The sequence below is a fragment of the Vitis riparia genome, chromosome 11 (genome assembly GCF_004353265.1).
Source record: "Vitis riparia cultivar Riparia Gloire de Montpellier isolate 1030 chromosome 11, EGFV_Vit.rip_1.0, whole genome shotgun sequence".
NCBI lineage: Eukaryota > Viridiplantae > Streptophyta > Magnoliopsida > Vitales > Vitaceae > Vitis > Vitis riparia.
This window is the reverse complement of record NC_048441.1, coordinates 842,020-899,214: the sequence shown is the minus strand read 5'-3', so window position 1 is coordinate 899,214 and position 57,195 is coordinate 842,020. Positions and strand designations below refer to the sequence as shown.

At 33.1% G+C, this 57,195-nt stretch overlaps 10 protein-coding genes and 1 pseudogene across 11 annotated transcripts in view; 2 read left to right on the top strand and 9 right to left on the bottom strand.

The window, feature by feature from the left end:
* The first annotated feature begins 13,815 nt into the window (after window positions 1-13,815).
* On the top strand, window positions 13,816-14,884 carry LOC117924928 (nicotianamine synthase-like). The gene has a single exon (XM_034843666.1). The coding sequence runs from the start codon at window positions 13,816-13,818 to the stop codon at window positions 14,671-14,673; it is 858 nt and encodes a 285-aa protein (XP_034699557.1). The 3' UTR covers window positions 14,674-14,884.
* A 279-nt stretch (window positions 14,885-15,163) lies between these two features.
* LOC117924926 (two-component response regulator ORR23-like) lies at window positions 15,164-17,513 on the bottom strand. Its single transcript, XM_034843665.1, has 7 exons — window positions 17,299-17,513; window positions 16,941-17,093; window positions 16,495-16,839; window positions 16,335-16,411; window positions 15,648-16,245; window positions 15,334-15,542; window positions 15,164-15,206 (listed from the first exon to the last, which is right to left on the bottom strand). Exons 1-7 carry the CDS (start codon window positions 17,429-17,431, stop codon window positions 15,177-15,179), a joined length of 1,545 nt encoding a protein of 514 aa, XP_034699556.1. The 5' UTR covers window positions 17,432-17,513; the 3' UTR covers window positions 15,164-15,176.
* A 2,519-nt stretch (window positions 17,514-20,032) lies between these two features.
* Window positions 20,033-21,078, bottom strand: LOC117925335 (annotated as a pseudogene).
* Window positions 21,079-22,316: 1,238 nt separating this feature from the next.
* On the bottom strand, window positions 22,317-23,666 carry LOC117925730 (probable xyloglucan endotransglucosylase/hydrolase protein 23). The gene is made up of 3 exons (XM_034844819.1): window positions 23,286-23,666; window positions 22,986-23,179; window positions 22,317-22,890 (listed from the first exon to the last, which is right to left on the bottom strand). Exons 1-3 carry the CDS (start codon window positions 23,571-23,573, stop codon window positions 22,482-22,484), a joined length of 891 nt encoding a protein of 296 aa, XP_034700710.1. The 5' UTR covers window positions 23,574-23,666; the 3' UTR covers window positions 22,317-22,481.
* A 1,539-nt stretch (window positions 23,667-25,205) lies between these two features.
* Window positions 25,206-26,465, bottom strand: LOC117925729 (probable xyloglucan endotransglucosylase/hydrolase protein 23). Its single transcript, XM_034844818.1, has 3 exons — window positions 26,094-26,465; window positions 25,802-25,995; window positions 25,206-25,697 (listed from the first exon to the last, which is right to left on the bottom strand). Exons 1-3 carry the CDS (start codon window positions 26,376-26,378, stop codon window positions 25,286-25,288), a joined length of 891 nt encoding a protein of 296 aa, XP_034700709.1. The 5' UTR covers window positions 26,379-26,465; the 3' UTR covers window positions 25,206-25,285.
* A 1,093-nt stretch (window positions 26,466-27,558) lies between these two features.
* Window positions 27,559-28,991, bottom strand: LOC117925441 (probable xyloglucan endotransglucosylase/hydrolase protein 23). Its single transcript, XM_034844447.1, has 3 exons — window positions 28,609-28,991; window positions 28,312-28,505; window positions 27,559-28,216 (listed from the first exon to the last, which is right to left on the bottom strand). Exons 1-3 carry the CDS (start codon window positions 28,894-28,896, stop codon window positions 27,805-27,807), a joined length of 894 nt encoding a protein of 297 aa, XP_034700338.1. The 5' UTR covers window positions 28,897-28,991; the 3' UTR covers window positions 27,559-27,804.
* A 398-nt stretch (window positions 28,992-29,389) lies between these two features.
* On the bottom strand, window positions 29,390-30,877 carry LOC117925442 (probable xyloglucan endotransglucosylase/hydrolase protein 23). 2 transcript variants are annotated; one of them, XM_034844449.1, is made up of 4 exons: window positions 30,578-30,877; window positions 30,290-30,486; window positions 29,796-30,190; window positions 29,390-29,494 (listed from the first exon to the last, which is right to left on the bottom strand). In XM_034844449.1, exons 1-3 carry the CDS (start codon window positions 30,860-30,862, stop codon window positions 29,809-29,811), a joined length of 864 nt encoding a protein of 287 aa, XP_034700340.1. In that variant the 5' UTR covers window positions 30,863-30,877; the 3' UTR covers window positions 29,390-29,494; window positions 29,796-29,808. The 2 variants fall into 2 exon arrangements, with proteins under 2 accessions (XP_034700340.1, XP_034700339.1); XM_034844448.1 differs by lacking the exon at window positions 29,390-29,494 and having other exon boundaries at window positions 29,666-30,190.
* A 2,539-nt stretch (window positions 30,878-33,416) lies between these two features.
* Window positions 33,417-34,814, bottom strand: LOC117925443 (probable xyloglucan endotransglucosylase/hydrolase protein 23). The gene is made up of 3 exons (XM_034844450.1): window positions 34,363-34,814; window positions 34,071-34,264; window positions 33,417-33,975 (listed from the first exon to the last, which is right to left on the bottom strand). Exons 1-3 carry the CDS (start codon window positions 34,618-34,620, stop codon window positions 33,570-33,572), a joined length of 858 nt encoding a protein of 285 aa, XP_034700341.1. The 5' UTR covers window positions 34,621-34,814; the 3' UTR covers window positions 33,417-33,569.
* Window positions 34,815-35,943: 1,129 nt separating this feature from the next.
* On the bottom strand, window positions 35,944-37,327 carry LOC117925493 (probable xyloglucan endotransglucosylase/hydrolase protein 23). Its single transcript, XM_034844511.1, has 3 exons — window positions 36,844-37,327; window positions 36,551-36,744; window positions 35,944-36,459 (listed from the first exon to the last, which is right to left on the bottom strand). The coding sequence occupies exons 1-3, from the start codon at window positions 37,177-37,179 to the stop codon at window positions 36,048-36,050; spliced, it is 942 nt and encodes a 313-aa protein (XP_034700402.1). The 5' UTR covers window positions 37,180-37,327; the 3' UTR covers window positions 35,944-36,047.
* A 6,469-nt stretch (window positions 37,328-43,796) lies between these two features.
* On the top strand, window positions 43,797-48,645 carry LOC117925629 (probable 1-deoxy-D-xylulose-5-phosphate synthase 2, chloroplastic). Its single transcript, XM_034844694.1, has 9 exons — window positions 43,797-43,904; window positions 45,397-45,591; window positions 45,691-45,855; window positions 46,200-46,350; window positions 46,724-46,995; window positions 47,083-47,356; window positions 47,446-48,035; window positions 48,105-48,389; window positions 48,490-48,645. The coding sequence occupies exons 1-9, from the start codon at window positions 43,797-43,799 to the stop codon at window positions 48,643-48,645; spliced, it is 2,196 nt and encodes a 731-aa protein (XP_034700585.1).
* An 8,209-nt stretch (window positions 48,646-56,854) lies between these two features.
* LOC117925695 (xyloglucan endotransglucosylase/hydrolase 2-like) overlaps window positions 56,855-57,195 on the bottom strand; it is a 1,417-nt gene continuing 1,076 nt past the window's right edge. The window contains exon 3 of the mRNA XM_034844772.1: window positions 56,855-57,195. This exon is cut by the window's right edge and continues 228 nt beyond it. Within this exon, the coding sequence (XP_034700663.1) occupies window positions 57,030-57,195 (166 nt within the window). The 3' untranslated portion in view covers window positions 56,855-57,029.

The window sequence follows — 57,195 nt, the reverse complement described above, 5'->3', positions numbered from 1 at the left end:
AGGGTCATAAATACATTCAATGAATCGATAGAACTATAACTTCAGTTCCAACTATTAGAATTAATTGTACTTTTGACACTGTTTATTTCTTCAAAACTAGAAAGGGTTTATTTCCAAATACATGTAGAGAGAGAAAGAGAGAATTTTTTTAAAAATATTTTAGAGCTTATTTAGGAGTGATTATGGTAAAAGCCTTTTTAGTTTGTAATTTTTTTGTCAAAATACTTTTACCAAAAATACTTTGAAAGAGAATTTGAATTAAAAAATAGTTTAGTGTTTTTCAAGAAAAATTAGTTGTTCAATTTTTAAACAGTTGAAAAATTACTTATAGTGCTTTTTGGAGAAACATTTGACAGAAGTTTCTCTCAAAAACACTTTTAGAGAAACTGTTTTCACTTAAAATATTTAACAAAGAAAGATGGTTAAACACACTATAAAAATCAATTGAAGTGATTTTTTAGATTTTTTAAAGCAATTTTTAAAATTTTACTAATATTAAAAAAATATTTTTATTAGTTCCACAATCACTTTTGAACTAGGAAATCTTAAGCCCAATTTGGTAATTGTTTTTTAAAAGAGTTTTTTATTATTTAGAATAAAAAAAATAAGAAAGTAAGTTTACCAACAAGAAAATGGAGAATAATTTTTTTATTCATAAAAATAGAGAGAAATTTATGTTTTTAAAAACAAAAAATATGGTATTTTTAAATAATTTATTTTAATTATTTTTTAAGATTTATTTAAAAAAATAATTATACAAATATAAAACATGATTAAAAAATAAAGCACCACATATAAATTTAATTTTAAAATATATTTAAAAATATAAATTAGATTGAAAACATTTTAGGTTTTCTGACACACATTTGTTCTGTAAAAAATTAGAGAACAATTTAAAAAAATAAATATTCTTTAAAACTATTTTTCATAATTATTTTCGAAAACAGTTTTAATTAAATTCCCCATAACCATTTTTTTTAATAAAAATAAAATTTAATTTTGTAGTTTTAAAATCTGTTTAGAGTCACATATACATGTAGATAAAAAGCAAAAGTTGGCATGAATTGAATCAAAGATGGAGCAAGAGAGGAAAAGAAAGGACATACATCCTTTAATTGTGACATCTAACAAACCACACAACTGGGCCCTTGACACCCACATCAAAATATTAATAGCAAGAGTTCCCTACTCCTTGTGCCTATAAATTGTTGAAATTGAAAGATGATTACAACTGCACGTTTTGCTTCACAAATCCTTTTCATTTCTTTGCAAATTGTCATATTTGGAGGTTGCTTCAAAAATTAATGCCAATTGGATACAGTTAGGTTGGAAAATTTATTCTATGGGTTTGTTTCCAGAGTATTGTTTAATGCAAATTCTTAATTTAAAAAATATGTTTGACCTTTTTTTTTTTTGAAAATAGTTTTTAAAATCTGAGATATTTTCAAATGTGTTTTTAGTCTTTTGAGGAATAATTAAAAATATAAAGGATAATCTAAGAACTTTGTATTATATAAGAGGGCATATTACTTTGATGAAAAATATATCGAGAGAAATATTTTCCTGTTTGAATTTTTAATCAAAATTTGTTCCTGAAAACATTTGAAAAATATTCTTAAGAGCAGTGTTTTTTTTTTTTTTTTTAAGTTATTAATGTTTACAGGTGGTATAATAATAGTGGAATTAATAATAATAATAATAAGTCTTGGACTTTTTTTAAGTTATTAATGTTTACTGGTGGTATAATAATAGTGGAATTAATAATAATAATAATAATAAATTTTGTTAGAAAATTTAAATATGAAAAACAAATGAAAATATTTCAAGTTTGTTACAAGAAATAACTTATTTTCGGAACAAATTATAAAATAAATAAAAAATTGTCAAATTTGTTAAATATGTTTCTATTTTTTTAAATGTGTTATATTAACCAAAAAAAAAATTAAGAATAGTTTAAAAACAAGTTTTCTCTTCATTTTGGATCATAATTTACCTTTTTTTTTTTTTTTTTTGTAGAATAGTTTTATAAATTACCAAATATTTTTATCAACCAAAAACTAGAAATCTCATGTTAAATCGTAAAGAAGAAAATGTAGACAAACGCGAATTCATTGTTGATCTTGAAAAAATATGGTTATTCTAAGGCAATAGAGGAGTAAACCACTTTTTTTTTTTACTTTTTTTTTTTGTCAGAAAAGAAAACTAAAAGATACCACACTTCAATTTCCACTATGCCCTATGGACACATACCCATTGGGTTGTTGGGCCACATGTGTCTTAGGCCCATAATGTGAGACACATGTAACATGACCTCTACATACAAAGTGACCCATACTTAATAAATATAATATATAGATAGCTTAATCATAAACAATTATTAATGTATGTGAGTCTATAATTATTTTAATATTTTTTTTTCCTAAATGGGTCAAAAAAAAAAAACAATGAAAAGATTAAACAGTAAGGGGACTTTTTTTCCTCAAATTAACTATTTTTGAAAAAATGTAGGTCTTTATAAAAAAAAAAAAAATTAGTTACGTATGATTTTCATAAAAGTAAGATAAGAAAAAAATTATTAATAAAAATTATTTTCTCATGTCTAATTTTATCATAAAAAATATAAAATAAATAAATTTAATTAAAATTTTATGTATTTTAAAATTATTTAATCCATATACAAGAGTAAAAATAATGTAATGAGTTTAAAGTCACACATAAAAATAATGAATTTTTTTTTCAAAAAAAAATAAAAAAAAATATATGATTCTCTCTCTCAAAATCTTGGCCTTTTATTTAAAATATATATATTTTCACTCAAAAAATCTGATTTTACCCTAAAAAAAAAATTCTGATCTTCCCCTAAAAAAATTCTCATTTTCCATGTAATTTTTTTTTTGATTTTTCCCTAAAAAATTATGACTTTATCCTAAAAATCCTAATTTTCTATTAAAAAAAAAAAGAAATCTGATTTCCTCCTAAAAACTTCTGATTTTCCATCAATAATTCTGATTTTTCCCTTAAAATTTTTTAATTTTCTATTTTAATTTTTTTTCTTTGTTTTTCTCTTAAAAAATTGTAATTTTACTCTATTTTTTCTCCCTTTCCAAAAATAAAATAAAATAAATATAAAAAGGGAGAGTAAAAAAAAATTATAATTCAATGACTTAAAAATCTTGGAATAAAATATGGGACTGAAACTTTGGATAAAAAGACACTAGGACAAATTTTGGGATCTATAATAAGAAAGGAAAAAAAAATCTTTAAAGGAAATTATTTTATTATATTTGGTTATACCGTTAAATATATAAAGATTATGTTTGGTTCACCCAAATTTTAAGGAAAAGGAAAATATGAAAAATAGAAACAAAGAAAAAGTAAAATAAAAAAATGATTTAAAATTAATAAATTATTTTTATATGTTAGTTTTAACTTATTTATCTTCTTTCAATTCTTTTATATAAATATCAAATAATTTAAAAATGAATAAATTTCTAACTAATTTTAATTATATTTGATTTTTATCATTATTTTTCATTATAAAACCAACTATGAAAAAAATCATTTCCTTTGTATTTTTTTAATACTTCTCTTAAACCAAACATAATAGAAAGAAATCAAATATAATTAATTTTTTTTTTATAGAAATTTGTATATTTTCAAATTATTTAATCTTTTTTAGAATGGTGAAAATAATTTTAGAACAATTAAAATAAATGAAATGAGTTTGAAATAATATACAAATATAATTTATTGACTTAATTTTTTTTTTTTTATGTTTCTTCTACTTTTGTATTATGTCCCATTCTATGAAAACACTAAGGGGGTGTTTGGTACGTCGGAATAGGGAATAGAAATAATATTTTGTTTCCTTTCCTATTTCTTAGTGGAATGGAATGAATTTGATGATTCCATTTCTAGCATTTGGATGAACTTAGGAATGTAAGATTGGAATGATTATTTGTTTCCATTCCAATGTTTGATAATAATAGGAATGGAAATGAAAAATAAATAAATTTACAATAATATCCTTACATATAATTTAAAATATTTTTTTATTTTACTTTTATTTTTAAAAAATAAAATTTGAGAGGTTTTTTCTTATTAAATAATAAGACTAAAAAATATATATACACTCAATAAATAAAAAATTAACCTAAAAAATCGTATAACCCTAATGCACAAATATTCAATTATTATTTTTATTAAAAATTTGAATAATTTGTGTAGTTATAAAATTATATTTTAAAAAAAAAATTATTTATTATAATATTTAAATTCTCAAAGCTAGCAAATGTTTTTCCTATTTTCAAAAGAGGAAATAAAATAATTCAAATTTATTCTAATTTTCAACAAGTATCATATCCGATAAAATCCATAACCTTAAAAAATTTTAAATATTCGTTTTTTTTATCAAAATTTTAAATAATTTGTCATGCAAAAAAAGCTATAGAATTATATTTTACTAAGAAGAAAAAAAGAGAAAAAAATATAAGAATATTGTAAACACGTGAAATTGAAAAATCTTTTTCCAACCATTTCAAATTTTCTCTCCAGTTTCCATTAATACAAGATAAAGAAACATCAAAGATTCCAAACATAAATTAATAAAAAAAAAATAATCGATTTATAGAGAAAAAAAAAACACATATAAAGAAGTAGAAGAAGAAAGAGAAAATAAGGTTTACCTAGTTGCAGCAAACAATGACAAATACTAGATCCAACAATCAAAATGAACATCCAAAACCCTATAAATTAGAAATTGATTTTTTTTTTTTTAAATATCGTGAAAGGTTTAATTGATTCAATTTGGAAGAATCACTTGTTGCAGAGAATTAGATGATGAGTGGGTTTCTAACTTTGCAAAGAAGATAAGAAGTGGATGATGAATGGATTTCTACCTTTACAAAGAAGATAAACATCAGGTTTGAAGAACAAGATAAGAGGGTAAAATAGTAATTTAGGTTATTTTATATTATCCAATAGGTTTAATGAATCAAAATACCACCTACTTTTAATGAATGCAAATCCGACTCATAAGTTGAATTTGATTTCTGCCGAAATAATTTTTTATTTCATTTCCGCCATCTTAACATTTATCCAAACATAGGAATAAGGGAGAAAAGGAATGAGATGTCTATTCTCACTCCCTATTCCCGTGTACCAAACAGCCCCTAAGGGGAAAAAAACATTACTCTATATTTGGTTTTGGAAAATACTAAGAAAAAAATATTAAAGAAAATGATTTTTTATATTTGGTTTTATTATTAAAATATAAAATAAAATAAAATATAATTTGAATTAGGTTATATTTTTAAATTAGTTAATCTTTATATAAAAGAGTAAGAAGAAGTAAAATGAGTTTAAAATTTGACTTTGCAAACCAAGTCCTAGTTTTTTTATATTATTATTGTTGCTTTTATAATTTGCATCAGAGGGTATTTCATGGCCACCGGGTAAGAGTTAAAAAATTTCTTTTGAATTGGGGGACCTCTTCCTGGAGGAGCCAAGCTGCATGGACATGTGGCAAAAAGCACGGCTCACCATGGGGGTGGTTGAAGGTGATGATATCCTCCCTGAATAAGGAGCAATGGAGCAGGTAGTGGCTCGCGGGAGAATGAGGCAAGGTCGGTTGATTTAGGGGGGACGGAGACGTGAGAGAGGGATAGGTGGGGGAAAGGAAATTTTGAGAGAGTTTGAAAGGGAGAACCTGAGAAAAGGTGAGGTGGGTTGCTGGAGAGGAATGAGAGCTCAAGGACAATTAAATCTGATTCGAGGAGACGCTCCAGGTATGTTCACTGTGAGCCATATATTTCATCATTTTGTGTGCTATTCTGCTGGACGTTTTTGGGTCGTTTATGCACCTTTTGCTGCAGGTTCTTCCTCTGTTTCCTTGTTTTGGTTTGAAAAACTGGTGAGGTTTTTATTTTTATCGTATTCTCTATGGGACATCTAGAGTTATGGTTTGCATTTTTGCTTTGAATCTGCTTAAGATTTCTTTCCACCTGTATCCAACTCATTGATCATCATGAAATGGAGCTAGATTTAACAGTGTGTTTTTCTCCTATATATGCTCTGTTTGTTTCTTCACTTTCTTATCTGTTTATGGTGTTTTTGGAGTGTTGGGTATCACGTAAATGCTGATGAAGCCATCGTCTTCCTTCTCATTTGCATGGACAAGCACGACCACGATGAACCTTCATCTCACCGTCCTCCCAACCTTCATACTTTTATCATACCCATCACTCTTCCACCACACTTCCACCACTCTTCTATCTTTCATACCCGCTAAACCCATTTCTTTCACTATAAACCCATTTCAACCACTGATAACCCATACTCTTCATACCCATTTTTCCATGCTCTCATTACCCATCATATCCTTCGCCATGCCAACATCCCCACACCCACCACCTCCACCATCGAATCATTTCCAGTAAGTCGACCAATATCCTTCACCCTTGAACCCATCACCATATCAAACCACATTCTCGCTCATCCTTACCTCATTATCCTATGCCATCTTTGTTCCCATTTAGTCTCTGCCATGGCTTTTCGCTTCTTCTTCTCATACGCTATGCCTCTCGTCTTGGCCTGAGCATCACGAACCTCCCGAAGCTACAGCCTCACTGCGTGTGCGCTGAATGAGTTGGTCTCCAGCAGGCTTCCGTTCTCCTCGAAAGTTGCTCGAAGGTGGCTGACGAGTACATCCAGGCTTCCCTAAGCTTGTTGGAGTGGGTACAGATGCGGAGCTGACGGGTGTAGGTGGCCGAAGAAGGGATACATCTGGGTGTGCACCTTAATCTTCCCGAACTGATTGAGGTATCGCAAAAAAAAACTCCAGCAACTCCGCTGCGGAACGAGTAGCATTGGTCTGATTCTGCCACGTTGCGGCGTGTTCCTCTTGCGCTGGATTCAATTGTGAAGCCCGCGTTCTATTCGGCGGATTCGGCTTCGGATTCCAGTTCCGTGCCGTGCGCTCCGGTGTTGGAATCAAGGATGGCAAGGTCGAAGATGTCGGGAGTGGTGTTGAGGTCTGATTGGAAGGAATTGACGGACTAGAGAGTGAAAGTTTGTGAGTGTATGATGCGTTCTCCGGAGTCGGATCAGACTAGCTATGTTTTTGAGCAAGTGGTGGGATATTTGGCTGCAAAGAAACTCAGTTTTGTGTTGTTGGTAAGGGATGATGAGTGTGCGCCCAACTCTTACATGGCCATGGCCACTGCACTACCTAAAAGACCATATCTCATTATTTATTTATTTGTTTATTTTGTTTTTATTATTCTTCATACCTTAATATCAAAGTTTAATTTTTCAAGTTTCCAATCCTTAAAACTTAATTTTTCGAAATTCTATTCTCAAATTTACTTTTTAAAATAATTTTTCAAAATTCCAATTTTTAAGTTTAAATTTTCGAAACCCCAATTTCTCTCAAATTTAATTTCCAAAATTCAAATTCTTAAAAATAATTTTCCAAAATTCCAATTCTTAAATTCAATTTTTTGAAACTCTAATTTCTTAAATTTAATTCTTCAAAGTTCAATCCTCGAAATAATTTTCTTAGGTTCTAATTTTAAATTTAATTTTCCAAGATTCAAATTTTTAAATTTGATTTTCTAAAAATTCCATAATTCAGAAATTAATTTTTAAAATGCCACTTTCAAATAAATTTTCGAAACTCCATTTCCTTTCAAATCTAATTTTCAAAAGTTCAATTCTCAAATAATTCTTCAAAATTTCTTTTTCCTAGATTTAATCTTCAAATTTCCATTTTCAAATAATCTTTTTTTGAAATTCCGATTCTCAAATTTAATTTCTAAAACTTTGTTTTTTTTTTTTTTTTTCTAATTCTTCGAAATTCCGATTTCCAAATTTTCAATTTTCTCATTTATTTACTTAATCATTATTATTTTGGTTATTATTTATTTATTTATTTATCTATTTATCTATTTTTAAAATTCCATCTTTAAATAATTCTTCAAAATTCCGATTTCCAAATTTAATTCCCAATTTCCGAAATTCTAATTTTCCAATTTCCGAATTTGATTTTCAATTCCCAAAATTCCAATTTTCACATTTATTTATTATTATTATCATTACCATTATTATTATTATTATTATTATTATTATTATTGTTTTATTTATTTTTTTTAAAAGAAAAATTTCGTCTTCAAATAATTTCCAAGTTTCTAATTTCTATAATTTAATTTTCAAAACTTTGGTTCTCAAGTAATTTTCCGTTTCTTTTGATTTTACTTAAGTAAGAATAAATTTTCATAATTCCGAAATAATGAAATTTGTGAGACCAATTCATGCAAGATAAATTGGGTTTTGGTAAGGGTCCTACCTATGAGTTTTCCCTTCTGATTGTCTATTGTTATACTTAATGAATGTTGCTTGATCTTAGTCTTGTTCTTTGATTTGCATGTGATAATTTTATACTTGAACTAACATTGTTTCCATAATAGCGCATAATGGCTTGTTGATAAGGTACGCACCCACTTACATTTTGATCGTTCTCCATGCATGTCTTGGTTCCCAGTGTATGATCACTTCTTGGTATCCGCGTTTAATAAATTAATTGTCATATGTGCTTCATTTCATTAGTAGAAACCCGTTTTTGGAGACTTAGAGGGGTGCTACGGTCTTTACCGTACCTTACTAATAAGTAACTTGACCCTCAAGCCCAATTTGGCTTTTCACAGACCACATTTTCTAAATAAGGAGTCACACTTAAGATTTTCTTTTTTATTTTGTTTACCGTTTAAAAATAAAACAAAAATAAGTGGTGACTCCAAGTCATTTTCTAAAAAAAAAACATATATTAATAATAATAATAATAATAATAATAATAATAATAATAAAATAATAATAAATCATTTTTAAGTAGAAAGCGAGTTCGCCATCGAGTAGAAGTGCATGAGCCGAAATGCAGGGTCCACAAAATGGCGACTTTGTTGGGGATCAACTAAAGGGTCAAGCTTGAACTTAAGATAAGGCAAATGTGGTAACTATCTCTTGATTGCACATTGAGAGCTCTTGATATCATTGGATGCATGCTTGGTTATTGTATTCATTTGGGACATTGACATGTTAATTGTGTTGATTGATTATCTTAATTGAGGATTCTGATATAGCGATATTTCTGTGCTTCATTGCTATATTTGTTTGAGACATTGACACGTAGATTGTATTGGTTGATTATCTTGCCTGTCTTAGCATAGTGACTTTGATTTTGCCATGGTTATTCTGCTCACTTCACATGCATAGACTCACTGTTATATATCATTTGACTTTGATGTGTTGATTCTCTAGCTTGTATATTATCTTGATCATCTTTGAGCATGTTGTATTTGTCATTATTCATCTTAATTGTCATAACTTGTATGTGGACATGGGTGGTATATTCGTACTTTGCTTGACTGTATGTTGCATGACTACATGTTGCATGACTGCCCTCCTTTGTGTGATTGCATGCCACTTGTCCGTGTGGGTCACACATCTATTCCCTTACCTCCAACCCTCTGGTTTTGGTCATTTCCTGATAATTTTATACTTGAACTAACATTGTTTACATAATAGCGCATAATGGCTTGCTGCTAAGGTATGCACCCACTTACACTTTGATCGTTCTCCGTGCACGTTTTGGCTCCCAGTGTATGATCACTTCTTGGTATCCGTGTTTGATCAATCAATTACCATATGTGCTTCATTTCATCAGTAGAGACCCGTTTTTAGGGACTTAGAGGGGTGCTACGGTCTTTACCGTACCTTCCTAATAAGTAACTTGACCCTTGAGCCCGATTTGGTTTTTCACAGACCACATTTTCCAAATAAGGAGTCACACTTAAGATTTTCTTTCTATTTTGTTTACCTTTAAAAAAAAAAAAAAAGTGATGACTCCAAGTCATTTTCTAAAAAAAAAAAAAACATATAGTAATAATAATAAAATAATAAATCATTTTCAAGTAGAAAGCGAGTTCGCCATCGAGTGGAAGTGCATGAGCCGAAATGCGGGGTCCACAATACCTTTTTTTATTTTCTTTCGTTTTTTTTCATCCTTCCACTTTTTCCTTTTTCCTTCTATTTTTTTTTCTTACATTTTCTTTCGAAATTTTCAAGAACTAAATATGACTTAAGGAAAATGATTTTCTTATTATTGTTTTATTATAAAAATATAAAAAATTAAATATAGTTAAAATAATTAAAAACTTATGCGATCTCACTTATATAGAAAAATTAAAATAAGTGAAATGAATATGAAGTACCATATGAAAATAATTTATTCACTTTAAATATATTTTTATTTTTCTTTACTTTTTTTTTTCTTCTACTTTTCCTTTCTATAATATTTTTTTTTTCCGTATTTTTCCTCAAATCTTGAAGGAACCAAACATAATCTAATACATTCCATTTGCTTCTACTATTTATTTTTTTAATCTTTTACCCTCATATTTTCCCGGTAACTAAACATACATTATTGATTGAAATGGAGGGGACTCAAATTTTGATCCTATACAAAAGGTCCTAGTCAACAAAGAGGATAGTCATTAGCCACTCAACATTTATGGCCCAATTTATATCAAACATTATTGGCATGTTTGATAACTATTTTAAAAAATAGTTCTACAAAATTATTTTTGATAATAGTTTTTGAAAACTGTTATATGATATTTTGTAAAGAAAAATTATGTTTGAAACTTAAAATGTTTTTAATCTATTTTAAATATTTTTAAATATGTTTCAAAAATAATTTTTATGTTTAATGTTTTTTTAATCATTTTACATCTTTTGCATAATTATTTTTTTAAAACAACCTTTGGAAAATAAATAAAAATAACAAAAAAAATTAAAAAAGTTATCTAAAAATACCTTATTTTTTTGTTTTTAAGAACAAAAAACGCAAAACAATTTTGGGTTGTTAAACATGCTTTTCTATTTTTTTTTTGAAGAATAGAAAACTACTTTTGAAAATAGTTTTCAAATAACCCTATATCTTTTCATGTTACAAAAACCAATCATGTTTGATAACTATTAACAAACATAATTTTCTATTTTTTGGAATATAAAATATTTTTAAAATTTTAAAATTATGTTTAATGGATTTTGAATTGAAGACAGATTGAGAATTGAAAATATGAGCATTTTTCAAAATAAATTTGAGGTGTTTTTTATAGAGTGTTTTGAAAAATACTTGAATATACAAAGAATAGATTGTAAACATAGTATTATCTAAATCTGTATATTGCTTTCATGTAAGATTAATTGAGAAAATTGTTGGCAAGAGTTCAATTCTTAAAAATAATTTTGTTTCTAAAATTCTAAAAATAAAAAATAAAATTGCTTTTGACTAAGTGTTATCAAAAACTATTATTGAGATTTTTTTTAATACATAATTAATTAGAGCCTTATTATTAATATTTTTTTCCCTTTTAGATTGTGTTAAACTTTAATGTTTTTAAGGAATGATTTTAGTTATGTGTTACGTCTCTTATGTATCTAAGTGGGTTTTTAGTAAACCAACTTATAACTTGAAGTGATTTAATAACTTAATTTAACTAATGTATCTTAATGATTTTAATTATATTTAACTTTCTTTTGTATTTTTTATAAGAAAATTAAACATGAGAAAATAATTTTCCTCAACATTTTTTTTCCTTCCCTAATATTTTCCAAGAACCAAACATAACCTAAGTCCTTGCCTAAAGTATGGAATGTCTTTGGCTCAAAAGCATATAATATATTTACTTATAATAATTTTAAAAAATATATAATCAATTTTAGGGTTATAAATTTATTTAAAAGAGTAAATAAAATATATTGATGGTAATCTTTTTGGTAATCACCATAAATTGCAATTATAAAGTTCAAATATATAAAGAAAAATATGAATAAATTTTATAAAATTCAATAACATATATAAAACATATTGAAGTTCTATAATCTTATGAAGATCAATTATAAACTTATAAAATGTGTTGAAAATTTGAAATTATTACACATGTGGGCTGAATGTTGAATCAATGCAAGTCTAAAGCTTGAGAACTTAGGCCCAATTCCATGGTGACTGCACCATGGAATTGGGCTCCAAGTGCTGGACAAGCCCAATTCCATGGTGCAGTGACCTTTTCTTTCTTTCTTTTTTAATTTTGAAAACATAGCGTGTTGAGCCTCGAGAAGCCCAATTCCAATTAGTAGCTGAAATGAAAATAAGACACACGTCTAAAAAAATGTTTTTTTTTTTTTTCTTGTTCTTTTCTATATATATATATATTGAAACATGAAAAAAATGACATTTGTAATATTTCCCAAAATGATCCATTCTATTTTCTAACTTTAGAAAAAGAAAGAAAAAAACATGTCTAATTTGAAACGGTATAAAACTAACAAAAGAAAATTTGAAATAGTATAAATCACTGTCAAAATTTTTAAAAACTTTATTTATTTATTAGTGTTTTTTTTAGTAAATTTGCTTTTACACGCCATATAAATTTTTAAGTAACCCTTTCGTGTAATGTCAATGATCGGTTGCTTTTACAAACAAACTTGAAACAAGAAACTTAAGAAGTTGATGTTTTTTCTAAGCGGATTAGATATCCATCACTTTTCATATGAAAAATTTTCAAATGACGGGAAAAAAGTTGACAAAAATTTTAGAAGTGGAAAACTAGGAAAAATAAATTAAAATTGGGGACCATGTAATTGAATATTCAACAAAATTTAAAAAAAAAAACAAACAAAGAATGAGACCCAACATTTGACTATATGAAATAGGAAATGAGGCATGAGGCACGCGTCTCTCACTGCATCAAGGTGTGAACATGACCCAAGCTAGAGTATCTGCATACCTCATTATATCTATTCACCCAAGGCACCACCACACCTCGTGTGGAAAGAATCAAAGCCATGCACCCAACACACTACACTTTGTTTTTTCTTTCAAACAAATCTTTGTGCCAATGCCCATCTGGCTAGGTTTCCTCCTTTGGTGATTGTGTGCTATAATGGATATGGTATAGTGACACCCATGAACATAAACTTTTCATGAAATTTACACAAAATTATAAGGATGTTAATTTAGATTGTTAAATAAATATTCAAAACAAAAAAAAGAAAAAAAAAGATACAAAAATAAATGTTAGACTAAGTTTGTTGTTTTTGATTAAATCTTACTTTTGCATACCATGATATGATCGAAAATTATATTGAGCAAATTGGTGATAAATTAAGATGGGATAAGTGATAAGAAACACTTGATATGATTCAAAAACCCGAAAAATTATACATAGTTCTTTTGATTTAAAGATGGATTTGATTTTTGGGACCTTATGCTCAACAAGAAATTATATTGGCTTCTATATGAGATTTAAATTTATGATATTTAAATTTTAAGTGACGATAAAAATGAAATAGAATAATTCAGAATCTAAATGAACAAATTCAGCTTGGAAAAGGGTCTAAAAACTTAAGCTCATGTGAACCAACAACGAATATGAAGCTATCAAATTAAAATTATCAACCTATGCCAACATCAAATTTGTTTTTTCATCAAACCCTTTGACACATGTTGCTATTTGATTCCCATTGCATGGAGCTCCATGCCTTGGTTGACCTCTAAATCAGCTTCTTTCTTTTCTTTTTCTTCTTTTTTTTTTCTTCCCTTTTTCAGGTGATGAACATCAATATTAAAATAATTGCATATTAAAAAAAGAAAAATTCTAATCACTTGAACTTACATCTATAAATAGTGGAAAAGCCTTCTCATGGCCAACACACAACCTCCTCACGCAACTTATATACCTAGTCTCTGTTCAAACCATGGCTTCTCTGCAGCAATCTTCCCTCAAAACCAATGTCTCCACTGAGCTTCTCATAGCTCGCATTGTACAAATCCATGCCAACATCTGCAAGCTTGAGTCCCTGAGGCCTTCAAAGCAAGTCAACAGCCTCTTCACCCACCTTGTGAAGCTCTGCACCCCTCCATCATCCATAGACATCACAGGCTTACCAGAAGAAATTCAGCTGATTCGCCAAAGCCTCATAACTCTCTGTGGCAGAGCTGAAGGCCTACTTGAGCTTGAGTTCTCAACTTTCCTCACAAATGTCCCCCAAGCCCTCAACAATCTCAACCTGTTTCCATACTATGGGAATTATGTTAAGCTGGCCAACTTGGAGTACAGAATTCTTAGTGACAATGGGGTTGTGCAGCCCAAGAAGGTGGCCTTCATTGGCTCTGGTCCACTGCCTCTTACCACCCTTATAATGGCCACACATCACATGAAATCCACCTGTTTCGACAACTTTGATATGGATGAATCAGCTAACGCTGTGGCTCGCCAATTGGTAGCCTCTGATGCTGAGCTGCAGAGGCGCGTGAAGTTTGAGACTCGCGATATAATGGAAGTTAGGGACAAGCTTGGGGAGTATGACTGCATCTTTTTGGCAGCACTGGTGGGGATGAGTAAGGAGGAGAAGGTTAAGATTCTTGGGCATGTGAGGAAGTATATGAAGGAAGGGGGAACTCTACTTGTGAGAAGCGCGAAAGGGGCTAGAGCTTTCCTGTACCCTGTGGTTGAGGAGGAGGACTTGCTTGGATTTGAGGTTCTCACCATTTTCCATCCTACTAATGAAGTCATCAATTCAGTAGTTCTCGCTCGCAAGCCTATCGATGAATAAGCAAAAATCTGCTTCCTTCTCTGCTAGTTTTTTTGGTTAACTATGTGTCTACGCTTATGTTTTTTGTGTTGTGCCAGCTGAAAATAACTAGAGAACTCCTCCTTTCTCTCTAGTTTTCTGGTTTTCAAGTAACATGTACTCTTTAAGGTCTGTTTTGTACCAGTACCATCTATGAGTCCTGCTTTGAATTCAACATTTAGTAGTTTCTGGACCGGGTTTCATTGAATGGCATACTATCATTTCGCAAGTTCTGATAAAATGAAAGCAAGCAAAATGAAAGAGACTGAACATGAAATGATCCTCACTGATCCATTGGCTATGACAATCTCTACAATAAACAGAGTGTTTCACTGAATCTAATAAAAATTTCTACCTAATCTTTAATCCAAATCAGCAGCTAGCTCTGTATCACTATTGTCAAGGGATTTATCCCCACTTGAATAATAATCAGCAAATCAGCCTTGTATGGCGTGATTAGTTGTAAGGCAGCTTCAAGGGCTTGATCACAAATTAGGCGGGCCGTTGTAGTGAAACTGCAATATAGAAGTACTCAGATCAAGGAGAGATCCTTATATATAACAGATCATTAAAGAACTATTGCAAGACACCGTTGTCTGCAACTAGCTGAGGAATGTGGTTCTTAACAAGACTTTGTTATACCTGTTTCACCATTGCGCTAAGGTCATCATCCGTGGACCTACAACTGTTGAGATGGATGCTACTCTCTCTGTCTGGATTCTCCTGACAATGTTGCATAAATATCTGGCTATTTACCTTTAAGCTCTCCATGTTTAGACCTTGTATGTTGAGTGGACACCCTGCTGTTGTTTGCCCCCGATTGAAGTTAACCAGGCCTCCCTCATGTTGAACTGAAACAACAAACCAATGATTCAGTTGCAAGAAATCTGAACAGCTAGTTTCTCATCTGCAGATGACATTCATATTGGGAAAATTGAAGGATCTCATGAGGTTACCTAGAGAGAAATTTGGATTGACAGTCTCCATTCCAGTTGAAGCATCTGGTAGTGTTTGATAAGATGGAGAGAAATCAGCGAATGCGAAAGAGGGCTCAGGAAATGGAAAAGGGCAAGGCTCAGAGCTGGTGCTATAATTAGGAAATTGCGGAGAAACACCCATGGAGCCATCAGGCAGCTGTTGTCCTGGAAAACAGGTCTTAACCTTTGGCCCACTGAACTCTGGCAGAGGACAAGGTGGTCTTCCCGGCCACGCTGGAGCTGAGAGGAGCCCTCCAAGCCCAGGCAAATGCATCCTTGAAGACACAGCCAATTGAGGAGATTGCAGGCACTGCTGGAACAACATATTCTGATTCTCCACAGGTTGCAGGAGGGGCTTTGCATACATAAGGGAAGAGCTAGGTGTATAAGGCTTCTCAGCTTTAGTATCACCATTTACTTCCCATCTGCTATCCGGGTTTCTTGAACCATAGCCTTGGCTTTCAGAAAAGATGGCAGCATGTGATGGGCGCCGGCCCCTTCTACTCCGATCAAGGTTACTATTATCCATTTGTTGGCTCACTTTAGCACAATTCTTCCTCAGCATTTTTCTGTACTTCTACATGAGCCAAATCGCAGATTAGATTAGACTATATGTATGCGAATAAAACCCGAATAATGGAGGACGAGTACTGAAGTTGAATTCACCTGTAGATGGCTAGCAACATTCTCCCTACTAAGCCCTGGCTCGTTCATGATTTCAAGTATTTTCTTTGGAACCGCCTCTGCAGATACAAAAGGCATGTAAGATTGAGTTAGACCTAATCCACATTACGAGAAACGACTACTTTTTAAATCAAACACCTACTATCTGCTGTTTCCAGCTGGTGAATGGCGTTGAGAAATTTGATATGGAGCTCAGACGTCCAATTAAGCCGCTGTTTCTTCCGGACGGATCCATCTTCAAAAGAATGTTCCTTGGGATGATCTTCTTCTTCTTCTTCTCCTCCTTCTTCTTTCTCCTTGCTTTTCTCCATCTCCATAGCTTTTTCCTCCTTGACGCCAGGCTTACCGGAATCAAACAAATTTTTCCTTACAACATGCTGCCATATGTTCTTGATCTCCAACACCCTCACAGGCTTCAGCAGATAGTCCCGGGCGCCATGCCTTATCCCCTTCAAGACCGTGCTTCTGTCGTCGTTCACAGACGTCACTGCAACTCAAAATAATCACCATATCTGAATCAATCCATGGTCGGAGAATCATCATCAAGAAACAGATGATCATTAATGGCCGGTTTCTAAGCTTACTTACTGATTACTGGTATGTCCATTTCGAGTCCTATGATCTTCAGAAGCGTGAATCCGTCCATGTCCGGCATCTTCACGTCGGTGATCACAATATCGAAATTTTCTCGGTTCTCCCTCAACATCTCCAGAGCTTCACAAGCCTTCGTTGTAGCAGTAACTGCATCAACCCAGTTCAAATTTTTTCACAAGAATTAAACATATCAAGACAATATCCAACCATGGATATCTTCTCCATTAAGATAGAATTTTTCCATAAGTTCTTACAGAATCTAACCATGAATTTAAGGGGTTTCTTGAAACAACTCGTTCTTGAATATAAGATCAAGGGTTTTATATCGATCAAGAAAGCATCAGAAACTGACCTTTGTACCGACATTGCTCAAGCAAAGTTACGAGGATTTTCAGACAAACTACATTGTCATCAACCGCCAGGACCCTCAAGCCATCCGGAAACTGGGTTCCATCAGGACTCGGGGTTTCATAATCGTCCGACATATCAAGTCCAAAAACTTGCAGATTCCAAAAGCTTCTTGAAAGTTGACGAGATTTTCTTGTTTTTTTCTCGGGAAAATCTAGGAGAATATGGGAAAGGAAATAAAGTTATGTGAAAGTCATCAGGATTTAAAAAGGGAAGAGAATTGAGTTATGTGTGAAATATTCCTAGAATCATGAGCAAGAGACAATAAATGGAAACTAACAACAATGCCAAAACGGCAGTTACCTTTTAGCATTTTCAAGGTCTAAATTACTTTCTTTTTAATTTTTTTTAATAATAATAATAATTATTATTATTATTATTAAGTCCAGTGTACTGAAAGGTACGCCCCGGCAATTTCTATTTTAAAATCACAATTATTAATTATAGTTTTAAGATGAAACAAAATTTTAAAATAACAAAATAAAAGTAAAAAAAATTAGATAGGTAAATATCTTGAGAAGTAACCTAGATGTAGGATTTTTATTTTATTTTATTTTTTTATAAAAAAAGGATTATTAATTTGTATTTTACATGTTCCTAATATAGATTTTTCCATATTATTATTATTATTATTATTATTATTTATTAACTGGAAAATAGGATTAATTTAAAAGAGATGCCATGAACTCATGTGCTGCTAATAATTTCTTTATTACAGCAAGTAAATATATTTATGAACTGAATTTTATAATTAATATATGAAAGGTTTAGAATTATTATTGCATGGTGCAAGACCATCTTAAATGCAATGATTGAATAAAGAAAATATTAGGGATAGTTTAAGTGTTATAATTTTGTTTTTGTTATTAGTTAGTTATGGTGGGTCATCTTAATTAAATTATTTTCTTATTTTTGTTATGAAATTAATGATATTTAGTTATAAAGTAAAATTAGATATATAAGTTGTGTAATAAAGTGAAATTGAGGATAAAATCTTTTATTGATTTAGTAAATTGCATAAAATTTATTATTATTAATTTTTTTAAATATGAAAGTTTAAAAAACATTTTCAAATTTATGATAAAATAAAAAAAACAAATTAAAAGTTAAACTAAAATTGACTTTGATGTTTTAAATTTAGAAATAGCTTTTAAACTTCTTCTTCTTCAATATAAATTTTAAATATTTTAACAAATATATTTATGTCTTAAAATAAAAGAATGAGAAGAAGAAAAGAAGAGAGAATAAACATAAATATTAAAAAAAAAATTGGAATAAAAGAAAATGGAATGAATTTTCATTAGAGGTCTTCCCTTTTACAAGGAGTCACAAAGAAATATATATTATTATAGATGATAATAAGAGTATACCTTATTAAAATTTTATTAGGAAAAACCATATAGAAAAAACTTTAGTGAAGGAAAAAGAGTATAATACTCTTTTGGACTACTACAATTGCCTCGTTAAAAACCCTGCTAGTAAAACTCAATGGGACAAAACTTAGATGAAGGGAAAAAGAATATAGTGTAGTGATATTCTTATCAATTAGCTTCCCCTTATGTTGACATGATTATATTTTCTCCAGTAGCTCAACATAAAGATTTTTAAGTGACGTATTCCAATCAGTTTCTTGAGTATTGCAATTAATAATGCCTTTGAAAATAAATTTACTATCTTCATATAACTTAATTCTATCACCCTTAATACATCATTCTTTAATTTATGCTATGCATGCAAAATTATCTTCATATAACTTAATTGGTAACATTACCTCTTATGGAGGTAGTTGATATGTTTCCATTGTTTGCTTAATTCATATTCATAATATTGTGGTTTCAACTTAAATTAATAATAAGGCTATTTTGCCCAAAACTCCGTTATTTCAATAAAACCTTTTGTCTATTAGGTTTCTAACAAAATCCATTCACTAAGAGAGAGAGAGAGAGAGAGAGAGAGAGAGAACTGCCTTAGTGATATTTTTAAAATCATCACAATCACGTGGTAATACGGTATCACAATCCAAAAGTACTCAGCAAATATCCTTGCTTTTAAGTTCTGCCGCGCCCCCCAACCAGGTTTGGAATCCTTTCCAGTATATCAAAGTAGTTAAAAGCTCACAAAAGCTTATCCTGATCATTTGATATTGATCATTACTTGATTCCAATCATTTTCTTTTTACTGTAGTAAAGCCTTTGGCTTAAGATCCAGACCACATAAAGGGCATTTCAGTGTAAAGATGTGCTGGACCACTGCTTCCCCTCGGCCATTTTTCCTAGTGTGAAGGATTCTAATCTCCTAAATGCCAAAAAACAGGGAGAGAGACAAATAGCACCTGCCCAAGCCACCATCATTGCCAGTTGGTAGTTCCAAGTGCATCAGTCAGACAACAAACAAACATTGATAGTCTGATAGCACAAGCCGAGTTAAAGCCCTAAAAAGGCAGGTGATTCTCATGGCTTCAAATGCAGTTTACTTCATATTATTTGCACTGAATTAAGAGCAAGAAAAAAGAAAGAAAAATGCCAAACATCACACAACAATGTATTCATTTATGATATTTTATTATATATATTGTCTATATATATATATATACATTGTAACACTGATTTCTCTCATGTTTTTCAGTGGAAACTAAGATGGGGAACAAGGAAAGAATAGTACCATGGGTCAAGCGCCTTTTAAGTTACTGTGCATTCTGTAGGAAGGCCCTGGGGGAACCGCCCTGTATCAGCGCAGTAGTTGTAAATCATGTAGTTGTCCTCAACCCATTTCATCTTCTGCTGGTCCTTGAAATCAAGCACTTGTGAGAGCCATGGAGGAGAGTCCCAACTGCAAGAAGATGTTCCAGAATACAATATACAAGCATCAGCATTCAAGCTCCTAAAGGAAGCCGTGAAAGGAGCTTGGCTCCAGTGAGTCTTGACAAGGCCCCCCTCTTGTTGCCCAGTCATCTGCAATCCATAAACTGGAGTATATCCCCATAGGCTGGCTCTGTGGGAAGGGAACACCAGCTGACTCCAAGTTCTTCAACTCCATGATGGGGATGCCATCAACCCAGAAGCTGAAATGGACAGAAAACAAGCCAGTACATTGATTGGAACGAATTGGATCGTGGGGATGCCATAAAAAAAGGGTCGTAAAAGAAAATGCCTATCTTTATCCCTGCCCTGCTATTAACATTTTGTTTTCTTTTCAGTTCCTTGTCCTATTCGATGCCTTCTCTGATGCGGCTTTACGACTGCATGTCTACTATTCTATTCATTCTGTTGGCCTAAGCTTCTTTTAAACTAAATTAAACTTACTTTCAAGGCTTAGATGAAAGACAAGATCCAGTGGTCGAAAGCTAGTTCAAGCTATCCATCCATTCGAGCAAAGGAAAATTCCTGTGATAAAGCCAGTTACAGGTGGGGTCACTCCATTTGAAAGAGCTATCGAATTCTCGTGTGAATCCGCAGTAGTGCCCTTTATTGCCCTTTAGATTAATTTTTTTTAAAAAAATTTTATTATTAAAAATTTTAAAATTTGAGATGGTAAAATATTTAATTTTTAAAATTTATATATATATATAATATATATAAAAGATTTACTAAGATTTTACTTCCTATGTTTTGAAAAACCAAAAATCAAGAAAGGTATCTACCGTACAGCTGGTTCAAGAGTGGAAACAGCAGATCTACTTTCCCTTCTACCAAACACCAATTGTACCCAAAGCCCTCACCCCCATAGTTAGGGGGTTTATCCTGTCAACATTAGCTACTTGCTAACAATCATAAATGTCAAAACAGAGAGACAAGGAAAAATGACACCTGGCACAGCCACATCACCTACAGTCTAGCTGACCCCGAAAAAGCAACGCCAAGTCAACGAATACAGTCGTAATAGGAGCCACTAACGGCTCAAAAGGTGACTACCTCAAAATAGCTACCGATATTTTTATTTTTATTTGGTATATCTCCATGCATGTGTAGAGTACAAGACTTTCTTGTCTAACATAAACACCAACCCAAATCTCAAAAAGAAAAAGGAAAAAAAAACTCAACCAAAATCCCACCTTAGAAAGTCTAAATTAAAATCTTGATAAAAAACATATGCAAAAAATCCAATGAAAGACAATTACAAAATACCCCAATTAAAAGTGGCCCAAATAACCCTAACAAAAAACATTATTAAAGTTGAAATAAAACTGTTAAAAAAAAACCCTAACAAAAATCAATGCAAACAATTGCAACATAAAACAATAACAAAAAAACCCTCACAAAAACCATGCAAAAAACCCTAACAAAAAATAAAGAAAATGATGAAGAATTTTGAAAAAGAAAGAAAGATGAGAGAGTTGTGGCTGATTTTTATTGATCCTTTTTATGAGTTTGAACTTCACTTAAAAATTCATTGAAAGAAGGAAGAAAGTATGGAGAGAATAAAACATACATGGAGATGGAGAGAAGAACGAGATATCACAATTGAAAAAATGAGGGGGAAATGATTCGGGAATGGGAGAGAGATGCCATTTTTTAGGAAAAAGGAAGGGTAATGATATCCAAAATGGGTCATTTTAGGTTATTATTCCAATTTCAAAAGTATTTAAAATCTTTTAATCAAATATATAATTTTTTTAATTATGAATAAGACTTTTAAAATCTCTTTGACTATCATATATGTATTCAGAAATCCTAATAATCTCCTTGAGTGACTTAGATATCATGTGATAGTGATTTTAGAAAACTCTTTTAATATTTTTAACACCTAAAATTTGTTATCATTTAAGTGTTAAAAATACTAAAAACGTTTTCTAAAATCACTCAAATATGCATTATTAGTAGATTAATGTTTATGTGGATTTTACTGTAGCTGCTTCTGGTTTGTACTAAACCTAGAAGGAAATCCTTTTCAATGTACCTTCTGTTCTTTGTCTAGTACTTTGAAAGGATCCATGATATGAGGTTGACACACTGTTACATGCCATTTAAGGAGAAAGTGATCTTTTATTGTATGTATATATACAATGTAAACAATGTGGTATTTCTGTTCTTCTAATGGCGATTAAAATGATTAAGAATGAAAGAATTGAATTTTGAAATTACAGAAGCAAACAATGAAGTGAATGGCCTTAAGGTTGTGTTTCCTCTATCACATGGTGGTGGCAGTGCATTCAGGAGGAAGGCCCTGTGGGAATCGCTTGGTGTCAGAGCAGTAATTGTAGATCATGTAATTCTTCTGCACCCATTTCATTCTCTCTTGGCTTGTGGAATCAAGCTCTTGTGAGTACCACTCTGTACTGGTGGAGGTAGAAGTGGGAGTATTTGAACTGCAAGAAGATGCTCCAGAAGACCAGATGCAGGCATCTGCATTGAAGTTCCTATAGGAAGCAGTGAAGGGAGCTTGGGTCCAGTCTGTCTTGACAAGCCCACCTCTTGTTGCCCAGTCATCTGCATTCCAGAGACTGGAGTATATCCTCATGGGCTGGTTCTTTGGGTATGAAACACCAATTGACTCAGAGTTCTTGAACTCCCTGATGGGGGTGCCATCCACAGAGAAGCTGAAACAGAGATACCCCAGATGAGTAAATCAATACAAAAACCCAAAAAACATAAACCAGATTGCAGTATTGGAGATTAGAATAATAGCACTTACATAATCCGCTGCGGATTCCAAAGTATGGAATAGGTATGGAAATCAGCAGTTGGGTCAAACCAAAGGTAGAACTGCTGTTCTCTGTTTCCCTTGCCTTGGCTGAACACATTAGTGTGAAGAATGTATGGATCACCACTGAGATTGCCCAGGAATTCGAAGTCGATTTCATCATGGGTTGGCCCTTGTGAAGATAACTGCAAATACACACATACATGAATAAGAACTATATACTAATCAGGAGAACAAATTGTCATCAAATGGAGGATGATGTGCAACAAGTAATATGAAAGGCGGGCTTACATAATAGGCAGTGACAGTGCCAGCAGAGTTTCCAGGAACAAGTTTGAGCTGCATGTCAATCTTACCAAACAGATACTCGTTCTTGGACTGGAAACCAGATCCAGAGGTCTTGTCAAGGGAAAGAGTGAGAAGCTCTCCATTGTTGAGTATCTTAGCACGCCCGTCTCCCCAAGTGATGTCAAAGTCTTGGTAGAAGTTACCTGCTGAGGCAGCCATTAAGAAGCTCGTCACTACAGAGATTAGCAGGGCTGTTGAAACAACTGAAAAAGAAGAATAGATGGGTGCCATTGGCGGATACGCTGTATGGTTGGTCAGAGGTGTTTGAAGAGAAGAAGTTTGAATTTAGTGACTTGAAATTGATCTCTCAGAGCTCCAATTTATACTTGGTGGGAGAGATATGGTGAGATTGAGAGGGTACTGCTGGGAAGGTTCAAAGTGGGAGAACAAAGAATGAGTTGTATACAGATGGCAGTGACAACCATATCTACAAATGGGCTTCCACCTCCCCCCTAATACTTTTTAAATCATCAGAATCACACGGTTTTGCAATAGAAAAGTACTCAGGAAGTATCACAGTTTTTAACTTCTGCCGCGTCTACCTGTCTCCCCCCCACACCAGACCGCCCCACCTCCCCACCTCCCCCGCCCCTTCACACCCCACCCCCAAAACCGCTTTTGTCCGTATATCAAACAGTTAAACAAAAACAGCTCTCCAGTGTAAAAATGTGGTGGACCAGAGCTTCCTACATACATCACTCCACCCACTGTCTTTCTATGTCTAGAAATCCTAAATGCCAAAACAGGGAGAGAAAGATAAGTAGCACCTGTCCAAGCCATCATCATGCCCAGTTGTAATAAAAAACAGCCCACTGTCTTTCGAAGTGTTTTTATTGGAAACGTTCTTTCTAAAAGTATTTTGGGAAAATCACATATGAAAATGATTTTTTAATTTTCTAAAAGTGTTTTCTAAATTTTATAAAATATTTTAATTTTTTCAAAAATACTTTTTAAATTAGAAATGATATTTAAAAAGATTATCAAACATACACTTTAAGTTTTGACACCACCTCTTTTTTTTTTTTTTTTTAAATATTACTATCTTTTATAATTAACAACCATCTTTTATATTTTAGAGCTTTTTAAGCTTCCATGTTTAACTTTTTATTATATCTATTGTTTTTAGATTTATAAGTCATTATGTACAAGTACCATATGATACAAATATAATATTTTTTTATAAATTAATAAATATTTATTTATCAATAAATTAATAAATTATTCATTTATAAATAAATCAACAATCCATTAAGGTAATAATTTTTCTTGGTTTCAAGAACAGGGTTCTTATTGAAGTTTTAAAAAGCATACTACAAAATTCACAGGTGGCTTAGCATTCATGAATCATATCACTTGTAATAGTAATTAATAACTCAATCTGTCTTTCATCAGAGAGTGAATCAGACTCAAAAGCCAGCGAGGGAAATGATTGCTTTTATGGCCAATTAACTATAGGGATCATGGATTTGGGGGAGAAGGTTTCATTTAGGTTTGAAACATTGGTGATTTTTCATTTGTTTGTTTGCCGCTTTCATCATGCATGGAGCTTCTTGTGTGATTCAGTACATGGTTTTGGTGACTCTTAACTGAAGTTTCTTGCTGTTTGTGATTGAAGTGGAAAGAAATTAAGATTATTTACTCTTTAAATTTGGTGTAAGGCCCAATCTGTATCTGTCAGAAGTTAAAGAATAAGCAGAAACAGAGAAAGGGCTAGAAGTTACATTGACAATGGTTCATCTCCTCAGTTATTTTCAACAATTTTCTTTTCTTTGTCATTCGTAAAGAATATTTTATTATTTGTATTGTGTCATATATTACAATGTAAACAATATAATATTTCTGCTGTTGTAATAGCAACTAAAATGATAAAGAATGAAAGAATAGAAATGAAGAAAATTTCAAAAGCAAACTATCTGATTGAATGGGCTTAGGTTCCATTCCTTCTAAGACAAGGTGGTGGCAGTGCATTCAGGAGGAAGGCCTTGTGGGAATCGCTTTGTATCTGTGCAGTAATTGTAGATCATGTAATTCTTCTGCACCCATTTCATTCTCTCTTGGCTTGTGGAATCTAGCTCTTGTGAGTACCACTGACCACTGGTGGAGGTAGAAGAGGGAGTAGTTGAACTGCAAGAAGATGCTCCAGAAGACCAGATGCAAGCATCTGCATTGAAGTTCCTATAGGAAGCAGTGAAGGGGGCTTGGCTCCAGTCTGTCTTGACCAGCCCACCTCTTGTTGCCCAGTCATCAGCATTCCAGAGGCTGGAGTATATCCTCATGGGCTGGTTCTTGGGATATGAAACACCTATGGACTCAGAGTTCTTGAACTCTCTGATGGGGGTGCCGTCCACTGAGAAGCTGAAACAGAGATACCCCAGATGATTGAGTCAATTAAGAAACCAAAGAGAAAAAAAAACATAAACCAGATTTCAGTTTTGGAGATTAATTACTATACTACTTACATAATCCGCTGGGGGTTCCAAAGGATGGAATAGGTGTGGAAATCAGCAGTTGGGTCAAACCAGAGGTAGAATTGCTGCTCTCTGTTGCCCTTGCCCTGGCTGAACACATTAGTGTGAAGAATGTATGGATCGCCACTGAGATTCCCCAAGAATTCGAAGTCTATCTCATCATGGGTTGGCCCTTGTGAAGATAGCTGCAATTACACAAACCAGAATGGTGATTTGTGAGTCAGGAGAAGATGAAACCAAGAAAGCATTTGATGGAAAAGCACTTGGTAAAGAGGAGGCTTACATAGTAGGCAGTGACAGTGCCAGCTGAGTTACCAGGCACAAGCTTCAGCTGCATATCAATCTTCCCAAACAGATACTCATTCTTGGACTGGAAGCCAGAGCCAGAGGTTTTGTCAAGGGAGAGAGTGAGAAGCTCTCCATTGTTGAGTATCTTGGCACGGCCATCACCCCAAGTGATATCAAAATCCTGGTACAAGTTACCAACAGAAGCAACCACAAAGGAACCGAGCAGAAGAGAGACCAAGAACAACTTCGGTGAAAGATTCCAAGTAGAAGGAGAAGCCATTGAATGTGAATTTAGAGATGAGAAATGGAAGTAGTTTTGAGCGTGGAAGTGAAGAGAATGGCGTGGGTATGTGGGGGTTTTATAGTAGGTGTCGTGGGTGAAAGTGGAAGGAGAGAAGAAGGTTCAGTCAGCAGCTGTACACGGTTGAACATGTAAAGACCACAGTTGTCATCAAATAGCAAAACCCAGTTCATTTTCACGCGGATTTTGCATGGATTTAAAAGAGAAAAGTGCAGATCCACTTTCCCATTTCCCAAGCACCATTCATCGCTCATAACTAAAGCCACCACCGCGACTGAGTAAAAAAACAAAAGCGAATCAAACCCTAGAAACCGTGTCTCTCATTATTATTTTTCATCTCCAGTTGTATCCGAAAAAGAATCACCAAGCCCACAAATAAAGTCATAATAGTAGGAGCCAGTAACAGCCCAAAAGTCTGTGCTTCGATGAAACCCACCATCTACTTGGTTTCCTGAAAAGAACTACTCACTGCCCTCTGCTCAACTAATTTTTAATTGTGATGTGCCATCTACTTGGCTTAGAGTTTAAATTTTAAAACTCATGTATCAAGGGGTGGGCCATGTGCTTGAAGGCTTAAACCAACTGGTTATGATATTTCTTGAGCCATTATTTTCGTGGACGGTGACATTGTTACAATTGCTAATAGCTTTTTACATGGTTCAAGTCAAACCAACAGGTCACAAATCAGCACAATTTAAGCATTATTCAAAACCAATTACTTTGGGAAATGTTTTGGAAAAACCTTTCTTAAAAACAGTTTTAAGGATAGATTTTCAAAACTCTTCTATAAAGAAAAAAAATTTGTTTGAGAATTTAAAATATTTTTTATACTTTTCAATATTTTAAAAATAATTTATTTTTAATCATTATTTATATTTGTATAATTATTTTTTTAAATAATTTTTGAAAATAAGCCAAAACAATTGAAATAATTAAAAGATATTATTTGAAACCTATTTTTAGAAATATAAAACTATCTTTTTTAATGTTCGGTTGTTAAACATGTTTTCCTTTTTTTTGTCATGGAAACAGAAAACTATTTTAAAAAGTAATTTCCAAACAATACCCAAATCTTCGGTGACAGCATAATGTTTACTAATTGCGGTAGGGAAAGGAGGGCAGGTGTTGAAAAAGAGGTATTTTCCTAAACCAAATATAACGTAGAAACAATAGTATTGTGATTTCACTCTCTTCGTTACTTTGTGGGGTTCAACATTGAGGTTGAGATAATGATATACATGCCATTCATTGAGAAAGTAATCTTCGTTGTATTCATATATTACATTGTCAACAATGCGGTGTTTCTGAAATTCTGATGGCAACAAAAATGATAAAGAATTAAAGAATATAATTTTGAAATTATAGAGGCAAACAACGAAGTGAATGGCCTTAGGTTCTGTTCCCTCTAGGACATGATGGTGGCAGTGCATTCAGGAGGAAGGCCCTGTGGGAATCTCTTTGTGTCTGCGCAGTAATTGTAGATCATGTAATTCTTCTGCACCCATTTCATTCTCTCTTGGCTTGTGGAATCTAGCTCTTGTGAGTACCATCCCCCATTGGTGGAGGTAGAAGATGGAGAGGTTGAACTGCAAGAAGATGATCCAGAGGTCCACAAGCAAGCATTGGCATTGAAGTTCCTGTAGGAGGCTGTGAATGGTGCTTGGCTCCAGTCTGTCTTCACAAGCCCGCCTCTTGTTGCCCAGTCATCTGCATTCCACAGACTGGAGTATATCCTCATGGGCTGGTTCTTCGGGTATGGGACACCTAAGGATTCAGAGTTCTTGAACTCTCTGATGGGGGTGCCATCCACAGAGAAGCTGAAACAGAGATGCCCCAGATGAGAAAATCAATACGAAAACCCAAAAAACATAAACCAGATTGCAGTTTTGGAGATTAGGATAATAGTACTTACATAATGCGCTGGGGATTCCAGAGGATGGAATAGGTGTGGAAATCAGCAGCTGGGTCGAACCACAGGTAGAACTGCTGCTCTCTATTTCCCTTGCCTTGGCTGAACACATTAGTGTGGAGGATATAGGGGTCCCCACTGAGGTTCCCCAGGAATTCAAAGTCGATTTCATCATGGGTTGGCCCTTGTGAAGATAACTGCAATTACACACATACATGAATGAGAACTACATACTAATCAGGAGAACATATCATCAAATGGAGGATGATGGGCAACAACTAATATGAATGGGGAACTTACATAGTAGGCTGTGACAGTGCCAGCAGAATTTCCAGGGACCAGTTTGAGCTGCATATCAATCTTGCCAAAGAGATACTCATTCTTGGACTGGAAACCAGATCCAGAGGGCTTGTCAAGGGAAAGAGTGAGAAGCTCTCCATTGTTGAGTATCTTACCACGCCCATCCCCCCAAGTGATATCAAAGTCTTGGTAGAAGTTACCTGCTGAGGCAGCCATTAAGAAGCTCACCACTACAGACATTAGCAGGGCTGTTGAAACAGCTGAAGAAGAAGAACAGATGGGTGCCATTGAGGGATATGCTGTATGGTTGGTAGGAGATGTTTGAAGAGAAGTTTGATTTCAGTGAATTGAAATTGATCACTCTCAGCTCAGATTTATACTAATGGTGGAGAGAGAGGGGTTACTGCTGGGAAGGTTCAAAGTTGGAGAGCCAAAAAATGAGTTGTATACAGGTGGCAGTGGCAACCCCATCTGCAAATGGGCCTCCTTCATCAGTACTCATAATACAACCAAAACTGCCTTCCTTCTGATATTTTTGAAATCGTCACAATCACACGGTATCACAATAGAAAAGTAATCAGCAAATATCATTGCTTTTAACCTCTGCCGTGTCCCCCAACCAGGTTTGGAATCCTTTCCAGTATATCTAAGTTGTTAACAGCTTAACAAAAGCTTGTCGTGATCAATTGATGTTGATCATTACTTAATTCCAATCATTTTCTTTTGACTGTAGTAAAGCTTTTGGCTTAAGATCCAGACCACAAAAGGGCATTTCAGTAACAATGTGCTGGACCACAGCTTCCCTCAACCATTTGTCCTAATGTGCAAGATCCTAAATGCCAACAGGGGAGAGAAAGACAAATAGCACCCGTCCAAGCCACCATCGCTGCCAGTTGGTAATTGCAAGTGCAACAATCAGACAACAAACAAATACTGATAGCACAAGCCGAGTTACAGCCCGAAAAAGGCAGGTGATTCTCATGGCTTAAAATGCAGTTTGCTTCTTATTATTTGCACTGAATTAAGAGCAAGAAAAAAGAAAGAAAAATGCCAAACATCACACAACAATGTATTCATTTCTGATATTTTATTATATATATTGTCTATATATATATATACATTGTAACACTGATTTTTGTGGAGTTTTTCAGTGGAAACTAAGATGAGGAACAAGGAAAGAATAATACCATGGGTCGGCTTTTAAGTTACAATGCATTCTGTAGGAAGGCCCTGGGAGAACCGCTCTGCATCAGTGCAGTAGTTGTAAATCATGTAGTTGTCCTCGACCCATTTCATCTTCTGCTGGTCTGTGGAATCAAGCACTTGTGAGAGCCATGGAGGAGAGTCCCAACTGCAAGAAGATGTTCCAGAATACAATACACAAGCATCAGCATTGAAGCTCCTATAGGAAGCCACGAAAGGAGCTTGGCTCCAGTTAGTCTTGACAAGGCCTCCTCTTGTTGCCCAGTCATCTGCATTCCATAAACTGGAGTATATCCGCATGGGCTGGCTCTTTGGGAAGGGAACACCAGCTGACTCCAAGTTCTTGAACTCCCTGATGGGGATGCCATCAACCCAGAAGCTGAAATGGACAGAAAACAAGCCAGTGCATTGATTTAGATCGATTTGGATCATGCAAAAGGAAAGCGAAAATGCTGAAAGTATCCCGGTTTCTACTCACACCACGCATTGTGGATTCCAGAGGATGGAGTAGTTGTGGAAATCAGCAGTTGGGTCGAACCAGAGGTAGAATTGCTTCTCTCTTTTTCCCTGGCCTTGGATATACACATTGGTGTGAAGAATGTAAGGATCACCACTGAGGTTCCCCAAGAATTCAAAGTCTATTTCATCATGAGTCTCCCACTCTTTTGAAGACAACTGAAACCATCCACACATTCACACATAGAGTACTAAATATCACGTCTAGCCTTCAAGAAATTAAAACTGGACACAAGGGAGGAGGGCTTACGTAATAGGCAGTCACAGTGCCAGCAGAGTTTCCAGGGACTAGCTTGATCTGCATATCGATCTTCCCAAACAGATACTCATTCTTGGACTGAAAACCCGAGCCAGAGGCCTTGTCAAGAGAAAGAGTAAGAAGCTCCCCATTGTTGAGTATCTTAGCACGCCCATCCCCCCAAGTGATATCAAAGTCTTGGTAGAAGTTACCTGCTGAGGCAGCAGCCAAGAAGCTGATGATTAAAGACACTTGCAGGCCTGCTAAACCGCGTCTAAAAGAACAGAAAGCAGCCATTGAATCGACATTTGATTGAGCTCTATGAGCTAGAACTTATATAGAGGGTGAAGATATACAAAGTTTTGGAAAAGAGCAGTGATTCCATCATTCATGAGGAGTGCTGATCATTCCATTTTGATGAACACATAGGTTCTGGCAGTGCAGTCACGCATTGAACTGCCTGATTTTCTGCTCAGTTATAGAATAAAACACCATTCACACACTTCTGCAGCATTGCTTCTTCCACCTTCCCATCAGTTACCAAGTTTTATAGGGCTGCTTTCTCAACAAATTTGATATGTATCAGGCAAGCATGCCTTTACAAAAATGCCATCCTCTTACTTTGTCAACCAAACAACAATGTGATGATCAGTTGCATTACACTAACCTACAAGAAAGAAATATATGCCCCATTTGGCAATGTTAATGTTTTTTCAAAACAGTTCTCAAGAGATTGTTTAGTCAACGGTTTTTAAAAACAGTTGTCATTATTTTCAAACTGTACACTTCTATGTTGAAACAGTATTTTAGTGAAGATATCTTGCTTTTATGTCCAATACAAAAGCCTTTAAAATATTTTCCTCCACTGTTTCTTAAAACACACAAAAAATAAAATAAAATCTCATTGTTCTTACTTTAAAGAGTAAAAAAAATATTTGTAAAAACTGTTTTTCAATAGACGTATATGAAGCCGGAAATTCTAGATTGCTAAAAGAGATATCATATTATTTATACCCCAATTATAGTTTGATTATAAATCAGGATGCTCATAGATCAGGAAAGTTGCTCATAGATTAGGCTGATTGTAAATCAGGATGCTCATAGATCAGACTGATTGTATTCACATTCTAATCACTTTTTTCATATCTTGGTTATCTTATTCACAGATAATCACTTTCCTCGTGTCCTGCTTGTGTTTTTTCTACTTCAACCATATTCTTTTTTTATGCCTGTCTAAATTAATGAGACTGATACAGAAATGGTATGCAAAAGGTGTTTGCTTGATATGAAAGATGACCAACAAAAATTCCATATACAGCTAATATCATGAGTTTGCATGTAGAAACTTTGAATATAAACAGAATGATAACTTTGGTTCCCTCTCTCTCAAATTCAATTCATTGCCTATGTTGTTGGCCTTCTGCTAGTCTTTAACCAAGACCCTCCTAACCTTTCAAGCCACAAGTTTTTCATTTGATTTTAGTTTTAGGATTGAGAAATTTTTTTACAAATTATAATTTCTTGTTATCCTTGGAATCCCCAATTTAATCTTTTTGAAATCCCTATATATTTTTTGCCTGCTATCCTCAAGTTCTGAATGATGTGTTTGTTTCCATAGAAACTATGATAGAAAAGTAATTGATATGAAGAATTTGGTTACTCACCTTTTGAGATTTATTGGACAAGGCACCTGCATTCCTGAATGCCAGCTTCATTCCTTGTTCCTTTTTCCTTTTCCTCTTGTTCTCTTTTTAAGAAAAATAAATGTTTCCACACTTTTGGACAAAGAAGAGCCTGGGCCAACTGTTGGACTGGGCTGGCCACCCGGGGATAGGCCCATTGAGGGCCTTGTTAATCCATCTTCGGCCCATGGATCACCAAATTTTTGCAGACTTCATTTGGAATTTTCATATCATAAAATAAAGAATTTATTCCAAATGACGGCACATTTTTCTGTGTCAAAGAAAAATTACATTGAATGTGTCAAATTTCAAAGAGTTGGAAGCTTATCTTTGCCTTTTTTCTTCTGTTCCTATCTGAATGAGGATGAGGACCAGACACCGTGCTTAAGCTTGCATTGGACGTTGGACCATTTCAAGTTCTCTTCTTCTCCTCCAATTAATTCTTGATGACCTATTCTATTAGAAGCTGTCCTTGAAAGGCATGTTTTGTTTGAATTCTAAATTGGGATGCAAATGTTTTGTTTTTTTTGGTACGAAAGGCGATTTTCCAACTTAGAAAATATGCATACAAGTAGGATATTTTTCGGGCATAAATTTAAAATGTTTTTGATTATTTATTATATAATGTCATTAGCAATAATTAAAAATATAGAGAATATATACTTTCAAAACTTTCATATCATATACAAGTATGTCGTAGTTTGAAGAATTTGTATAACTATATTATTTTTTAAAAACACTTTTAATATGAAAACTGTTTTTGAAAAAAACGTATGATATTTAATAAAATTTAGATAATACTTTTAAAAAGTTAAAAGATTATTTATAATATTTTTTATAGAAGATCTTGATAGATGAATCTCTAATTCTTCCAAAAGAAATATTTCAAGTAGAAATACTTTAAATAGAAAATGTCGTAAATCTATTTTTTGATAGTAATTCTTAAAAATATTTTTCGTAATTTTAATGTTTAAAAATTTAAAATTTTAAAATATTAAAAAAACTAAAAACTTTTCTTAAAATAAATACAAAACATACTCTAAATCTAAATCCAATGGTGGTTATATTTGAATTTCCGTCCATATTTTGCTGTTCAAAAACAACCCGAAAGTGTTTTCGAACACGTAAACAGAGTCAATCCAGCGCAACGTTTTCCTTGTTCTATGTTGTGACAGAAAAGCTTTTAATATCATTCATTGACAAAGTAATAATTATTATACTGTAGGATTGATTTCATGCTTTTCTTAACAAAAATAGTTCAAAATTTACAGGGAAGTAGAACGAAATAATGGGTGTGAATGGCAACATGGGCTGTGCTCTTTCTAGGAGTTGTTTGTGGCAGTGCATTCAGGAGGAAGGCCCTGTGGGAAACGCTTTGTGTCTGTGCAGTAATTGTAAATCATGTAGTTCTTCTGCACCCACTTGAGCTTCTCTTGGCTTGAAGAGTCCAGCTCCTGGTAGAGCCAAGCGTTGGAGGTAGTAGAACTGGAATTTTTGCTGCAAGAAGATGATCCAGAAGACCACACACAAGCATTAGCATTGAAGTTCCTGTAGGAGGCAGTGAATGGTGCTTGGCTCCAGTCTGTCTTCACAAGCCCGCCTCTTGTTGCCCAGTCATCAGCATTCCAGAGACTGGAGTATATCCTCATGGGCTGGTTCTTTGGGTATGCAACACCTTTGGACTCCAAGTTCTTGAACTGTCTGATGGGGGTGCCATCCACAGAGAAACTGAAACAGAAATACCCCAGATGATCAAGTCAATTTAAAAACCCAAAAAGCATAACCCAGGTTGCAGTTTTGGGACTAATTACTGTACTACTTACATAATCAGCTGGGGATTCCAGAGGATGGAATAGGTGTGGAAGTCAGCAGTTGGGTCGAACCAGAGGTAGAACTGCTGCTCTCTATTTCCCTTGCCTTGGCTGAACACATTAGTGTGGAGGATATATGGATCACCACTGAGGTTCCCCAGGAATTCAAAGTCGATTTCATCATGGGCAGACCCTTGTGAAGACAACTGCAATCACACAAACCAGGATGGTGATTTGTGACTCAGAAGAAGATGAAGCCAAGAAAGAATTTGATGGAAAAACACATGGTAAAGAGGAGGCTTACATAGTAGGCAGTGACAGTGCCCGCAGAGTTACCAGGCACAAGCTTCAGCTGCATGTCAATCTTCCCAAACAGATATTCATTCCTGGACTGGAAGCCAGAGCCAGAGGCCTTGTCAAGGGAGAGGGTGAGAAGCTGTCCATTGTTGAGTATCTTGGCCCTGCCATCACCCCATGTGATGTCAAAGTCCTGGTTGAAGTTGCCTGCAGAGGCAACAACTAACATAGACAACATCAACACAAGTATTGAAGAGGAAGCCATTGATATGGGTGGGAGTAGGCTGAGTGGAAGCTAGAATTTTTCAAAGCACTGAAGTTGATGATGGTCACCTCAACGTGGTAGCATATATATATATAGAGCAAATGAAGGTGTGCTGCGTGAAGAAGAAGGGTGTGGAAGGTTCCTTGTGACAATTGATATTGAAATGGTTGAGTTGAGAACAGCTGGGTATGGCAAAGCCACACACAGACTGTTCCCATAATAATCACATAAGTTGGGTTTGGTGCCGCCTCATCATATCGAAAGTGAATTCATAGATTCATTCTTCACTAGACGCGGTTTTGGAATGGTCAATACAATTGTTCACCTGCCTCTCTCTACCTTTATATATTTCTTAATTGCCAAGCCACTTACATGGGCCAGCAACAAGCTTTATTACATATATAAATAAGAGTAGGTCTATCCAGGATATATTCACTGAAAATGAGAAACATAGACAAATATTATCAGGAGTGTAACTGGGTGGGCCACATCACTCAATTTCAACAATATTTTTAATACCCGAGTCAAGGTTTGGTTGAGTTCTCTTAATGGAAACTTAATTAGCTTAATTAGACTAAGGGGTTCGGGCAACCAGACCGGAAAGTCTCGCTGATTTGACATCATTAATGACCGAACTGAGTCATGAGCCCATGGCTCTATCACCCAGCTTATGCAAGACCCAATCCCTTGGGACAGGAATGACCACGCTGAAGTGAAGTGGGTTTCTTTACACAAGTGGGCCATGAACCCATGAGTCCTGTCACCAAATTTTCACAAGACCCATCCCAATGGGCTGGAATGATAAGGACCAAACAAAGTGGGTTGGTTACGCCTAACCCAGGATGGTTGGCCACCTACTATGAGAAGGGGTCAAGCCCACTTTCTTGTCCAAAGTGGATCACGGTCAGGCCCTCCCATGCCCATACCGGGCCTATCTGGACCAACTGGTTGGTGATGAGATCAAGCTTGACTCGTATATTGACACTTAAGGCCCTGTTGGGCGGAGTTTCTCAAACACTGAAAAGTAACATTTATCAATTAGATAGAAATCTCAACCATAAACCTTATGCACTCCCTGACATGATGTATCTCAAAAGAACTCATTCATTATCAAATATGAAGGGAGGAATCAATTTTTATTAAATTTAAAAATTTTAAAATATTATAATTATCTTTTATCTTTAATAAAAACATATTTAAAATAGAGTTCTGAGACATAAAATTCAGTCATACCTAATAATTACTTCTAATTGTTTGCGAGATCAGGGCCAAAATGTTAGCAAATTCATGGCTTTTCAGAATGCAAAGCTGCATTTTCCCTTCTTTATATATATACCAGAGAAGGTTCACTTTGTTTTTATTGGTGAAAACAAAACTGATAGTCTAATACTAATTAAACAGCTGAATATATGATCACAGTGTTTGCTCTAGGAATTGCTGGTGGCATGGCATTCTGCAGGGAAACCTCCTGGGAATCGCTTTGTGTCGGTGCAATAGTTGTAAATCATGTAGTTCCTCTGCACCCACATGAGCTTTTCTTGGCTCCTGGCATCAAGCTCTGGGGCCAGCCATGAGTTATCAGCCAAGATCAAAGAGGAAGAAACTGAGCTGCAAGAGGATTTCCCAGCAGACCAAATGCAGCCATTGGCGTTGAAGTTCCTATAGGAAGCAGTGAAGGGAGCTTGCGACCAGTCTGTCTTGACAAGCCCGCCTCTAGTCGCCCAGTCTTCAGCATCCCAGAGACTAGAGTATAAGCTCATCGCCTGGTTTTTCGGGTACTGGACTCCAATTGACTCAAGGTTCTTGAACTCTCTGATAGGGGTGTCATCAACGGAAAAGCTGGAAAAGCAGCCAGAAAGCCAACAAACAAGCTTAAGCAGCCAGAAAAAAGCAACCCAAATTGAAGTGATGACGAATTAGTAGTTATTACATTATGTGTTTGGGATTCCAGGTAAAGGAATAGGTGTGGAAATCAGCAGTTGGGTCGAACCAGAGGTGAAACTGCTGCTCTCTTTCACCCTTCCCTTGAGTATATACATTAGTGTGGACTGTGTAAGGATCCCCGCTGAGGTTCCCCAGGAACTCAAAGTCTATCTCATCACGGGTTGGCCCTGGTGAAGATAACTGCAACACAACATGATGGCGATGGTTTTTTCAAGTAATTGTACATATAATAGCTTCAATAAGTTCATTCACAGAATGAGTTAAGAATCGGGAACGTACGTAGAAGGCGGTGACCGTGCCAGCAGAATTGCCAGGAACAAGCTTGAGCTGCATCTCTATCTTTCCGAATAGGTACTCATTCTTGGACTGGAACCCTGCGCCACAGGTTCTATCAAGGGAAAGAGTAAGAAGCTGTCCATTGTTGAGTATCTTGGCGCGGTCATCTCCCCATTTGATGTCAATATCTTCATAAAGGGTACCTGCAGAAACAGCTATGAAAGAGGCCGCCATAAGAGAGATCAGAAACAGCAGCACTGTGGAAGAAAAAGAAGCCATCGATGTGATCAGGTGGTAAGCTTGAGTTGTGAAGAATAACAATGGGCTCATTTGCTGCATTTATGATGAGGTAAAGGCGGTGTCGGTGATGGAAGATACAAATTTAATAAACAGCTGGATAGCAGGAGGAGAAACAGTTGGCCTTGTATAACACCAGATATTGCTAAGAAAGTGAGGAAGTGCAGTGATGAATCCTTCAGCCAAACCACTTTTGGCCATTGCTAGCCATGTAGAATTCAACTTTCAAATTGATATTATATCAGTTCACTGCAAAAAAAATACCAGTAACTTCCAAAGCCAATAAGCCAAGTTAACATCATGATTTCTAATTTGGGAACTATATAGGGCAAAAGAACTTTTTGGCCTCATCTCAACTTTGGTTCAAATTAAAGAAACTTTTGTCCTACACTCTAGAACTTTCAATCTTATCCTCTCTTTCTTTCTTCCTTTTTCTCTTTTTTAATCACTCACACAAGTCCACTGCTCTTCCGACAATTGATTAATTTACAGCAGTTGATCTTCTGAACATTTAACTCACTTTTTTCCTTTGGATTAATGCTTGAACCAGTCTCTGAATTTGTAGTTAAAATTCAGTGGAGGGTGCTTGTGATATATAAGGGATTTATAAGAAAGAAAGCCAACCCAGGTTGGAGCAATATTAATTATATTTCATTCAGCAAGAGAGAAAAGACCAAGGCAGATCATGACTACAAACAAATAGAATCTTAACGTGGAAACTTGTGATCAGTTTCGGTTTTGGAAAACTTAATTAACAGTGGAGAAGAATTGTAACGCCAAAGTTCAGAACATGACTGATGATGAAGTAGAGAAAGACAAGTGGGTGGGGCTGGAGGCACCTCTTCTTATATGACCACATACTTCCACTGTACCTGGTAATCAGGAATTGGAAACAGAAATGCTTTCATAGAAGCTATTCCTAGTTAGCGTTTCTCTTGCCTTCTACTCATTCTTTTCAAGACCCCAATGGATACTAAGCTCCAAATTAACTTCGATGGGGTCACATGGATATATATATATATATAGGAACAAATCCTTCTAAGTTCTATGAATCTTTGTACCTATTATTTTTTGTAACTCCAAGGCGTTTCATTACAAACTCTCCCTAAAGTTGATGTTGATATTAGACATATTCTTACGGGCAAATGTCATCAACGTATAACAATAAATAAGCGAGTCATCAAATAGTTCCTTGTGATAAATATAATTTTTATATTCACTTTTATAATAGTCATCTACTAATCGTAAAAGTATCAAATCTTTTATAATATCATCTAGGAGATTACTTCAAACCATAATGAGATTTCTTCACTAAACAAATATGGTCCTCCTTTCCTAAAATAATGAATCCCTCAAATTAATGTATATAAATTTGTTCTTTCAATTCACCATGTAAAAAAGCAGTATTGACATTAAGTTGCTCTAATTTTAAATCAATTAAAGTGATCATGGTAAGTAATATTACACTAATTGAGCTATGCTTCATAACCGAAGAAAACACTTCATTAAAGTGTTCACACCAACTTTTTGTGTGTAATTCCTTGCCACCAAATGTGCTTTGAAGTTTAAACTTAATATCCTTTACCCTCATAATTCCTTCCTTTCTTCTAAAGATGCATTTGCAATCAATAATCTTTTGATCCTTAGGCTTCTCAACTAGTTGTTAAGTATGGGTCTTTTGAAGATATTCAATCTTTTCTTTCGTAGTAACAATCAATGGTGTAAACTCTCTACTAGTGAAGACTTCCTTATAAGTATAAGGTTCCTTATGTTCACTACTTTCTACCACACTAAGTGCATAAGCAACCATATCCATATAAGTACACCTTTAAAGTGGTTTAATTTGCATAAACTTGAAATAAAAGTTAAGACAAAATATGAAGTTTGTGTACAAGCTAGAAAACTGTTTAAGTATGTTGAAAGAAAATTATTACATTTAATTCATAGTAATATATGTGATTTGAACAATATTATTACCCATGGAGGTAATATTGTTATCTTTAATTATCTGATTGACTCAAAACTCAAAATATATAGAACTTTGATAGAAAATCAATTAGAAAATAAAATTAAAATTTTAAGGTCATATAGAAGGGGTGAATTTACCTTATTAACTCTAAGAATGAAATACACGACAAATTCAAAATATAAAAAAAAATTGATAGAAAATCAATTAGAAAGTAAAATTAAAATTTTAATATCATGTAGAGGAGTGAATATATATCAAAAGAGATGACTAATTTTTGTCATCAACATGGGATAATTCATTAAATAACTACACCCTATTCCTCACAATCTAATGGATTTGTAAAGAGGAAAAATAGAATCTTGTTAGATATGGTAAATATTATGTTGACTATTTTAGGATTATCAAATAATTCATAGGATGAAGTCTTTTATTTTGTTTGTCACATTCGAGTTCTTTATAAAAGTTCAAAAAAACACTACATGAAATTTGAAAAAATCATATGCCCAATCTAAAATATTTAAAAGTGTGGGGTGTCTAGGTAAAGTAAACATATTCAAATAAATAAAAAGAGAAAATTAAGTTAAAAAACTATAGGCTCCATATTTGTTGGATATTTTTTAAATAGCGTGACTTATGGATTTTTGGTGATAAATTCTTAAATTCTTAAAATCCCAGTTAATTCTATATATTTTAGATTCGCGTGATGCTACATTTTTTAACATATTTTCCCAATGAAAAATAAATTACCCAAATTAGTAGAAGACTCAAACTCTAACCCTCTTGTAGAAACTATTTCAAATTTAAACTTAAAATAAAGAAAATTATTATCTAAGAAGTAAAAGAGGAAGAATTGAAAAGAATTTTGGTGCTAACTTTTTCATGTACTTAGTTGAAGATGATCTAAGACATATAATGAAACAATGAATTTCTCGAATGCTTCATTTTGGCAAAAAGCAATAAATAGTTAAATGAATTCTATTACTAACAATACTATGATTTTGTTTTTAACTCATCTTTTAGAAAAAAAGTTAAGAACAAATGTAATTATAGAAACATTTAATGCTAGACTTAAACAAAAGGAAGGAGTAGATTTCTTTGACATTTGTCTTACATGTAACTAGAGTCACAACTATTAGAGTGTTAATTGCAATAGCTTCAATTTATAAATTAGAAGTACATCAGATGTAAAAACAATATTTTTGAAAGGTGAATTAAATGATAATTGTGCTTATTCTTGTGATAATGTTTTAGGAAAAGCATAGCTCTGAATAAATCAAGGCAAGACTTTTGCAAGATCTTGATTGCAAATCATCCTTGAAGAACTCACCTTTGTGGGTATAGTAGTGTGATAGCTACCATGGGAAGTTATGCTAATCCCTAAAAACATTTATGAAATAAGACACGTGCATGATAAAAAAAAGTGCAAAACCGGATAGAATCAAGTCAATGACTCTTACTCTGCATGTAATAAAAGGAAATATGAATTGAAGAACCCAATTCAAAATTTAGGTCATTGTGTTTTTTTAGATAAAAAGTTAGTGTAAGTTCAAATCTGAAAGACACCAACACCTATTATAAAATAATTTTGCTCAATTTCAGTATATTAAATTTAATTTATGTGGGGATTTTTTATATTTATATTAAAATTTACAATTATTATATTTATGTTAATTTTAATTTTATATATTTTTATCACAATTTTATTATTATTCTTTTTTAAAAATTGTTGTGGACACTGAGTGGGTGATTTTTTTTTAGGAGAATATGGAGTTGGAGTTAGCATAACCACCTTCTCTTTTTTTTTTTCTTTTACTAATTTTAATATATTAAATAAATTGAGCAATTATATATTGGAAATAGAACTCTGAGTTAAACGTGAAGTAGGAGTTCCATTATTATTATTAAGCAAGAGTGAATACTTGGTTCGTGAAATTAAATTTTCTTTAATAATTTGATTTTAGAATATCGTTGTATTTGGGGAAAAGAACGTTAACTCTATGTAGAAGAGAATATACTTCTCTTAAGAGAATACATCCACATGCCCGCTTAGACTTTTGTAATTTCTCTTAAGATAGGTATCTAAAATATTAAAAACCCTCAAACATAGAAAATTTTTAATTTGAAACTTTTGTGGAACCTTTCTTCAATCAATTCATTTAAGTATTGAGTAGATAAATACATCCCAAAACACAATTTTTCATTGGGGGCAACATATAGTTGATCTAGAATAGAAATTTTAACTCTCATACTATTCATATTTCAAAACCTAGAACTCCATTCAAAATAATTGTGTTTTTGAAAACAAAAATACTCATACCTTTGATACATGAGTTTGGATTTTCATTGAGCAAAGTCAAAGGCAATGGAAGTTTAAAGTGAAGGAAAATTTTTACCAAGATTGAATTGGGAATCATTGCTTGGTATAATATAATAATCTTTAGATCTAATGAAGATTTTTGCAACACTACCACCCCTAGTTTTTCCCCCAATTATTCGAAGGAATTTATATGTGTATCCTTTATAATCAGTTATTTTCTTAATTTTGATTGTTGTTTAGATTGGATTTGGATCAATTAATTAAATTTGAATTAATTCTAGGAATCATGGACCTATTCAGTCCCTTCTCACCCAATGATAAAAATATCGGTAATCACATATATATTGGTATTTCAATTTTATGAATATATCATAAATATATCAACGGAAATATAAATAAATAAATAAATAAATATATATATATATATATAATCTCATAGAAATGTAATTATAAATATAATAAACATTTTAAAGTTATTTTGTTGAATTATTTGATAAATGTATGATATAATCTATCATATTTGATAACAATATCCTATATGTTAATAACAAAATATGAATTTTATATGTGTACATTTATTTTTAAATTACATCAAATATTATTTTATAATAATATTATGATATTTAGTTATAATATGTTTAATTTTAAAATATATTTAATATTAAAATTTTGATCCATTTAATTCAATTATATTAAATGATATAAAATAAATTATGATATATATATATATATATATATATATATATATATATATATATATATATATATATATATATATATATATATATTTAATACTTAATTAATCATGATATTAAAATCACTATGAAGAAATTATCATAATAATTGTATATTTTTTGCAATCAATTAAATAAGATTTTTTATTTAATTATAAAATAATTATAATAAATTTTTTCTTTAAAATATTCTTTTAAAATATTGTTTATATAATGACTTTTATTTTAGTGTGTTATATTTAACAAGGGGAAAACTTGCCCCAGTGGTTGTCCACCTACTGGGTGAGTGCGTTGATCGCTCGAGCCGCGCTTTGACCAAGCCGAAAATGACCCGAAATATCAGTGATTTTTCTCGATATATCGTCTAATCAATATTTCTCCATATAATATTGTTTCTATAAGTTCCAATACACGATATATCGCAATATTTTCATCCATGCTCTCACCTCTATCCCAATTAATAGTATGAATTAGAATTTTGCATAATGAATATATAGCTTAAAAATACTATTCCATAAAAAAAATAAAACAAAACAAAAACAAAAAAAAAATTGAAAAGAAACAAATAAATAAATAAAGGGGTTTGTATAAATGAAATTTTAAAAAGATAAATATCTATAAATAGATTTTTTTTTTCTTGCTGTTGGTGCATGATATGTTTATTAGAATGGATGACATGTTAATCCAATCTTATGATTAAATTGGAATTTTTATTATTTACATACTCCATAGAGTAAAATAGGTATTTTAAATAAATCTTACATAAAAATGGATTTTGTAATATGCTTATTCAGATTTGTACTCTTTATTGGATTTGTCTAAAAGAGTAAAATATCAATGTACTTTTTCCCTAAAAAAAAAAAAAATACAAAGAATATCCGAATGGATTTGTGAAAAACTAAATGTTTTTCCAGAGCAATTCACCTTAAAAAAAAAGGAAAAAAATTAATTTGGTAATTAGCCAAATATTTTAGAAAAGTGACAAATAAGTTATAAAAGTTGGTCCTTAATAGTTAATACAATTGTACTTTGATATATTTAATTCATCAAAATTTAATATTTTAATTGGCAAAATTAATATGTTTGTCAATACATATATCTAATTAATTGAAGGGAAATTAATGGTTAAGATGAGGTCTTTTGTAGTATATATTTGCAAAAATGATAGCCATTCCTTTTCTTTTTTAATATTTTTTTCCTCTAATTTTTGAGTTTTTAATTATCATTAATGAGCCAATTTGTTTTCAACAATAAATTCCAAAAATTTCTTCTAACAATAATTAAAATTAGAGCCTTAATATTGTACTCATACAACTGGCAGAAATTAAAATTATTTCAAAATTTTCAACAATTTTTGGAAATCAATGGTCCTTTAATTTGTTTATTTTCCTCCCTTCATTATTACTATGGTATCTTCTTGGCTTCACCCAAAATAAATATGGAAAAAAAATTACTTTTCTTTCCGTCCAAAATTGATTTTCATAATCCAATATTTAGAGTATTCTTTTCCTCTATATCTTTATTTCTTTTAGTGCTTGTGCCAGTTCTCTATAAAAGCCACTCCATTAATCTTCTTCTTCTTCAAATTTTGTTTACAGTCTCTTCCTTTCAATTAGGGTTTTTCCTTTTAGTGGAGAAAATGGCTTCTTGTGGTGTTCTCAAAGGGAATTTCTCCCCCATGCTTCATTCTCAAGATGGGTCTTCTCTTTCGAGGTTGTCAACTTCTCTCCATTGCAAGAAGTGGAAGGTTAATTTCTTTCACGAGCTCTCATTTTCTTTCCTTCATTCTATTCTTTACACATTTAGGATTTTGTAATATATATATATATATATATATATAATTAAGTGGATTTCGAAAAAACTAATCCCTATTATTAATAAATAAATAAAACCATTGAAAATGATATTTTATTCTTGTGTTGGAAGATGCAAGTTTTTCGTACTCCAGCTTTTTTTTTTTTTAATTTTATAATTGTATATTTAGGATCTTATATCGGATGTACAACATATTCGTACATTTCACTAATATATAGAAATATCTGTATTCATGGTTTCTTTCTTTTATTTTATGATTGCATATCTAAGATCTTTTATTAAACACATTGCATATTATTGCATTTTATCGATATATAGAAATATTTGTATTAACACTTTTTTTTATATTTTATAATTGTGTATCTAGATTCTTATTTTATATGTACCACATATTTATGCGTTTCACCGATATATAGAAACATTTGTATTAGAGAATCTTTATCTTCTCTTTATATGCCTTGCATATTTGAACTTTAATTTATTTCATTTATACTAAATTTATAGTAAATACACATACTATATGTTTTCCCTTTGAGTTTTTACGACAAATTTATTGAATTGTGGGCTAATTTCCATCAAAGGAAACACTTCAAGCCTATAATTTGGTTGACATGATACATGTATCCTAATAAATCATTCAATGGGATATCCTAAGGCCTTAAATATCTATTAAGATATATTATGTCATACTTATATTTAATTTATAAAATGAATAAAAAAATAATATATTATTTTTCAATATTATGATATTTGTTTAAAATAAAAACTATATTATATTCCAATATTTACTATTAAAAAATTATGAAATTTCTCCTACATTTAATGATAGTTAGAAATTATTAAATAATTTAATATTTAATATTTATTTATTTATTTATAATATTTATGATTAAAATATTTACAATTTATAAATAAAAAATTTATATTGTATTAGTCAATTTATAAAAGAAAATTATATACTAAATAATACTATGAATTATATATATATATATATATATATATATATATTACAATATATTTCATAACTATTTTTCTTAGTTTTTATTTTTAACTACAAATTTAAATTTTTAACAAAAAAATTATTTTTCAAAATAAGTAATATAAAAAATTAAAAATGCATGAAAAATATATATATTTTTTATACATCAGATATATATATATATCTTATATTGAAGAAAAAAAATAGATAATATATTTAATCACTTATCCTATCCTTATTATCGGTTAGAAATGGGATAAAATATATTTTCCATCCCTTTTTTTATACTATCTCTTGATTGAACAAATGGCATTAAAAATGAGAAGAAACATGAATCCAAATAAGATTTCAGATATTTCTTTTACCTCAAAACACGTACAATCTGAATTGTTCACAAGATCTAATGTGCATTCTTCTATCCTTTTTTTCTTCTTGAAATCTTCAGCTGAATGTAGTAGCAAGTGCCCAAGACCATAATGCAGATGAAGACAAAAATAATCCTGGAGCCATGAGTAGTGGTCAGCAAAAGCAAGAGAAACTGAAGGTCAAAAGGGCCCTCAATTTCTCTGGAGAAAAGCCTTCTACTTCCATCTTAGATACCATCAACCACCCAAAGCATATGAAGAATCTCTCCATTGAGGTAAACTATATAATCAAGATTACATTGATGTTTGTTCAAGCTATACTTCATATATTTTCCAAGTTTCCTCATTTACAAAATTTGAATTCTTACTTTTAGGAACTGGAGATGTTGGCTGATGAACTCCGGGAAGAGCTGATTTATGTAGTCTCAAAGACTGGTGGGCATCTCAGTGCAAGCCTAGGAGTGGCTGAGCTCACAGTTGCCCTTCATCATGTCTTCAACACCCCAGATGATAAGATCATTTGGGATGTTGGACATCAGGTGATCTTGGAATTTTAATTCGTATATTTTTACAGCATCTGCTTTTAATTTGTGATATTTCCAAGAACTAATTCTCAGGAAAAATAAATTTTGTTTTATAGACTCAAATATGAAAAATGGTTTCCTTGATTCATTCTCCTTGTAGAATTATGCACTTATGTATAATGCAAAAAATTTCGGTCTATTTTCCATGTGTCCAATCGTAGTATACCTAAAAGCGACTCAAAATTTATATGTAAAAATCATCCGGTTATTAGAACAAATTCTCAAAAAAATATTTTCAATTGTAAACATGTTTTTAAAGCATAGAAATCATTTGCTTGAGTGAATTTCTTCTGTTGCAGGCATATCCGCATAAGATATTGACTGCCAGGAGATCAAGAATGCATACCATTCGACAGACTAGTGGGCTTGCTGGCTTCCCCAAGAGGGACGAGAGTGTGCATGATGCCTTTGGAGCTGGCCATAGCTCTACCAGCATTTCAGCTGGCTTAGGTACGGACCTTTTTATCATCAAGTCTTAGCCATGGACCTTTGCTCTTATCTCTCTTACCAAGTTCACCACTTGGCAAGAATACATTCATATCACTTGAAAAATTCAGAATTTAATCAGACAACAAGTCTAAGCATAAACCTTGTAGATTTATCAGTCCCTATATATAGAGGAAAATGTTATGGTACCGTAGCATGATACCTACAGAATAGAAATCTAAACTGTTCAACATGTGTGCTGAAATCTAAGACAGTGAATGAGATTACAAATGAATGAGACTATGGTACAAATAACAAGATTTAAAAATATGTACATGGCACGGACTAATTAATCATATCATGCAATTTGTTTTCTTTCTCTTTCAATGCCTTTCAGGGATGGCAGTTGGTAGAGACTTGTTAAGGAAGAACAACCATGTGATTGCGGTGATCGGGGATGGAGCCATGACAGCAGGACAGGCATATGAGGCAATGAACAATGCAGGTTATCTCGATTCAAACCTTATCATCATCCTCAATGACAACAATCAAGTCTCTCTGCCCACTGCCACCGTTGACGGCCCTGCTCCTCCCGTTGGAGCTCTAAGCAAAGCCCTAAAGAGGCTTCAATCCAGTAGAAAATTTCAGCAGCTCCATCAAACCGCAAAGGTAAACCTATGATCATTAGCTTATTCTTTATTTACTAAACATTCATGAATTTTATTGATCATCTCCATTTATATATTCATAAAATAGGCCATCACCGAGCGAGTTGGAGGCCAGGCCCATGAAATTGCTGCCAAAGTAGACTTGTACCTGAGAGGGATGATCAATGGGTTAGGAGCCTGCTTCTTTGAAGAGCTTGGATTGCACTATATTGGTCCAGTGGATGGCCATAATATGGAAGAACTTGTCCATATATTGAAGGTGGTTAAGGCCATTCCTGGGCAGGGAGCTGTTCTAATCCATATTGTTACTGAGAAAGGAAAAGGATATGCTCCTGCTGAAGCTGCCCCTGATAAGATGCATGGTGAAGTGTCTTGAAAACTTCTGCTATACTTCCTCGTTATTATTTAGACATGTTATCATTTGGCTTAACACTTCATCTTCTATCTGTAGGCGTCGTTAAATTCGATCCCCATTCAGGAAAACAGTTGAAGTCGAAATCGAGCACACTCTCATACACCCAATACTTTGCAGAGTCTTTGATTGCAGAAGCAGAAAGAGATGACAAGATTGTAGCAATCCATGCTGCAATGGGGGGAGGCACTGGACTTAATCTATTCCAGAAACGCTTCCCCAATAGATGCTTTGATGTTGGGATTGCAGAGCAACATGCTGTCACCTTTGCTGCTGGTCTAGCTACTGAAGGCCTCAAGCCTTTTTGTGCTATTTATTCTTCTTTTCTGCAAAGAGCTTTTGATCAGGTAGTTCATGATGTGGATCTTCAAAAGCTTCCAGTGAGATTTGCAATGGACAGGGCTGGCCTTGTTGGTGCGGATGGTCCGACCCATTGCGGGGCCTTTGACACTACTTTCATGGCTTGTTTACCTAACATGGTGGTCATGGCCCCTTCGTGTGAACGCGAGCTCATGAACATGGTGGCCACAGCTGCAGCCATTGACGACAGACCCAGTTGCTTTAGGTACCCTAGAGGAAACGGCATTGGTTCTATTATCCGTCCCTTCAACAAAGGGACACCTTTAGAGGTAATTACCATGACTTTAGCCTAAATAAACATTTGTATGGGAATATCTTTTAAAACGAATTGAATGTAGGTTGGTAAGGGAAGGGTGCTGGAGGAGGGAACCAGGGTGGCTATACTGGGCTATGGCACAATTGTACAAAGCTGTGTGGCAGCATCACATCTACTTCAAAGGTTCGGCATATCAGCAACAGTGGTCGATGCACGATTCTGCAAGCCTCTTGATGGAGATTTGATCAGGCAGCTGGCTCGAGAGCATGAGGTCCTCCTCACTGTTGAAGAAGGATCCATTGGAGGTTTTGGCTCTCACGTCTCCCATTTCTTGGCCTTGAATGGATTGCTGGATGGAACTCTTAAGGTCTGCAACTATTACCATTTTATATTTTTTTTAAATAGAAAAGGGGTATATCCAAACAACACCTTAATTAATATTTTTAATGTCGTCCTTATTGGTGCAGTGGAGGGCTATGATGCTACCCGATAGATACATCGATCATGGATCACAGAGGGAGCAGATTGAGGAGGCTGGGCTGACCTCGAAGCACATTGCGGCCACAGTTTTAGCTTTAATAGGTGAAAACAAGGATGCCCTTCACCAACTCAAATTAAAATAGAAATTCATGTAAGTTTCAAATAATTAGACTAATGTTTCCGCTTCTAAATGTATTACCAAATTTCTATCATTGGAATTCTTCTAAACCCGAGACCATTAACCAAACCATGCACACACAAGTAAAAAAAATAAAGAAAAAAGATCAGATTTTTAATGTAGGTTGACAATCAATATGAGTCTTACATCCATCAAGTATACCAGCATTCAAGAATTTACTAATAAATAAAAAACAAGAAGAGTTACAATGATGAAACTCTCAAAAAACATCTTTCAATTATAACCACATTCTCTAAAAAATAAAAAAGATTAAAAACCAACCAGCACATAAAGACAAATGATTTTTTTACATGGAAACCCTCCACACAATATGAGGAAATAAAAAAAGACCATGAGGTCAAAGACCTCAAATCTACAATCCACTATATGATAATGTAGTACGCAATTTTACTTGACATACACTACCTTAAGACTCACTCTCCGGTATCTATACGACATTCCTACATTCATGAAGCAACACCTCATGTGCTCCCAATGGATCTCATATCAATATGGGATATAGATCTCCTTCACAGCCCAATAGAAATACGATAACCTTCTTTGAGAGCTTTAGGAATGAGAAGACAAACTAGGTTTTCCAAAATGTTTGCATCAAATCAAAAACCTTTTTGGGTAAGGTATTTATAGGATACAAATACCTAATGGACTCAAATTAGAATTTCCAAAATAAATTCAATTATAATTGTAAAATAAATATTTTCAAAATAAATTTAAATACATTGTAAAATAAATCCAATTACAAATGTAAAATTAATCCAATTGTGCAAAATTAGAATTTTCCCACGAGTGCTTGAGTGTCTTTAAAAGCTTTTAAAAATATTTTTGCTCAATTTAAAAAACCTTTAGTTCACTATAAACCTTATATAAATTCTATTAACCTTTCTTAGACATTTTTATACTTTCTCATGTCATCCCGGTTGATCACGCAATAATCTTGAGTCTTCAATGAAAAGTAAGATATATAATCTAGAAAAGTTCTATGCTAAAATGAATGGAACTACATTGTTAACTTAAATTACATAACCTAATGTACCAATGGACTAAAATACAAATGAGAAAAAAAAAATGTTTTCATTGAAAAAGACTATGTGAAAGACAATGACTATCAAGAGGATTCTTTAACAAATATTTATATTTCAAGCATATATTCTCTAATTAAAAGTTATCCTATGCAAACAGAAATAGGGCATGAGTCTAAATCACAAGGACTCGATCTCAAAACGTTCCCATATTATGTTTATACATCTAAAAGATTATGAAGTCATGATAGATATCAAAATTACCAATGAAGGTTTAGTTAACTTTTGTCTATTTCCAAATTGTGATTTGATTTTGTATGAAGAAGTAGCAAATGATGAAAAATGGATTCAAGTAATGAATGAAGAAATTCAATTGATAGAGAATAACAACATAAGGGAACTAAGCACTTTTCCAGTAAAAAAGAAATGGGTGTTAAATGAGTTTATAAGACAACATATAAACCTGATGGTAAAGTTAATCGATTTAAGACAAGATTGGTTGCAAAAGGATATAAACATAAGTCACATATTGATTATTTTGAATTTTTTGCACCAATTACTAGACCAAACACCATTCACATGATAATTACAATTGTAACACAAGAAAAGTAAAAAATTCACCAAATGGATGTAAAATGATTTTTTCTTAATGATGTACTTGAAGAATAGATTTTTGTTGAACAACCACCATGATATATTAAGGAATGACAAGAAAAATAAATTTATAAACTCAAAAATCCTTTGTATAGGTTAAAGTAAGTATCATGTGCTTGGTACACACTATTTATGTTTATTTATTATAACATAGACTTCAAAATTATTCCTTTTAAGAACACATTATACATAAAGTCAAATTATAATGGTGATGTAATTGTTGTATGTCTCTATGTGAATAATTAATTTGTATAGGAAATTGTTAACATATATTTGAAGATTTTAGGAAGGCAATGACACAACAATTTGAGGTGACAAATTTAAGATCAATATCCTATTTTCTTGGAATTGAATTCCAACAAATAGATGATGGTTTCTTCAAGGTCGCAAAAGAAATATGTCATAGACATTCTAAAGCGATTCAAGATCGAATTATGGAATTTGGCAGTCCAAAAATTGATTGGCCACGTAAGCAAAGTTAGTTGATTAACTAATTGAAAGCATACATGTTTTGCTTAGTTTTTTCCATGTACTTGTATAAAAGTGTGAAAAAAAAAAAAACAGAGGTGTGTGAGTTTTCTTAATTATAGAACATGTGTGAGAGGATTTTAGAGTGTGAGTCTTCTTCATTGTATTGTAGGGAAAGCTTGAAAATTCTCAGAGATTCTTGAGGGTGTAAAATGGTTCAATCTTAGTGGATTTTTGGAGGTGATCTTGATCCGTGGATGTAAGATTCAAATCTTGGATCTGAATCACGTAAATTCTGCTTGTTTTGCTATGTTTTTTTTTTCTAATTTATGGTATTGTTTTTCTTTGTCTTCTTAAATTGGTGCTCGATCTCAATTTATTGAGGAACTTGGATAAAACCTCAACATCTAGTATCAGAGCCAAATCAAGAACAGGGAAAGAAGAATGTCGACTACAAAGTATGATATTGAGAATTTCAATGGTAGAAATGACTTTGGGTTATGGAAGATGAAGATAGAGGCCATCTTGATTCAATAGGGCATTGTTTTACTGTCTGATAAAGATCTTCCAGAAAGCATGATTGAAAATGAAAGGCAAGAAGTTCAATGAAAGGCTTACAGCTCGATCATATTAAGTCTTTCTGATCAGGTTATGAGAAAAGTATCTCATGAGAAAACTGTTGTTAGGGTTTGGAAAAAACTGGAAGAACTGTACAGAACCCAAGCTTTTCCAAATTGCATTTATCTAAAGGAACATTTATATGGTTTCAAGATTGAAGAATCCAAGCCAATTGATGATGCCTTAGATGAGTTTAATAAATTGGTGTTGGATTTAGAGAGTTTAGATATCAAGGTGAAGGATGAAGATAAGGCAATCATTCTCTTAAACTCTCAACCTAAATCTTTGAAGCACTTTAAAGAAACCTTAAAATATGGCAGACATGCCATTACATTTTATGATGTTCAGAATGCCTTGTGTTGGATATGAAGTCCTCTAACAAAACTAACAGTGGTGAAAGTTTAATTGCTAGAGGAAGACCTCATAATAAAAAAAACAATGGAAAATGAGGAAAATCTCGTTCAAAATCAAAGTCCAAAGACAAGAAAGATTATAGGAATGTCAAGTGCTATCATTGCAACAAGATGGGACATATAAGAAGAATATGTCCAGATAGACAAGAAGAAGAAAATACTCAAGCACAAGTAAGTGTTGCCATTATAGATGATGGTCATGACAGTGTAGAGGTACTCACTGTTACATTGAATTAAAATCATGAAGAATGGGTCTTGGACTCAGGTTGCACCTAGCATATGTGTCCAAGAAGAGATTGGTTTTCATCCTATCTAGAAGTTAATGGTGGAAAGGTGTTGCTAGGAAACAACATCAGTTGTAGTGTGGTTAGAATTGGCCCGGTGGCTATTAACATGTTTGATGGAATGATAAGAACTCTCAAAGAAGTTAGGCATGTACCAGACCTGAAGAGAAATCTAATATCTCTTGGAACTTTGGACGAATCAGGTTATTATTTCAAAGCAGAAAATGGGAAATTAACCATTTCAAAATGTGTCATGGTTGTCATGAAGGGTCAGAAGAGAAATGGCTTGTATATCCTAGAAGGTCACACATTGAAAGGTTTAGTGGGATCGGTGTTAAGAACTGAAACTGATAAAACAATTCTTTGGCATAGAAGACTTGGTCACTTAAGTGATCGAGGTCTAAAAGAATTGCATAAGCAAGGCCTATTGTGTGGGGATAGCATCAACAAGATTGATTTTTGTTGGTATTGTATTCTTGGCAAGCAACATAGGTTGGCATTCAAGCTGCAATACACAAGTCAAAGGATGTATTGGATTATGTGCATTCAGATTTATGGGGGCCTGTAAAAGTCTCTACTCACGGTGGAAACAAGAACTTTCTATCCTTGATTGATGATTACTTTAGAAAAGTTTGGCTATACTTGTTAAAAACTAAAGATGAACATACTGTCTTAACAAAGGTTAAGGAGTGGAAGACTTTAGTTGAAAATCATACTAATAAAAGAGTAAAGGTGTTAAGGAAGGATAATGGGCTAGAGTTTTGCAATGAGGAATTTGAAATGTTTTGTAAAAATCAAGGTATTTTAAGACACAAAACAGTAAGGAATACACCTCAACAAAATGGCCTAGCAGAGATGATGAATAAAACATTGTTAGATAGAGTAAGGTGTATATTGTATAGTTCTGGCTTATCTAAACATTTTTGGGGTGAAACTGTAATGACAGCTTGCTATTTAGTAAATAGAACTCCATCTAGTGCAGTAGACTTTAAAACTCCAGAAGAGTTTTGGTCTGGAAAGCCTTCTAACTATGATCACCTTAGAATCTTTGGGTGCACAACTTATGTTCACCAAAGTGAAAGAAAATTAGAACCAAGGTTAATAAAATGTATCTTCTTAGGTTATCCAGAGGGTGTTAAAGGTTACAGGCTATGAAATAAGGAATCTCCGGGTATTAAAATAATAATAAGTCGTGATGTTGTGTTTAATGAAAATGAAATGCTTTCTATGAGGACTAACACTGCAGGTACAAAGGAAGATTCTGAAAATAGGAGTCTGACACTTGACAAAGACCATTTTGAGTTTGAGATGGAGTTATCATCTCAAGATGGTCATGATCAACAAAATGATTTAGGACATGGTGGCCTAGAGACAGAAGATACTAAGGTGATAGGTTCAAATGTTGAAGGTGGTGTAGGAACCAACTCACAAGAAGTTGGTTTTGATTATCTCTTGTCAAGGGATAGGGCTAAGAGGAACATAAAGCCCCTAGATAGGTTTGGTTTTGTAGATTTGATTGTCTATGCTCTATTGATTGCTATGGAGTATTAAAAGAGTGAGCCACTCTCTTACCAAGAAGCTATAAACAGCAATGAATCGATGAAATGGCTCATAGCAATGATTGAAGAATTTGAATCCTTATAGAAAAATCAAACCTAGGTGCTTGTAGAAAGAAAGCCAAATCAAAAAGTGGTAAGTTGTAAATGGATATTCAAGTGGAAACAGGGTGCCACTGAGAATGAACCCATAAGGTTCAAAGCTAGATTAGTGGCTCGAGGGTATACTCAGAGAGAGGGCATTGACTACACCGAAGTATTCTCTCCAATGGTGAAACATACCTCAATTAGAGTATTGATGTCCATTGTAGCTCAGTTTGATTGGGAATTGGAGCAACTAGATGTTAAAATTGTCTTTTTACATGGAGACTTAGAAGAAAAAATTCTAATGACGCAGCTTGAAGGTTTTAAAGAGCTAGAAAAGGAACATCTAGTGTGTTTACTTAAAAAATTCTTATATTGATTGAAACAATCCCCAAGACAATGGTATAAAAGGTTTGACACCTTTATACTAAAGATTGGTTTCAAAATGAGCAGTTATGATGGTTGTTTCTATTACAAGAAGTTACAAGGAAGTCTGATGATGTTTCTTCTAATATATGTCGATGATATGTTATTGGCTTGCAAAGATAAGTCACAAATTCAAAAGGTGAAGAGGATTCTAAAGTCAGAATTTGATATGATGGATCTTGGGAATGCAAGAAGAATACTCGACATGGAAATTGTAAGAAACAGAGAGGATCGTACTTTATTCTTATCACAAAATGGCTACTTAGAAAAGGTTTTGAAGAGATTTTCCATGGAGAATTCAAAACCTGTAAGTATACCATTAGCAGACATCTCGGATTGTCAATGACACAATTTCCTTAATCTGAAGTTGAAAGGAAATAGATGAATTTTGTTCTATATGCTAATGTTATAGGGTCACTCATGTATGCAATGGTGTGCTCACGACCAAATATTGCTCATTCAGTAAGTGTTTTGAGCAGGTTTATGGCTAACCCGAGTAGAGAACATTGGAATGGAGTTAAATGGTTCTAAGATATGTAAGAGGATCTCTTGGTGTAGGATTGAAGTTTAGATCTTCTAAAGAGGGTGTTGGTATCACAGGTTATGTGGATTCAAATTTGCAGGGAATCTTGATAAGAGAAGGTTAACTACAAGTTATATTTTCACCTTATTTGGAGGACCTGTTAGCTAGAAGTCACACCTACAATCGATAGTGGCACTTTCAACAACTGAAGTTGAATATATAGCAGCTACTAAAGCCATGAAAGAAGTTCTTTGGTTGCAAGGACTTGTTAAGGAGCTTGGAGTGCTGAATAGTGTAGTAGAAATATTTTCAGACGATCAGTGTGCAATTCAGTTCCGTAAAAATCAAGTGTTTCATGAAAGGACCAAACATGTCGATGTTAGATATCACTTCATTAGAGAAAATGTAAGCTCAGGAGTAGTGAAGCTGGAGAAGATTTCCACAGCTGATAATCCAACCGACATGGCAACTAAAGTTCTACCAGTAAGTAGATTCAGGTATTGCCTGGATTTGGTCCAAGTAATGTGCAACTAATGTTTAAGTCAAATCTTCATCCGAAGAATCCAAATTCAATTTTTGAACCAAGGTGGAGAATGTGGAATTTGGTGGTCCAAAAATTGATTAGCCACATAAGCAAAGTTAGTTGATTAACTAATTGAAAGCATATCTGTTTTGCTTAGTTTTTTCATGTACTTGTATAAAAGTGTGAAGAAAAAAAAAATAGAGGAGTATGAGTTTTCTAAATTACAGAATAGGTGTGAGAGGATTTCAAAGTGTGAGTCTTCTTCATTGTACTATAGAAAGAGTTTGAAAAATCTTAAAGATTCTTGAAAGTGTAAAATGGTTCAATCTTAGTGGATTTTTGGAGATGATCTTGATCCGTGGATGTAGGATTCAAATCTTGGATCTGAATCACGTAAATTCTGCTTGTTTTGCTATGTTTTTTCTTATTTCTAGTATTGTTTTTCTTTGTTTTCTTAAATTGGTGTTCGATCTCAATTTGTTGAGTAACTTGGATAAAACCTCAACACGTATCATCATCAACAATTTGTACTCCTACAACAGAGCCTAGAAATGAAAAAAGAAGGCCTTAGAAAATAAATAAATACCACATATTTTAGGGGCATAATAGGAAGTCTTTGTTATTTGACTTCTACAAGACCATATGTTGCTTAAGGAGTTGGAATTATTAGTCGATTTATAAAATAAAATAAAAAACATATCTATCATACTTGTAAGGAATAATACGAATTTTAAGGTATGTAAGTTGTACTTGTAATTATGCTTTAGTTTAGTGGCCTACACACACACACATATATATACATATATATAGGTGATGGAAAGGCTAAAAATAGTACTATTTGATATGTTTCTTATCTAGGAATAGAAGAATTATCGTAGTCAACAAAGAAACATTAATTAGTTATAACATTATCAACTACAAAAGTTGAATATATGATGTAATGAATAGAGGTATGAAAGTAACTTTTGCAACATGCCGCTTTCCATGTGCTTAGTGAATTAAAGTGTAAATAATAAAAGGGTCCTACAAAGATTTTGTATGATAATAAGTTTGTTATTACATCGACAAAGAATATGATGTTTACGATGAAAACAAACAAATAAGTATCAAATTTCATTATATTAGAGAAATTATAAAAATTGATGAGATGAAACCTAAATTTTGTAGATTAGAAGATCAAATTACATACATTTTTATAAAGCCACTAAAATAGTTGTGTTCAAGAATAAGAATATCTTTTTTAGTTTTAAAAATTATTTTTATTTATATAAAAACTTATTAAAATAAAAAGAAATTTAGCTTCAATTTTATACATATAATATTATATAATTCTCCTACCCGGTTAGCCCACCCCTACTTAACTTTTTGTCATTTTTTCTAAACAAGACTAGGAATATATTTATAAAATAGCAAGGGGTTGGAATCAGTCTCATTTTCCATTCCTAGAAATAGTACACGAATACAACACCTAAGGCTGTAAAGTGTACCCACATTTTCAAGAAACCTTTATGTAAAGTAAAGCTCTCAATGTCAATTACCACCTCACACTTACATATCACCGACAGATACGACAAAGAATTTTGACTTCATATGTATACTTTCATACCTCTATTCATTGGCCACTTCAATCACAAACAAAAATTAAATTCCAACCAGCCCATATTCAACATTTACACTTTATTGAATGCATAGAAATATGTACAGTACCAAGCAAAAGGCCTTGTTTTATACGAAGAAAGTACACAATTTCCATTCAAGTCTTAAGCACATTCAGGGGGAGGGCTTTGTGGGAAGCGCTTAGTGTCAGTGCAGTAGTTGTAGATCATGTAATTCTTCTGCACCCACCTCAGCCTTGCCTGGCTGGTGGAGTCCAGCTCATGTTTCATCCATGGACTGTTGCTGGAAGATGGAGACTTGGAACTGCAT

Bases quoted from the DNA above. Each gene is read 5' to 3' on its own strand.
- LOC117925629 (XM_034844694.1), top strand. From the start codon at position 43,797: ATGGCTTCTTGTGGTGTTCTCAAAGGGAATTTCTCCCCCATGCTTCAT. The intron at 45,856-46,199 runs GTGATCTTGGAA...CTTCTGTTGCAG, and splicing joins TTTGGGATGTTGGACATCAG to GCATATCCGCATAAGATATT. The intron at 48,036-48,104 runs GTAATTACCATG...AATTGAATGTAG, and splicing joins ACAAAGGGACACCTTTAGAG to GTTGGTAAGGGAAGGGTGCT.
- LOC117924928 (XM_034843666.1), top strand. From the start codon at position 13,816: ATGGCTTCTCTGCAGCAATCTTCCCTCAAAACCAATGTCTCCACTGAG.
- LOC117925729 (XM_034844818.1), bottom strand. From the start codon at position 26,378: ATGGCTTCTCCTTCTACTTGGAATCTTTCACCGAAGTTGTTCTTGGTC. The intron at 25,996-26,093 runs GTAAGCCTCCTC...GTGTAATTGCAG, and splicing joins GCACTGTCACTGCCTACTAT to CTATCTTCACAAGGGCCAAC. The intron at 25,698-25,801 runs GTAAGTAGTATA...TCTCTGTTTCAG, and splicing joins TGGAACCCCCAGCGGATTAT to CTTCTCAGTGGACGGCACCC.
- LOC117925443 (XM_034844450.1), bottom strand. From the start codon at position 34,620: ATGGCTTCCTCTTCAATACTTGTGTTGATGTTGTCTATGTTAGTTGTT. The intron at 34,265-34,362 runs GTAAGCCTCCTC...GTGTGATTGCAG, and splicing joins GCACTGTCACTGCCTACTAT to TTGTCTTCACAAGGGTCTGC. The intron at 33,976-34,070 runs GTAAGTAGTACA...TTTCTGTTTCAG, and splicing joins TGGAATCCCCAGCTGATTAT to TTTCTCTGTGGATGGCACCC.
- LOC117925493 (XM_034844511.1), bottom strand. From the start codon at position 37,179: ATGCAGCAAATGAGCCCATTGTTATTCTTCACAACTCAAGCTTACCAC. The intron at 36,745-36,843 runs GTACGTTCCCGA...GTTGTGTTGCAG, and splicing joins GCACGGTCACCGCCTTCTAC to TTATCTTCACCAGGGCCAAC. The intron at 36,460-36,550 runs GTAATAACTACT...CTGCTTTTCCAG, and splicing joins TGGAATCCCAAACACATAAT to CTTTTCCGTTGATGACACCC.
- LOC117925442 (XM_034844449.1), bottom strand. From the start codon at position 30,862: ATGGCTGCTTTCTGTTCTTTTAGACGCGGTTTAGCAGGCCTGCAAGTG. The intron at 30,487-30,577 runs GTAAGCCCTCCT...GGATGGTTTCAG, and splicing joins GCACTGTGACTGCCTATTAC to TTGTCTTCAAAAGAGTGGGA. The intron at 30,191-30,289 runs GTGAGTAGAAAC...TGTCCATTTCAG, and splicing joins TGGAATCCACAATGCGTGGT to CTTCTGGGTTGATGGCATCC.
- LOC117924926 (XM_034843665.1), bottom strand. From the start codon at position 17,431: ATGTCGGACGATTATGAAACCCCGAGTCCTGATGGAACCCAGTTTCCG. The intron at 16,246-16,334 runs GTGAATTCAACT...TGGCTCATGTAG, and splicing joins ATGTTGCTAGCCATCTACAG to AAGTACAGAAAAATGCTGAG. The intron at 15,543-15,647 runs GTAACCTCATGA...TTGTTGTTTCAG, and splicing joins CAATCCAAATTTCTCTCTAG to TTCAACATGAGGGAGGCCTG.
- LOC117925441 (XM_034844447.1), bottom strand. From the start codon at position 28,896: ATGGCACCCATCTGTTCTTCTTCTTCAGCTGTTTCAACAGCCCTGCTA. The intron at 28,506-28,608 runs GTAAGTTCCCCA...GTGTAATTGCAG, and splicing joins GCACTGTCACAGCCTACTAT to TTATCTTCACAAGGGCCAAC. The intron at 28,217-28,311 runs GTAAGTACTATT...TCTCTGTTTCAG, and splicing joins TGGAATCCCCAGCGCATTAT to CTTCTCTGTGGATGGCACCC.
- LOC117925730 (XM_034844819.1), bottom strand. From the start codon at position 23,573: ATGGCACCCATCTATTCTTCTTTTTCAGTTGTTTCAACAGCCCTGCTA. The intron at 23,180-23,285 runs GTAAGCCCGCCT...GTGTATTTGCAG, and splicing joins GCACTGTCACTGCCTATTAT to TTATCTTCACAAGGGCCAAC. The intron at 22,891-22,985 runs GTAAGTGCTATT...TCTCTGTTTCAG, and splicing joins TGGAATCCGCAGCGGATTAT to CTTCTCTGTGGATGGCACCC.